General features: G+C 43.5%; 2 protein-coding genes across 2 annotated transcripts; both read left to right on the forward strand.

Annotated features, from left to right (window-relative positions):
• Positions 1-35378: 35378 nt before the first annotated feature.
• On the forward strand, positions 35379-38275 carry LOC119349348 (peptidyl-tRNA hydrolase, mitochondrial-like). The gene is made up of 8 exons (XM_037617360.1): positions 35379-35681; positions 36080-36164; positions 36903-36970; positions 37054-37104; positions 37182-37255; positions 37361-37419; positions 37503-37579; positions 37786-38275. Exons 1-8 carry the CDS (start codon positions 35439-35441, stop codon positions 37918-37920), a joined length of 792 nt encoding a protein of 263 aa, XP_037473257.1. The 5' UTR covers positions 35379-35438; the 3' UTR covers positions 37921-38275.
• A 777-nt stretch (positions 38276-39052) lies between these two features.
• Positions 39053-40931, forward strand: LOC119349349 (threonine synthase, chloroplastic-like). Its single transcript, XM_037617361.1, has one exon. The coding sequence runs from the start codon at positions 39053-39055 to the stop codon at positions 40646-40648; it is 1596 nt and encodes a 531-aa protein (XP_037473258.1). The 3' UTR covers positions 40649-40931.
• The last annotated feature ends 31158 nt before the right edge of the window (positions 40932-72089 follow it).

Consider the following 72089-nt stretch of genomic DNA (forward strand, 5'->3'; position numbering starts at 1 on the left):
AGTAGTATTTCTACTTGGTGCTGAGAATTTGTCTAGCATGAGGGGGAAAGGCAAGCTCAACACGTTAGAGGATCCATGACACCATACTTTATCTCAGATGTAAGAAAACATAACTCATTATGTTGTCTTCCTTGTCCAACCTCAACTCTTTAGCATGTCGTATTTTAATGAGTGCTCCCAATCATAGAAGATGTCAATGATAATATATCTATATGTGAAACCTCACTTTCCTTATTACTTCCTATTAATTGCAATAATGACCAAAGCTATATTTGTCAACTCCCAACAACTTTTAATCATCATACTCTTTCTATGTGAAGTCATTACTTTCAATAAGATCAATATGAACTCTTTGATTCTTTTTATTCTTTTTCTTCTTTTCTTTTATTCACCCAAGATCATGGCAAAATAATTAAGCCCTTGACTCAACAGTAATCTTCATTATATAGCTCACGGACTCGATTACAAAGAAGGATCATAAAGTAAAACTCAAAACTAGATCATGCCATGACTTTATTCTACTAAATCAAGATACTACTAAAAGGATCAAACTAAGAAAAAGGTAAAGATAGGAGTTGTGATGGTGATACGTTACCAGGGCACCTCCCCCAAGCTTGGTAGTTGCCAAGGGGAGTGCCCATACTCATGTGATTATGTCTTCTTCTTTGGTGATGGAGGTGGTGATGATGACGGTTGATAATCGCACATCGAGCGTAAAAGCTCCTCCAACTTGCGGATAATTCCCTTGAGCCCAGCAATATGATCCTTCAACAAAATATTCTCCTCTGTGAGATACTTGTTCTTTATGCAGGCTAACTCAATCATCTTGAAAGCTTCAATCTCTGTTGGAGTGAAAAGGTTAGGTATGGGTTGAGGAGTGTCTTCTTCTTTCACCACCGGAGCTTGAGCCTCAATGGCCTTCTTGATCTCTTCTGGTTCCGCTCTTTTCAACTCTATCTTCAATAGCCAAGCATCCTTGTCTTCGTTGTTGGAGGAGGGAGAAGTCATGGTGCTCTAAATCTGCAACGAAAACAACTCAAAACGAAAACAAAGGATATTTGTGTGATACGGTGGTCAAAACCTTTGGGAGAATATATAATGAATTTTTACTGACCAAAATACGTATTGTGCAAGAAAACAGAGTCCGGAGGGCACACGAAGTGCTCACGAGGTAGGGGCGCGCCCAGGGGGTAGGGCGCGCCCACCACCCTCGTGGGGCCCTCGTGTCCTTCCCAGACTGCCACTTATTTTTCTATTTTTCTAAATATTCCAAAACGGAGAAATATTGCCTTAAAAATTGTTTTGGATTCGGTTTACTTACCGTACCACATACCTATTCCTTTTCGGAGTCTGAAACGGTCTGGAAAGTGTCCCTTATGTATTCCTCTAGGGTTATGGTTTCGATAATATTGGTTTCAACATTTACCACCTTCGGATTTGTGCCTTCGAAGTTGTTGATTTTTATGGCACCAGAACGATAGACCTCCTCGATAACGTAGGGACCTTCCCATTTAGAGAGAAGTTTTCCTGCAAAAAATCTTAAACGAGAGTTGTATAGCAATACATAATCACCTACATTAAACTCACGCTTTGGTATCCTTTTGTCATGCCATCTTTTAACTTTTTCTTTAAACAACTTGGCATTTTCATAAGCTTGGGTTCTCCATTCATCAAGTGAGCTAATATCAAATAACCTCTTCTCACCGGCAAGTTTGAAATCATAGTTGATCTCTTTAATAGCCCAATATGCCTTATGTTCTAGTTCGAGAGGTAAGTGACATGCTTTTCCATAAACCATTTTATACGGAGACATACCCATAGGATTCTTATATGCAGTTCTATAGGCCCATAATGCGTCATCCAGTTTCTTGGACCAATTCTTTCTAGACCTATTAATAGTCTTTTGCAAAATTAATTTGAGCTCTCTATTGCTCAATTCTACTTGACCACTAGACTGCGGGTGATATGGAGATGCAATTCTATGATTAACATCATATTTAGCAAGAATTTTACGGAAAGCACCATGAATAAAGTGTGAACCACCATCAGCCATTAAATATCTAGGGACTCCAAACCTCGGAAAAATAACTTCCTTAAGCATTTTAATAGAGGTGTTATGATCAACACTACTAGTTGGAATAGCTTCTACCCACTTAGTAACGTAATCAACAGCAACTATAATATGTGTATATCCATTAGAGGCAGGAAAAGGTCCCATATAATCAAAGCCCCAAACATCAAATGGTTCAATAACAAGTGAATAATTCATAGGCATTTCTTGGCGTCTACTAATATTACCAATTCTTTGACATTCATCGCAAGACAAAACAAACTTACGGGCATCCTTGAAGAGAGTGGGCCAATAAAAACCGGATTGCAATACCTTATGTGCAGTTCTATCTCCAGCGTGGTGTCCTCCATAAGCTTTGGAGTGACACTTGCGTAGGATCTGTTCCTGTTCATGCTCAGGTACACAACGTCTAATAACACCATCTACTCCTTCTTTATAAAGATGTGGTTCATCCCAAAAGTAATGTCACAAATCATAGAAAAACTTTTTCTTTTGTTGGTATGTGAAGCTAGGTGGTATAAATTTAGCAACAATATAATTAGCATAATCAGCATACCATGGAGTGCTACGAGAAGTGCTTATGACATTTAATTGTTCATCAGGAAAGCTATCATCAATAGGTAGTGGGTCATCAAGAACATTCTCTAGCCTAGATAAGTTATCTTCAACGGGGTTCTCAGCTCCTTTTCTATCAACAATATGCAAATCAAATTCTTGCAGCAAGAGAACCCATCTAATATTTACTTTAATAGCAGCATGATTAGTGTGAATAGTTACTTTAGAATCAACAATATAGGGTCTGAATTTATCACAAGCAAATACAACTGCTAAAAGTTCCTTTTCGGTAGTAGCATAATTTCTTTGAGCATTGTCTAGAGTCTTACTAGCATAATGGATAACATTTAATTTCTTATCAACTCTTTGCCCTAGAACAGCACCTACAGCGTAATCACTAGCATCACACATAATTTCAAAGGGTAAATTCCAATTAGGTGGCTGAACAACAAGTGCAGAGACTAATGCTTTCTTAAGTATTTCAAATGCTTCTACACAATCATCATCAAAGACAAATGGTACATCTTTTTGTAGTAAATTAGTCAGAGGCCGAGAAATTTTTGAGAAGTCCTTAATGAACCTCCTATAAAATCCGGCGTGACCAAGGAAACTTCTTATACCTTTGATGTCCTTGGGACATGGCATCTTTTCAATAGCATCAACCTTGGCTTTATCAACTTCAATACCTCTTTGAGAAACTTTGTGCCCCAAGACAATACCTTCATTAACCATAAAGTGGCACTTTTCCCAATCCAAGACACGATTAGTTTCTTCACATCTCTGCAAAACTCGATCAAGATTGCTCAAGCAATCATCAAAAGAGGAACCATAGACGGAAAAATCGTCCATGAAAACCTCACAATTTTTTTCACAAAAATCAGAGAATATAGCCATCATGCATCTTTGAAAGGTAGCAGGTGCGTTACATAAACCGAAAGGCATATGTCTATAAGCAAAAGTACCAAAAGGGCATGTAAAAGTAGTCTTTGATTGATCTCTAGCCGACACAGGTATTTGAGAGAAACCAGAATAACCATCTAGAAAGCAATAATGTGTATTTTTGCATAATCTTTCTAGCATTTGATCAATAAAAGGTAAGGGGTAATGATCTTTCTTAGTAGCCTTATTTAATTTGCGGAAATCAATTACCATCCTATAACCTGTGATAATTCTTTGCGGAATCAATTCATCTTTATCATTAGGGACAATAGTAATACCTCCCTTCTTAGGGACACAATGGACAGGACTTACCCACTGACTATCAGCAATGGGATAAATTATACCTGCCTCCAGAAGCTTGAGTATTTCTTTTCTTACCACGTCTTTCATTTTAGGATTCAAACGTCGTTGAGGATCACGAACTGGTTTGGCATCCGCTTCCAAATTTATTTTATGTTGACATAGAGTGGCACTGATGCCCTTAAGATCATCAAGAGTATATCCAATAGCGGCACGGTGCTTCTTCAGAGTTTTCAATAATCTTTCTTCTTCATGCTCTGAAAGGTTAGCACTAATAATGACAGGATATAATTTCTTTTCATCAAGATAAGCATATTTAAGATTATCAGGCAACGGTTTAAGCTCAAACACGGGATCACCCTTGGGTGGAGGAGGATCCCCTAGGATTTCAACAGGAAAATTGTGTTGCAGAATAGGTTCCTGTTTAAAGAATACTTCATCTATTTCCCTTCTTTCATTCATGAACATATCATTTTCATGGTCTAGCAAATAGTGTTCTAAAGGATCACTAGGAGGTACGGCAATAGAAGCAAGACCAATAATTTCATCTTTACTAGGCAATTCTTCCTCACGATGTTGTTTACTAAATTTAGAGAAATTAAACTCATGAACCATACCATCCAAGCCAATAGTAACAACATTCTTTTCGCAGTCTATCTTAGCATTAACAGTATTCAAGAAGGGTCTACCAAATATAATGGGACAAAAGCTATCTTGTGGAGAACCAAGAACAAGAAAATCAGCGGGATATTTGGTTTTTCCACACAAGACTTCAACATCTCTAACAATTCCCATTGCAGATATAGTATCTCTATTGGCAAGTTTAATTGTAACATCAATATCTTCTATCCCAGTGGGTGCAATTTCATGCTTAATTTCTTCATACAAAGTAATAAGTATAACACTAGCACTAGCACCCATATCACATAAGCCATGATAACAATGATCTCCTATTTTAACAGAAATAACAGGCACACCTATCACAGGTCTGTGTTTATCTCTAGCACAAGGTTTAGCAATTCTAGCAGTTTCACCACAGAATTGAATAACATGCCCATCAATATTATCAGACAAGAGATCTTTAACAATAGCAATATTAGGTTCTACTTTGACTTGCTCAGGAGGTGTATAAGTTCTAATATTGCTTTTACGAACAACAGTTGAAGCTTTAGCATGATCCTTCATTCTAACAGGGAAAGGTGGTTTCTCAACATAAGAAGTGGGAACAATAGGATCATTATAATGAAGGAAATATGCCCTAGAGGCAATAATAAAGTTATTATTTATTTCCTTATATCATGATAAATGTTTATTATTCATGCTAGAATTGTATTAACCGGAAACATAATACATGTGTGAATATATAGACAAACAGAGTGTCACTAGTATGCCTCTACTTGACTAGCTTGTTAACAAAGATGGTTATGTTTCCTAACCATGGACAAAGAGTTGTTATTTGATTAACGGGATCACATCATTAGTTGAATGATCTGATTGACATGACCCATTCCGTTAGCTTAGCACCCGATCGTTTAGTATGTTGCTATTGCTTTCTCCATGACTTATACATGTTCCTATGACTATGAGATTATGCAACTCCCGTTTACCGAAGGAACACTTTGTGTGCTACCAAACGTCACAACGTAACTGGGTGATTATAAAGGTGCTCTACAGGTGTCTCCAAAGGTACTTGTTGGGTTGGCGTATTTCGAGAATAGGATTTGTCACTCCGAATGTCGGAGAGGTATCTCTGGGCCCTCTCGGTAATGCACATCACTTAAGCCTTGCAAGCATTGCAACTAATGAGTTAGTTGTGAGATGATGTATTACGGAACGAGTAAAGAGACTTGCCGGTAACGAGATTGAACTAGGTATTGGATACCGACGATCGAATCTCGGGCAAGTAACATACCGATGACAAAGGGAACAACGTATGTTGTTATGCGGTCTGACCGATAAAGATCTTCGTAGAATATGTAGGAACCAATATGGGCATCCAGGTCCCGCTATTGGTTATTGACCGGAGACGTGTCTCGGTCATGTCTACATTGTTCTCGAACCGTAGGGTCCGCACGTTTAAGGTTTCGATGACAGTTATATTATGAGTTTATGAGTTTTGATGTACCGAAGGAGTTTGGAGTCCCGGATGAGATCGGGGACATGACGAGGAGTCTCGAAATGGTCGAGACGTAAAGATCGATATATTGGACGACTATATTCGGAGTTCGGAAAGGTTCCGAGTGATTCGGGTATTTTTCGGAGTACCGGAGAGTTACGGGAATTCGCCGGGGAGAAGTATTGGGCCTTATTGGGCCCTGCGGGAAAGAGAGAGGGGCTGCCTAGGGCAGGCCGCGCGCCCCCCCATGGCCTAGTCCGAATTGGACTAGGGGGAGAGGCCGCACCCCCTCCTTCCTTCCCTTCTCTCTTCCCCTTCCTTGTCTCCTACTCCTAATACATGGAAGGACTCCTAGTTGGACTAGGAAAGGGGGAATCCTACTCCCGGTGGGAGTAGGACTCCCCTAGGGCGCGCCATAGGAGAGGGCCAGCCCTCCCCTCCTCCACTCCTTTATATACGGGGGTAGGGGGCACCCCATGGACACACAAGTTGATCATTGAGATCGTTCCTTAGCCGTGTGCGGTGCCCCCCTCCACGATATTACACCTCGGTCATATTGTAGAGGTGCTTAGGTGAAGCCCTGCGACAGGAGAACATCAAGATCGTCACCACGCCGTCGTGCTGACGGAACTCCTCCCCGCGCCTCTGCTGGATCAGAGATCGGGGTGCGTCATCGAGTTGTACGTGTGTCAAGAACTCGGAGGTGCCGGAGTAACGGTGCTTGGATCGGTTGGACCGGGAGGACGTACGACTACTTCCTCTATGTTGCGTCAACGCTTCCGCTTCGGTCTACGAGGGTACATAGACAACACTCTCCCCTCTCGTTGCTATGCATCACCATGATCTTGCGTGTGCGTAGGAAATTTTTTGAAATTACTATGTTCCCAACAGTAGCATCCGAGCCTAGGTTTTATGGTTTGATGCTATATGCACGAGTAGAACACAAGGGAGTTGTGGGCGATATAAGTCATACTACTTACCAGCATGTCATACTTTGGTTCGGCGGTATTGTTGGATGAAGCGGCCCGGACCGACATTACGCGTACGCTTACGCGAGACTGGTTCTACCGCCGTGCTTTGCACACAGGTGGCTAGCGGGTGTCAGTTTCTCCAACTTTAGTTGAACCGAGTGTGGCTACGCCCGGTCCTTGCGAAGGTTAAAACAGCACCAACTTGACAAACTATCGTTGTGGTTTTGATGCGTAGGTGAGATTGGTTCTTGCTTAAGCCCATAGCAGCCACGTGAAATTTGCAACAACAAAGTAGAGGACGTCTAACTTGTTTTTGCAGGGCATGTTGTTATGTGATATGGTCAAGACGTGATAAGATATAAGTTGTTGTATGAGATGATCATGTTTTGTTGAAGTTATCGGCAACTGGCAGAAGCCCTATGGATGTCTCTTTGTTGCATAAGATGCAAGTGCCAAATAATTGCTTTACTTTATCGCTATACGATAGCAATAGTTGCAAGAGCAATAGTTGGTGAGACAACCATGTGATGACACATTGATATAGATCAAGATGATGAAGATCATGGTGTCGTGCCGGTGACGATAGAGATCATGACAGTACTTTGGAGATGGAGATCAAAGGCGCAGGATGATCATGGCCATATCATGTCACATATTTTGATTGCATATGATGTTTATCTATTACACATCTTATTCTTGCTTTGATTGACGGTAGCATTTTAAGATGATCTCTCACTAATTATCAAGAAGTGTTCTCCCTGAGTATGCACCGTTGCCAAAGTTCGTCGTGCCCAGACACCACGTGATGATCGGGTGTGATAAGCTCTACGTCCATCTACAACGGGTGCAAGCCAGTTTTGCACACGCGAAATACTCAGGTTAAACTTGACGAGCCTAGCATATGCAGATATGGCCTCGGAGCACGGAGACCGAAAGGTCGAGCGTGAATCATATAGTAGATATGATCAACATAGTGATGTTCACCATTGAAAACTAATCCATCTCACGTGATGATCGGTTATGGTTTAGTTGATTTGGATCACGTGATCACTTAGATGACTAGAGAGATGTCTGTCTAAGTGGGAGTTCTTAAGTAATATGATTAATTGAACTTAAATTTATCATGAACTTAGTCCTGGTAGTATTTTGCAAATTATGTTGTAAGATCAATAGCTTGCGTTGTTGCTTTCATATGTTTATTTTGATATGTTCCTAGAGAAAACTGTGTTGAAAAATGTTAGTAGCAATGATACGGATTGGATCTGTGATCTGAGGTTTATCCTCATTGCTGCGCAGAAGAATTATGTCCTTGATGCACCTCTAGGTGACAAACCTATTGCAGGAGCAGATGCAGACATTATGAACGTTTGGCTAGCTCAATATGATAACTACTTGATAGTTTTGTGCACCATGCTTTATGGCTTAGAATCGGGACTTCAAAGATGTTTTGAACATCATGGACCATAGGAGATGTTCCAGGAATTGAAGTTAATATTTCAAGCAAATACCCGAGTTGAGAGATATGAAGTCTCCAACAAGTTCTATAGCTAAAAGATGGAGGAGAATCGCTCAACTAGTGAGCATGTGCTCAGATTGTCTGGGTACTACAATCGCTTGAATCAAGTGGGAGTTAATCTTCCAGATAAAATAGTGATTGACAGAATTCTCTAGTCACCATCACCAAGTTAGTAGAACTTCGTGATGAACTATAATATGCAAGGGAAAACGGAAACGATTCCCAAGCTCTTCGTGATGCTAAAATCGACGAAGGTAGAAATCAAGAAAAACATCAAGTGTTGATGGTAGACAAGACCACTAGTTTCAAGAAAAAGGGCAAAGGGAAGAAGGGGAACTTCAAGAAGAATGGCAAGCGAGTTACTACTCAAGTGAAGAAGCCCAAGTATGGTCCTAAGCCTGAGACTAAGTGCTTCTACTGCAAAGGGATTGGTCACTGGAAGCGGAGCTAGCCCAAGTGATTGGCGGATAAGAAGGATGGCAAAGTGAACAAAGGTATATTTGATATACATGTTATTGATGTGTACTTTACTAGTGTTTATAGCAACCCCTCAGTATTTGGTACTGGTTCAGTTGCTAAGAGTAGTAACTCGAAACGGGAGTTGCATAATAAACAGAAACTAGTTAAGGGTGAAGTGACGATGTGTGTTGAAAGTAGTTTCAAGATTGATATGATCATCATCGCACACTCCCTATACTTTCGGGATTAGTGTTGAACCTAAATAAATGTTATTTGGTGTTTGCGTTGAGCATGAATATGATTTGATCGTGTTTATTGCAATACGGTTATTCATTTAAGTAAGAGAATAAACTGTTGTTCTGTTTACATGAATAAAACCTTATATGGTTACACACCCAATGAAAATGGTTCATTGGATCTCGATCGTAGTGATACACATATTCATAATATTGAAACCAAAAGATGCAAAGTTAATAATGATAGTGCAACTTATTTGTGGCACTGCCGTTTAGGTCATATTGGTGTAAAGCGCATGAAGAAAATCCATGGTGATGGGATTTTGGAATCACTTGATTATGAATCACTTGATGCTTGTGAACCATGCCTCATGGGCAAGATGACTAAGACTCCGTTCTCCGGAACAGTGGAGCGAGCAACTGACTTATTGGAAATAATACATACTGATGTATGCGATCCGATGAGTGTTAAGGCTCGTGGCGGGTATCGTTATTTTCTGACCTTCACAGATGATTTGAGCAGATATGGGTATATCTACTTGATGAAACATAAGTCTGAAACATTTGAAAAGTTCAAAGAATTTCAGAGTGAAGTGGAAAATCATCGTGACAAGAAAATAAGGTTTCTACGATCTGATCGCAGAGACAAATATTTGAGTTACGAGTTTGGTCTTCAATTAAGACAATGTGGAATAGTTTCACAAATTCGTGCCACCTGGAACACCACAGCATAATGGTGTGTCCGAACGTCATAACCGTACTTTATTGGATATTGTACAATCTATGATATTTCTTACCGATTTACCACTATCATTTTGGGGTCATGCATTAAAGACAGCTGCATTCACGTTAAAAAGGGGCACCATCTAAGTCCATTGAGATGACACAATATGAACTGTGGTTTGGCAAGAAACCAAAGTTGTCATTTCTTAAAGTTTGGGGTTGCGATGCTTATGTGAAAAAGTTTCATCATGATAAGCTCAAACCCAAATCGGAGAAATGTGTCTTCATAGGATACCCAAAGGAGAAAGTTGGGTACACCTTCTATCACAGATCCAAAGGCAAGACATTCGTTGCTAAGAATGGATCCTTTCTAGAGAAGGAGTTTCTCTCGAAAGAAGTGAGTGGGAGGAAAGTAGAACTTGATAAGGTAATTGTACCTTCTCCCTTATCGGAAAGTAGTTCATCACGGAAATCTGTTCCTGTGACTACTACACCAATTAGTGAGGAAGCTAATGATGATGATCATGTAACTTCAGATCAAGTTACTACCGAATCTCGTAGGTAAACCAGAGTAAGATCCGCACCAGAGTGGTACGGTAATCCTATTCTGGAAGTCATGTTACTAGACCATGATGAACCTACGAACTATGAGGAAGCGATGATGAGCCCAGATTCCGCAAAATGGTTTGAGGCCATGAAATCTGAGATATGATCCATGTATGAGAACAAAGTATGGACTTTGATGGATTTGCCCGATGATCGGCAAACCATAGAAAATAAATGGATCTTCAAGAGGAAGACGGACGTTGATAGTATTGTTACTATCTACAAAGCTAGACTTGTCGAAAAAGGTTTTTGACAAAGTTCAAGGTGTTGACTACGATGAAATTTTCTCACTCGTAGCGATGCTTAAGTCTGTCCAAATCATGTTAGCAATTGCCGCATTTTTATGAAATCTGGCAAATGGATAAACAAAACTACATTCCTTAATGGATTTAAAGAAGAGTTGTATATGATGCAACCAGAAGGTTTTGTCAATCCTAAAGGTGCTGGCAAAATACGTAAGCTCCAGCGATCCATCTATGGACTGGTGCAAGCATCTCGGAGTTGGAATATATGCTTTGATAAGTTGATCAAAGCATATAGTTTTATACAGACTTGCGGTGAAGCCTATATTTACTAGAAAGTGAGTGGGAGCACTACAACATTTCTGATAATTATATGTGAATGACATATTGTAGATCGGAAATAATGTAGAAGTATTCTGCAAAGCATAAATGAGTGTTTGAAAGGAGTTTTTCAAAGAAAGACCTCGGTGAAGCTGCTTACACATTGAGCATCAAGATCTATAGAGATAGATCAAAACGCTTGATAAGTTTTTTCAATGAGTACATACCTTGACAAGATTTTGAAGTAGTTCAAAATGGAACAGTCAAAGAAAGAGTTCTTGCCTGTGTTACAAGGTGTGAAATTGAGTAAGACTCAAAACCCGACCACGGCAGAAGATAGAAAGAGAATGAAAGTCATTCCCTATGCCTTGGCCATAGGTTCTATAAAGTATGCCATGCTGTGTACCAGATCTATTGTATACCCTGCACTGAGTTTGGCAAGGGAGTACAATAGTGATCTAGGAGTAGATCACTGGACATCGGTCAAAAATTATCCTTAGTGGAATAAGGATATGTTTCTCGATTATGGAAGTGAAAAAAGGTTCGTCGTAAAGGGTTACGTCAATGCAAGTTTTGACACCGATCTGGATGACTCTAAGTCTCGATCTAGATACATATTGAAAGTGGGAGCAATTAGCTAGAGTAGCTTCGTGCAGAGCATTGTAGACATAGAAAATTGCAAAATACATAACGGATCTGAATGTGAAAGACCCGTTGACTAAGATTCTCTCACAAGCAAAACATGATCACACCTTAGTACTCTTTGGGTGTTAATCACATAGTGATGTGAACTAGATTACTGAATCTAGTAAACCCTTTGGATGTTGGTCACATGGCGATGTGAACTATGGGTGTTAATCACATGATGATGTGAACTATCGATGTGAATCACATGGTGATGTGATCTAGATTACTGACTCTAGTGCAAGTGGGAGACTGAAGGAAATATGCCCTAGAGGCAATAATAAAGTTATTATTTATTTCCTTATACCATGATAAATGTTTATTATTCATGCTAGAATTGTATTAACCGGAAACATAATACATGTGTGAATATATAGACAGAGTGTCACTAGTATGCCTCTACTTGACTAGCTTGTTAATCAAAGATGGTTATGTTTCCTAACCATGGACAAAGAGTTGTTATTTGATTAACGAGATCACATCATTAGTTGAATGATCTGATTGACATGCCCCATTCCGTTAGCTTAGCACCCGATCGTTTAGTATGTTGCTATTGCTTTCTCCATGACTTATACATGTTCCTATGACTATGAGATTATGCAACTCCCGTTTACCGAAGGAACACTTTGTGTGCTACCAAGCGTCACAACGTAACTGGGTGATTATAAAGGTGCTCTACAGGTGTCTCCAAAGGTACTTGTTGGGTTGGCCTATTTCGAGATTAGGATTTGTCACTCCGAATGTCGGAGAGGTATCTTTGGGCCCTCTCGGTAATGCACATCACTTAAGCCTTACAAGCATTGCAACTAATGAGTTAGTTGTGAGATGATGTATTACGGAACGAGTAAAGAGACTTGCCGGTAACGAGATTGAACTAGGTATTGGATACCGACGATCGAATCTCGGGCAAGTAACATACCGATGACAAAGGGAACAACGTATGTTGTTATGCGGTCTGACCGATAAAGATCTTCGTAGAATATGTAGGAACCAATATAGGCATCCAGGTCCCGCTGTTGGTTATTAACCGGAGACGTGTCTCGGTCATGTCTACATTGTTCTCGAACCGTAGGGTCCGCACGTTTAAGGTTTCGATGACAGTTATATTATGAGTTTATGAGTTTTGATGTACCGAAGGAGTTTGGAGTCCCGGATGAGATCGGGGACATGACGAGGAGTCTCGAAATGGTCGAGACGTAAAGATCGATATATTGGACGACTATATTCGGAGTTCGGAAAGGTTCCGAGTGATTCGGGTATTTTTCGGAGTACCGGAGAGTTACGAGAATTCGCCGGGGAGAAGTATTGGGCCTTATTGGGCCCTGCGGGAAAGAGAGAGGGGCTGCCTAGGGCAGGCCGCGCGCCCCCCCATGGCCTAGTCCGAATTGGACTAGGGGGAGGGGCCGCACCCCCTCCTTCCTTCCCTTCTCTCTTCCCCTTCCTTGTCTCCTACTCCTAATACATGGAAGGACTCCTAGTTGGACTAGGAAAGGGGGAATCCTACTCCCGGTGGGAGTAGGACTCCCCTAGGGCGCGCCATAGGAGAGGGCCGGCCCTCCCCTCCTACACTCCTTTATATACGGGGGTAGGGGGCACCCCATGGACACACAAGTTGATCATTGAGATCGTTCCTTAGCCGTGTGCGGTGCCCCCCTCCACGATATTACACCTCGGTCATATTGTAGAGGTGCTTAGGTGAAGCCCTGCGACAGGAGAACATCAAGATCGTCACCACGCCGTCGTGCTGACGGAACTCCTCCCCGCGCCTCTGCTGGATCAGAGATCGGGGTGCGTCATCGAGTTGTACGTGTGTCAAGAACTCGGAGGTGCCGGAGTAACGGTGCTTGGATCGGTTGGACCGGGAGGACGTACGACTACTTCCTCTACGTTGCGTCAACGCTTCCGCTTCGGTCTACGAGGGTACGTAGACAACACTCTCCCCTCTCGTTGCTATGCATCACCATGATCTTGCGTGTGCGTAGGAAATTTTTTGAAATTACTACGTTCCCAACATATAAGTGACAGTCTTTTCTTCAACTTTAATAGGTGCAGCTACTTTTACTTCTATGGGAGGATGATATTTAAACCACTTCTCCTTTGGGAGATCAACATAGGTAGCAAAAGATTCACAGAAAGAAGCTACTATCTCAGAGTCAAGCCCATATTTAGTGCTAAACTTACGGAAAATATCGGTATCCATAAAAGATTTAACGCAATCAAACTTAGGTGTCATACCTGACTCCTTACCTTCGTCGAGATCCCAATCTTCAGAGTTGCATTTAATTCTATCCAATAAATTCCATTTAAATTCAATAGTCTTCATCATAAAAGAGCCAGCACAAGAAGTATCGAGCATGGTGCGATTGTTATCAGAAAGACGAGCATAAAAACTTTGAATAATTACTTCTCTTGGGAGCTCACGATTGGGGCATGAATATAACATTGATTTAAGCCTCCCCCAAGCTTGAGCGATGCTTTATCCTTCGTGAGGCCAAAAATTATATATATAATTGCGACCACGATGAACAAGATGCATAGGGTAATACTTTTGATGAAATTCCAATTTCAATCTTTTATAGTTCCACGATCTCGTATCATCACATAGCCTATACCATGTCAATGCGTCTCCCTTCAAAGATAAAGGGAAGGCCTTCTTCTTAACAACATCATCGGGTATACCTGCAAGCTTAAATAGTCCACAAACTTCATCCACATAGAGTAGATGTTCATCAGGATGCTTTGTTCCATCTCCTATAAAAGTGTTAGCTAGCAGTTTTTCCATCATACCCGAAGGAATTTCAAAAGGAGTTTCATTTTCAATAGGTTCAGTAGGTTGAGGAGCAACTCTTTGCTCTACTGGATGGGGTGAAGATACCCCGAACAAGCCCCTCAGAGAATTACTTTCCATAGTAACAAGTGACAGAAAATTTCAGCACACTATATAAATTTTTCCTTACCAAATTCCACCTACCAAAGGCGCTACACTCCCCGGCAACGGTGCCAGAAAAGAGTCTTGATGACCCACAAGTATAGGGGATCTATCGTAGTCCTTTCGATAAGTAAGAGTGTCGAACCCAACGAGAATCAGAAGGAAATGATAAGCGGTTTTCAGCAAGGTATTCTCTGCAAGTACTGAAATAAGTGGTAACAGATAGTTTTGTGATAAGATAAATTTTAATGAGCAACAAGTAAAAAAAGTAAATAAAGTGCAGCAAGGTGGCCCAATCCTTTCTGTAGCAAAGGACAAGCCTGGACAAACTCTTATAATACGAAAAGCGCTCCCGAGGACAGATGGGAATATCGTCAAGCTAGTTTTCATCACGCTCATATGATTCGCGTTCGGTACTTTGATAATTTGATATGTGGGTGGACCGGTGCTTGGGTGTTGTTCTTAATTGAACAAGCATCCCACTTATGATTAACCTCTATTGCAAGCATCCGCAACTACAACAAAAAGTATTAAGGTAAACCTAACCATAGCATGAAACATATGGATCCAAATCAGCCCCTTACGAAGCAACGCATAAACTAGGGTTTAAGCTTCTATCACTCTAGCAACCCATCATCTACCTATTTTTTCCCAATGCCCTCCTCTAGGCCCAAATAATGGTGAAGTGTTATGTAGTCGACGTTCACATAACACCACTAGAGGCTAGATGATGTCTACTACACAACCTTCTTCTTGTAGACGTTGTTGGGCCTGCAAGTACACAGGTTTGTAGGACAGTAGCAAATTTCCCTCAAGTGGATGACCTAAGGTTTATCAATCCGTAGGAGGCGTAGGATGAAGACGGTCTCTCTCAAGCAACCCTGCAACCAAATAACAAAAAGTCTCTTGTGTCCCCAACACACCCAATACAATGGTAAATTGTATAGGTGCACTAGCTCGGCGAAGAGATGAAGATACAAGTGCAAAATAGATAGTAGATATAGGTTTTTGTAATCTGAAATAATAAAAACAGCAAGGTAACTAACGGTAAAAGTGAGCATAAACGGTATTGCAATGATAGGAAACAAGGCCTAGGGTTCATACTTTCACTAGTGCAAGTTCTCTCAACAATAATAACATAGATAGATCATATAACAAGCCCTCAACATGCAACAAAGAGTCACTCCAAAGCCACTAATAGCGGAGAACAAATGTAGAGATTATGGTAGGGTACGAAACCACCTCAAAGTTATTCTTTCGGATCAATCTATAAAAGAGTTCGTACTAGAATAACACCTTAAGACACAAATCAACCAAAACCCTAATGTCACCTAGATACTCCATTGTCACCTCAAGTATCCATGGGCATGATTATACGATATGCATCACACATTTTCAGATTCATCCAACCAACACAAAGTACTTCAAAGAGTGCCCCAAAGTTTCTACCGGAGAGTCAAGAACGTGTGCCAACCCCTATGCATAGGTTCCCAATGTCACGAAACCCGCAAGTTGGTCACCAAAACATACATCAAGTGGCACATGATATCCCATTGTCACCACAGATAATCACGGCAAGGCATACATCAAGTGTTCTCATAAAAGACTCAATCCAATAAGATAACTTCAAAGGGGAAACTCAATTCCTCACAAGAGAGTAGAGGAGGAGAAACATCATAAGATCCAAATACAATAGCAAAGCTCGGGATACATCAAGATCGTGCCCTAGAGGGAACAAGAGAGAGAACATGAGAGAGAGAGATCAAACACATAGCTACTGGTACATACCCTCAGCCCCGAGGGTGAACTACTCCCTCCTCGTCATGGATAGCGCCGGGATGATGAAGATGGCCACCGGTGATGGGATCCCCCTCCGGCAGGGTGCCGGAACAGGGTCCCGATTGGTTTTTGGTGGCTACAGAGGCTTGCGGTGGCGGAACTCCCGATCTATCTTCTGTTTTGGAAGTTTTAGGGTACGAGAGTATATATGGGTGCAGGGGGTACGTCGGTGGAGCTACGGGGGCCCCACGAGGTAGGGGGTGCGCCCCCCACCCTCGTGGGCAGCCCGTATCTCCCCTGACGTGCACTCCAAGTTCCCTGGGTTGCTTTCCTTCCAAAAATAACTTCTCTAGTTGATTTCGTTCCGTTTTGACTCCGTCTGATATTCCTTTTCCTCGAAACACTGAAATAGGCATAAAACAGCAAATCTGGGCCGGGCCTCCGGTTAATAGGTTAGTCCCAAAAATAATATAAAAGTGGATAATAAAGCCCAATATTGCCCAAAACAGTAGATAATATAGCATGGAGCAATCAAAAATTATAGATACGTTGGAGACGTATGAAGCATCCCCAAGCTTAATTCCTGCTCGTCCTCGAGTAGGTAAATGATAAAAAAAGAATTTTTGATGCGGAGTGCTACTTGGCATAATTTCAATGTAAATCTTCTTAATTGTGATATGAATATTCAGATCCGAAAGATTCAAGACAAAAGTTCATATTGACACAAAAATAATAATACTTCAAGCATACTAATCAAAGCAATCATGTCTTCTCAAAATAGCATGGCAAAAGAAAGTTCATCCCTACAAAATCATATAGTTAGGCTATGCTTCATTTTCGTCACACAAAGATGTTCCCAACTTCTATACCCCCGATGACAAGCCAAGCAATTGTTTCATACTTAAATAATCTCAAACTTTTTCAACCTTCACGCAATACATGAGCGTGAGCCATGGATATACCACTATGGGTGGAATAGAATATGATGATGGGGATTGTGTGGAGAAGACAAAAAAGGAGAAAGTCTCACATTGACGAGGATAATCAACGGGCTATGGAGATGCCCATTAATTGATGTCAACATGAGGAGTAGGGATTGCCATGCAACGGATGCACTAGAGCTATGAATGCTCAACAAAAGAAAACTAGTGGGTATGCATCCAACTAGCTTGCTCATGAAGACCTAGGGCATTTGAGGAAGCCCATCGTAGGAATATACAAGCCAAGTTCTATAATGAAAAATTCCCACTAGTATAAAAAGACAACTTATGAGACTCACTACATGAAGAACAAGGTGCTACTTTGAAGCACAATATATGAGGCTCACTACATGAAGAACAAGGTGCTACTTTGAAGCACAAGTGTGGAAAAGAGATAGTAGCATTGCCCTTTATATTTATTTATTTATTTATTTTGGGCCTTCCTTTTTTTGGCCTTTCTCTTTTTTTGGGGGCACTGCTCTTATAATGATGATGATCACACTTCTATTGATTACAACATAAGGATTACAGCTCGAAACTTAGAACAAGATATGACTCTATATGAATGCCTCCGGCGGTGTACCGGGAGGGTGCAATGAATCAAGAGTGACATGTATGAAAAATAATGCATGGTGGCTTTGCCACAAATACGATGTCAACTACATGATCATGCAATGGCAATATGACAAAAGTAATGTATGTCATGAATATGATGATGGAAGTTGCATGGCAATATATCTCGGAATGGCTACGGAAATGCCATGATAGGTAGGTATGGTGGCTGTTTTGAGGAAGATATAAGGAGGTTTATGTGTGATAGAGCGTATCGTATCACGGGGTTTAGATGCATCGGCGAAGTTTGCACCAACTCTCAAGGTGAGAAAGGGCAATGCACGGTACCGAAGAGGCTAGCAAAGGCGGAAAGGTAAAAGTGCGTATAATCCATGGAATCAACATTAGTCAAAAGAACTCATATACTTATTGAAAAAATTTAGAAGTCATCAAAAATCAAGTACTACGTGCATGCTCCTAGGGGGATAGATTGGTAGGAAAAGACCATCGCTCGTCCCCGACCGCCACTCATAAGGATGCACAAGCCAGGTACACTTCATGTTTCAAATTTGTTACACAACTTTAACCATATGTGCATGCTACGGGACTTGCTAACTTCAACACAAGCATTCTTTGAATTCATAATCACCCAACTAGCATGACTTTAATATCACTACCTCCATATCTCAAAACAATTATCAAGTATCAAACTTTTCTTTGTATTCAACACACTCATAAGAAAGTTTCACATATCTTGAATACCAAGTATATTAATATTAAGAAAATTACCATGCTATTAACGACTCTCAAAATAATCTAAGTGAAGTATGAGAGTTCATCTATTTCTTCAAAATAAAACTACCACCATGCTCTAAAAGGTATAAGTGATGCACTAGAGCAAATGACAAACTACTTCAAAAGATATAAGTGAAGGTCAATGAGTAGCTAAATAATTATGCAACTATGCGAAGACTCTCTCTCATTTAATAATTTCAGATCTTGATACTTTATTCAAACAGCAAGCGAAGCTAAAGAAAACTACATTGCAAGGATAGCACAACTCATGTGAAGAAGCAAAAACTTAGGCTCAACCGATACTAACCGATAGTTGTTGAATAAGAAAGGTGAGATGCCTACCGGGGCATCCCCAAGCTTAGATGCTTGAGACTTCTTGAAATATTATCTTGGGGTGCCTTGGGCATCCCCAAGCTTGAACTTTTGTGTCTCCTTAATTCCTCTCATATCATGGTTTCTCTTTTTATCAAAAGCTTCATTCACAACAAACTCAACAAGAACTCGTGAGATAGGTTAGTATAAACCAATGCAAAACCTTATCATTTTCTACTATAACAAATCACTTAAATAATCATTCAACATTGCATACTAAATGCTTCTGCATATTTAATACTCCTATCCTCAAATAGAATCATTAATCAAGCAAACATATGCAGACAATGCAAACATAACAGCAATCTGCTAAAACAGTACAGTCTGTAAAGAATGCAAGAGTATCAATACTTCCCTGACTCCAAAAATTATGAACTAAAATTCCCACTGTAATAAATTTATCATAGCTCAATATACAAAAACATTCAACATTATACCACTCTATGACTTTTCTAGGGAATTTTTGCAACAGCGGTAAACTTTATGTTTTCGAACAGCAACATGTATACTAGCAAAATAAGCATGGCAAAGGCTATCCTTGACTTTTTTTATTGAAACTAAAGATGCAAAACATTATTCTAAATAACATAAAGTAAACACTAACAAAAGAAAATGACGCTCCAAGCAAAACACATATCATGTGGTGAATAAAAATATAGCTCCAAGTAAAGTTACCGATGAACGAAGACGAAAGAGGGGATGCCTTCCGGGGCATCCCGAAGCTTAGGCTTTTGGCTATTCTTGAATATTATCTTGGGGTGCCTTGGGTATCCTCAAGCTTAGGCTCTTGACACTCCTTATTCCATAGTCCATCGAATCTTTACCCAAAACTTGAAAACTTCACAACACAACACTTAACAGAAAACTCGTGAGCTCTGTTAGTATAAGAAAATAAAACCACCACTTAGGTACTATAATTAACTCATTATAAATTCATATTGGTGTAATATATACTGTACTCCAACTTATCTATGGTTCATACCCTCTGATACTACTCATAGATTCATCAAAATAAGCAAACAACACATAGAAAATAGAATCTGTCAAAAACAGAACAGTCTGTAGTAATCTATATCAAACGTATACTTATGGAACTCCAACAATCCTAACAAATTAGGAAGGCCTAAGCAATTCGTGTACTAATCCAGAGCAAAACGAATCAGATCATAAGCACGTTTCTGTGAATTAACAAAACTAATTTACTGGGTGCAAAAGTTTCTGATTTTCAGCAGGATCAAGACAACTATCACTGTAAGCCATCCTAAAGGTCTTACTTGGCACTTTATTGAAACGAAAGCTATAAAACATGATTACTACAGTAGCATAATCATGTGAACACACAAAAACAGTAAGGATAAGTATTGGGTTGTCTCCCAACAATTCTTTAATGCCTTTCTAGCTAGGCATGATGAAGGCAATGATGCTCACATAAAAGATAAGAATTGAAACATAACGGGAGCATCATGAAGTATATGACTAGCACATTTAAGCCTAACCCACTTCCTATGCATAGGGATTTTTTGAATAAAAAACTTATGGGAACAATAATCAACAAGCATAGGAAGGTAAAACAAGCATAGCTTCAAGATTTTAAACACATAGAGAGGAAACTTGATATTATTGCAATTCGTACAAGCATATGTTCCTCCCTCATAATAATTTTCAGTAGCATCATGAATGAATTCAACAATGTAACCAGCACCTAAAGCATTCTTTTCATGATCTACTAGCATAGAAAATTTACTACTCTCCACATAAGCAAAATTCTTCTCATCAATAGTAGTGGGAGCAAACTCAACAAAATAACTATCATATGATTTAAAATTAGGATCAAGATGACAAGTTTCATGGTTATCATTATTCTCTAAAGCATACGTGTCATCACAATAATCATCATAGATAGGAGGCATGCTTTCATCATAGTAAATTTGCTCATCAAAGCTTGGGGGACAAAAAATATCATCTTCATCAAACATAGCTTCCCCAAGCTTGTGGCTTTGCATATCATTAGCATCATGGATATTCAAGGAATTCATACTAACAACATTGCAATCATGCTCATCATTCACATATTTCATGCCAAGCATTCTATGTAATTCTTCTTCTAGTACCTGAGCACAATTTTCCTTCCCATCATTTTCACGAAAGATATTAAAAAGATGAAGCATATGAGGCATCCTTAATTCCATATTTTTGTAGTTTTCTTTTATAAACTAGACTAGTGCTAAAACAAGAAACAAAAAGATTCGATTGCAAGATCTAAAGATATACCTTCAAGCGCTGACCTCCCCGGCAACGACGCCAGAAAAGATCTTGATGTCTACTACACAACCTTCTTCTTGTAGACGTTGTTGGGCCTGCAAGTGCACAGGTTTGTAGGACAGTAGCAAATTTCCCTCAAGTGGATGACCTAAGGTTTATCAATCCGTAGGAGGCGTAGGATGAAGACGGTCTCTCTCAAGCAACCCTGCAACCAAATAACAAAAAGTCTCTTGTGTCCCCAACACACCCAATACAATGGTAAATTGTATAGGTGCACTAGCTCGGCGAAGAGATGAAGATACAAGTGCAAAATAGATAGTAGATATAGGTTTTTGTAATCTGAAATAATAAAAACAGCAAGGTAACTAACGGTAAAAGTGAGCGTAAACGGTATTGCAATGATAGGAAACAAGGCCTAGGGTTCATACTTTCACTAGTGCAAGTTCTCTCAACAATAATAACATAGAAGATCATATAACAAGCCCTCAACATGCAACAAAGAGTCACTCCAAAGCCACTAATAGCGGAGAACAAATGTAGAGATTATGGTAGGGTACGAAACCACCTCAAAGTTATTCTTTCGGATCAATCTATAAAAGAGTTCGTACTAGAATAACACCTTAAGACACAAATCAACCAAAACCCTAATGTCACCTAGATACTCCATTGTCACCTCAAGTATCCATGGGCATGATTATACGATATGCATCACACAATCTCAGATTCATCCAACCAACACAAAGTACTTCAAAGAGTGCCCCAAAGTTTCTACCGGAGAGTCAAGAACGTGTGCCAACCCCTATGCATAGGTTCCCAATGTCACGAAACCCGCAAGTTGATCACCAAAACATACATCAAGTGGCACATGATATCCCATTGTCACCACAGATAATCACGGCAAGGCATACATCAAGTGTTCTCATAAAAGACTCAATCCAATAAGATAACTTCAAAGGGGAAACTCAATTCCTCACAAGAGAGTAGAGGAGGAGAAACATCATAAGATCCAAATACAATAGCAAAGCTCGGGATACATCAAGATCGTGCCCTAGAGGGAACAAGAGAGAGAACATGAGAGAGAGAGATCAAACACATAGCTACTGGTACATACCCTCAGCCCCGAGGGTGAACTACTCCCTCCTCGTCATGGATAGCGCCGGGATGATGAAGATGGCCACCGGTGATGGGATCCCCCTCCGGCAGGGTGCCGGAACAGGGTCCCGATTGGTTTTTGGTGGCTACAGAGGCTTGCGGTGGCGGAACTCCCGATCTATCTTCTGTTTTGGAAGTTTTAGCGTACGAGAGTATATATGGGTGCAGGGGGTACGTCGGTGGAGCTACGGGGGCCCCATGAGGTAGGGGGGCATGCCCGGGGGGCGCCCCCCACCTTCATGGGCAGCCCATATCTCCCCTGACATGCACTCCAAGTTCCTTGGGTTGCTTTCCTTCCAAAAATAACTTCTCCAGTTGATTTCGTTCCGTTTTGACTCCGTCTGATATTCCTTTTCCTCGAAACACTGAAATAGGCATAAAACAACAAATCTGGGCTGGGCCTCCGGTTAATAGGTTAGTCCCAAAAATAATATAAAAGAGGATAATAAAGCCCAATATTGCCCAAAACAGTAGATAATATAGCATGGAGCAATCAAAAATTATAGATATGTTGGAGATGTATCACTAGACAACATACATCTTATCAAAATATCGAACGAATACCAAATTCACATGACTACTAATAGCAAGACTTCTCCCTTGTCCTCGGGAACAAATGTAACTACTCACAAAGCATATTCATGTTCATAATCAGAGGGGTAATAATATGCATAAAGGATCTGAACATATGATCTTCCACCAAATAAACTAACTAGCATCAACTACAAGGAGTAATCAACACTACTAGCAACCTACTAGCACCAATCCCGGACTTGGAGATAAGAACTGGATACAAGAGATGAACTAGGGTTTGGAGAGGAGATGGTGCTGGTGAAGATGTTGATGGAGATTGCCCTCTCCCGATGAGAGGAGCGTTGGTGATGACGATGGTGATGATTTCCCCCTCCCGGAGGGAAGTGTCCCCGGCAGAACAGCTCTGCCAGAGCCCTAGATTGGTTCCGCCAAGGTTCCGCCTTGTGGCGGCGGAGTCTCGTCTCGAAAGGTTGCCTTTTATTTTTTTCTCATCGAAAGACTTCATATAGGAGAAGATGGGCGTCGGAGAGCCACCAGAGGGCCCACGAGGTAGGGGGCGCGCGTCATGTCTTAACTTCTAGATAATTGTATATCCTTGCATCTAAATCTTAGAATAAGAGGTGTGAAACTAAACAGGATAATGTCGAGTATCTCGAGTCGTCCCATGATGGAGACGGCGTCCGCGAGCGCGAGTACGGGGGCGACGCCCGAGTCCCCTTGGACGACTAGGGCAAAGCTGGAAGAAGCACTCGGCAAGTTAGGCATCACCTAGGAAGAGGCTACGCCTCTGATCATTGATGATGCAGATGAGGGTCAGCCGAGGAAGTGGTTGATCGCAGGCAAGGTACTTCATCGTCAGATGCTCCATATCCATACGATCACCAACGCTCTTCGGCCGGTGTGGGGTAATCCAAAAGGACTACAATTCAGATCCATGGGAGATAACACTTTCATGGCGGAGCTAGATTCTCAGAGAGATCGTGACAGAATTTGGATGGGCTCGCCATGGCATATTAGCAAGCATGCTGTCATATTGGCAGACTTTGAGGATCACATGAGGCCCGATGAGGTTTTGTTTGATCGCCTCCACATGTGGATCAGAGTGCCTAATATGCCATATAATCTCAGGAACGAGGCATGGGGCAAGCTGATTGCGCAACAGATTGACAAGAAAGCTTCAATGGTCCAGTTTGATCACGTGGGTGGATACTTGAGAGAAAGGGTTTCGATAGATGTCAATAAACCTCTTCGGAGGTGGATCTTGATCAACTCGGCCAAGAGGAAGAAGGAAGAGGCTTATGACATTTAGTATGAACATGTGCCCCACTTCTGTTTCTCTTGCGGACGCCTGGGGCACAATGATGCCTTCTGCCCCACTCCGGGGCCTAGGGACAAGAATGGTGAACTTCCTTTTGGAGTGAAGTTGAGGGCACCTGAGGAGAGGAAGAAACCTTCATCCGGGGAATATGAACAGTCCTCGGGCCCGAGCAGCAGGCGTGAATCAAAAAACTCAAGCAATGCGGTGGATCCTCCAGAGGTGACCTCCCCTGCCAAAAATCAGTCACAAGGAAAATGTAAAGAGGCACCTCAAAAGGTGTATCGCCCGGTTGTGCAGACCCTCCTCCTCACCAATGGCGACAATAACGATCTTGGGGAAAAAGGCACATCCTCGGGAGAGGTGGACCATGAAGAGGAAGGTGAGGAGGGTGTGAGGGAGAGGGAAACCAAGAAAAAGAAACCAACACCTGAGAATTCGGCAGCCTCCAATGGACGGGGCTGCCCATCCCAATGAGTATCCTCAGTTGGAATTGCCGAGGGCTTGGGAACCCCGAGACAATTCAAGAGCTTCGCAATGTGGTGAAGCAAGAAGGGCCCATCCTCGTCTTTGTAATGGAAACAAAGGTGAGGGCTACAAGGGTGGAAAACCTGAAGTTCAGTTTAGGTTTTGATGGATGCTTTGCGGTGGACAGTGTGGGGTTGAGCGGAGGCATCGGACTTTTTTGGTCCAATGATGTATCGGTCAGCCTAACAAATTACAGTACCGGCCACATTTATGTTGTGGTGCGGAAACGGATTCAAGGTGCAATGGAGTGGAGATTCACCGGCTTCTATGGCGCACCAAGAGCTGGTGATCGTCACAACAGTTGGCGACTTCTACGTACCCTGCTCACATCCCCTCATGGAGCATGGGTTTGCATGGGAGACTTCAACGAAACCCTGTATGGGGATGAACACTTCAGCCGGGCAGCCCGGCCAGAATGGCAAATGAGAGTGTTTCGTGAAGTGATCGAAGAGTGTGCCTTCTAGGACCTGGGATGGATAGGCGTTCCTTACACTTGGGATAATCGTCAAGTGGGAGCAGCTAACGTTAAAGCCCGCATCGACCGTGCCTTTGCCAATGAGGCTTTCCGACAAATGTACGGACACACCCAGGTGCGTCACATCAGTGCAGCGGAATTAGATCACTGCTTTGTGAACCTAGTGTTCTCGGAGCAGCGGGGGAATGAAAGTTCCAGAGGGGTCCGCCCTTTTCGCTATGAGAACGTTTGGCAAACGCACCGTGAGTATGAAATAGTGGTGGTGGAGTGTTGGAAAGGCAAGCACCGTGCACCTGATATGCAAGGAATTCTTGATTCTTTGAACGCAATACAACTTGCACCTTGGGGCAGAAAGAATTCGGCTGCCTTGCAAGGACAGTTTGGAAGCTCCGACAACGGTTGGAAAAACTACGAAAACAATCTGTAGGGCAAGGACCCTCTGACGAGGAGAAGAGCACAATGTTGAAATTAAGGGAAGCATTACGGAGGAGGAGATCTGGCTGCGGCAGCGGTCACACATGCTGTGGTTGAGAGATGGCGACCGCAACACCGAATATTTTCAAGCCCAAGCAAAGCAAAGACAGAGGATGAATAAGATCATGGGCCTTCCGAGAGCAGACGAATTGGTTTGTGTGAATGCACAAGAGGATGAGGCGGAAATTATGGGTTTCTACCAACAGCTTTATACCTCGCAAGGTCTCTCTGATCCCAGCGAGCTATTATCACATGTACCTGCCCGTGTCAAGCCGGGCATGGATTTGGCAATGGAGAAGCCTTTCGAACCGGTCGAGGTGCGTAAGGCTTTGTTTTAGATGCATCCATCAAAGGCACCAGGAGTTGACGGATTCACAGCTGGTTTCTTCCAGAAGCATTGGAAACTTCTTGGCGATGAGGTGACCACTGTGGTTTTGGGATTTTTGAATGGTGGGGAGTTACCAGTGGGCTTGAAAGACACCTCGATCACACTAATCCCTAAGGTGCGGAACCAACAAACTATCTCACAGTATCGACCTATATCATTATGGCCAGTTCTATACAAGTTGGCTGTCAAGGTCATCATCAACAGGATGCGGGATTTCATGGACGAGCTCATTAGCGAGGAGCAAAACGCCTTTGTCCCCGGACGCCTCATTACTGACAACATTTTGGTTGCTTTCGAGAGCATACATGCCATGCGATGAAGGAGGAAGGGGAAGAACTACTCTTGCGCAATCAAGCTTGATATGATGAAAGCGTATGACCGAGTTGAATGGAGTTATTTGGAAGCTATTCTATCCAAGATTGGTTTTGGCGCAGACCTTGTCAGACTTGTTATGAAGTGTGTTACATCAGTGCGTTTCTCAGTACGCGTTAATGGAGAACTATTGCCTTTCTTCAACCCATCTCGGGGTTTGCGGCAGGGCTGCCCGATGTCGCCGTTTCTTTTTCTACTATGTGCAGAAGGCTTTTCTTCCTTGCTCAAATATTATGGCATAGTGGATAGAGGGATACGAGTCAACTTTCACGCCCCTTGGGTAAACCATCTGCTCTTTACAGATGACAGCCTCATCTTCATGAAGGCTGATACTGAGAGTGCGAATAGATTGAATGCGATCTTACGCATCTATGGTATTGCCTCTGGTAAATGTGTCAACAGAGAGAAGAGTGCTATATCTTCTTCAGTCCAAATACACACTCACTACCAGGGACCGATCGATACTCGTCTCAGTGATGTGGTCTATATGGCACTCAAGGAACTAGCTGACTCAAGCCGAGGACAGGCTTGATCTGGCGACCTCGGTTCGCCGCACGAGGTAGACACTAGTGCTCCTGGACATTCCCCGGCAGCAGGCGCTAATGCTGTCGGGACACGGGTGGCGCCCTCCAGACCCAGGATTCGTCAAGATCAACACGGCGCAGCCATAAATCTAGATGGCGGCAAGGGTGGTGCAGGAGGCGTCGCTTGTTCCTCGACCGCCTTCCAAGGAGCATGGAGCAAGCCCTATCTTGGGGTAACAGATTCCCTCATAGCTGAAGCTTTGGCGGTGCGGGATGGTGTGATCTTCGCTAAATTGAGGGGCTTCTCAAACGTAATCATGGATACGGACTCTTTGGAGGTTGTGAACCTCTGGGCTACTCGCCACGACTCTCGTTCGGTCGTGGCTCCTATTCTGTTAGATATTGGAGAGCTTATCACTAGTTTTCCATCTTTTGATATTTGTCATGTTGTAAGATCAGCTAATGGGCCGGCTCACATCTGTGCTAAACATGCTTGCACGATTGAGAGGACCGATAGTTGGCTCGATAACACTCCCGGATTCCTGGTCAGTGCCCTGTTGGCGGACTGCCCAGCGAATACATTTCATTAATAAAGCTCTCTATTAGCCTGCAAAAAAAACATTCTCATATTCTCTTTGCATTGCACCCACGTATCAAACAGATACACACGCGCGCGCCATGGGCAAGGTCATTGGCGCAACTGCCTCCTCGTCGGGGCAGAAGCGGAAGAGCGATGGTAGTGATCAGGACATCAATGTCGTGGCGGACGATCCGATCTGGCGGCTATCAATTGGCCCATATACAGTAACGCGGGAAGTGGTCGTCCACAGCGGCTACAACGTCGACCGCCATGAACCTCCTGGTGCACCTACATGTGGCTGCGACCGGTGTGGCCATCATTATCAGAGCACAAATCGGTGCCTTCCCAACTGCAGTCTCAACCTTTTCCTCGCGCCCGCACTTGCCTCCACCCCCTTTATGGCGAAAGAAGCGCCGACTACTTCTCTCATGCCGGCAATAAAACAGGACGTGATGGCACTCACCAGCGGCATGTTCCGTTCAACCCCCTTCAAATCGGCGGCGCGTCATGAATGGCGTACTACCTTAGCCCCCGTAGGTTAACAATGACTCTATTTCTCAGGCTTCCACAAATGGCGCTCCAGCCACGAGCTTGCCATTTCAAAGATTTCTAAAATTACATTCCTTTGCCATCAATGAAAAACAATTCTTAACCAATAGTACAACCTTGGCATGATTCTGAGTTTGGCTCAAAGTGAGCGCGAGACAAGTTTAGTATGATAAGCGTTGATAGTGTACTAAAGTGAGCAACTGGAATGCCAATGCATTAGACTCTGGTTTATTTTCTCTTACATCTCGTTTGGCACCTAGGTTCTCATTTCATTTGGTGGAAATGAAATGAAATCCCATTCCTAGGAGGATTTCCTTTGGTGGGATTTTAATTCCAAGTTTGGTTTTCTTGTTTGGTTGTCAGGGAATTTGTGAAACTAGATGATGCCCCGCTCGTTGCGGCGGGATATTAGCATGTCAATCAGCTTGCGTGGGGGTTACACGATGAATAAGAAAAGGAAGATGAAATATTGACAATGTTGTGGTACAACATTTTCTCTTCTGCATGAACGGATTAACCGAAAGTTGATTTGGTAAAATATCTGCTCAGATGAAATTTCTTGGTCTGATCGAGTGAACCTATATATAAGATTAACTTTGAGAACATCCCATGTCTATAAGTAAATAGACTTCAAGAATTAATAATGTTATTATAAAGAAATATGGTGTTGGAGGGGTACGAAATTGTTAATATTGGAAATCAGTGATGGCACAGATAAAATGATACATTCTATTTCTACTGCAGTCCTGCAACCACATACCATAAGAATCAAATTGAGAACCCTATATATTTGCAACAAAGTTGAAAGTAGAAGTGCCGAAATAAAAAAGTTGCCGCTCCAAACCTGGAATCATTGATGTCTATTAGAATGGCTACACATATTAATAAATCAAAGATGAAGCTAAATTAATGTCTAGTAGGAACAATCGTGTGAAAGAATCATCAAAAGAGAGAACCACATGCAAACCACATCAAACTGGACCAATTGTTTAATTTCGAAATATAACAACTAGTTTTGCCATGTTTGGCAACTGATGATTTGGCAAGTACCATTGATCCAATGCTATGATTTAAACATAGCATTGCATGTTTGGCAACTGACACTGATCAGTGGCAGTTGCCCAAGTGCAAGTGCCACTTGCACTTGGTAATTGCCACTGATCAGTGCTAGTTGCCAATGATCATCTCACTGGTCGTTTGTAACTGTCAATCATTAGAGGCAGTTGCCAACGCTCTGTTACTAACACAAGTCATCTTATTTGACAAAATCATGAAGACGTAGTGGGACATAGCCGATGGAGGAGCGCACGTCGTGGTTGGCGCCGAGGACCTGATCCTGACGAACCGGTGGCTCAAAAGGGTGAACCTGCCTCGCAGGGTCGCTGCCATGAGCCAACCACGTTCATGGGGACGATGTTCGAGGACCGGCCATGAAGGGGGGGCACGAGAGTTGATGCATTTCTATGTTCATATCAAGGAGATGGAGGATCGCGCCATGCTCATCATCCCGCCCAAGTTCACGGAGGTGACGAAGCAACGGCTGGTGATCAAGCCCCCACGCGTCGTCAAGCTGTCGGCCAACAAGTGGTGCTAGTTATGGGTTCCGGTCCAGAACTTTCCAGGGCCAGATGGTCCTTGGCAGGCCTGGCAGTACTTCTGCCGCCGCCACAGGATCGTCCCCGGTGACCTCCTTGTCCTACGGATGTCTGGGCTTGGCCTTAAGGTGCATATCTACAACCATGACAGCTCGATCATGATCAGCGTGCGCTGCAATGGGAAGAGTTGCGTCAGCGACATTTCTATCACGCTCTATATGTCTTAAGTATGAACATGTTAGTAGTTTGTGTTGATCGTGTGACCTAGTGCTGAGAACTTGTTTATATTTTGGCCAGGATCAGCACCCTAGTGTGAAGCAGGGGGAATGGGATGACCCTGCTGTCTTACACCTTAACCCGTACTAGTAGTATGCATGCTTATCAGTGCTTGTTTATCTATTGTTGTGTTGTTAATTAGGTAGTCTGTTCTTATGTTCTGCTACAAATGTGGCGGTAAGGCCACAACATTTGAAACGGGTTAGCAAAACACCAATGTGCACACAACCAAACAGTTGTGATGTGCATCTGCTGACCCCTTGAAGCACATATGTGTGCGACCAAACAGTCGGCCCTGAAATGGCAACTGATACAATGTGGGCGACCAAATAACATGCAAATGTTTGGTTTTTGGTCTGTTTTGCCTAGCCAAGCTAAACTGAGACAAGTATGCAATGCAGATAGTTTTTGAGATGACAACCAAACACGACCCATATGGCATCGGGTAATCATCTTCTCCGCGCGCCCGGCTATGTAATATCTAACGCGAATCTACGATAAAATCTGTACATTGAAACATGATCAAACAAAAGAAGCACACCACAGCCGGTGTGGGCAAGGAAATCAGGACCTAGAGGTGGTTTCGATGATGGTGAGGGGATGTGTTAGAAGAAGAGATCCTTGGGGGCGGCAGGGGCTTCCAGAGAGGATGGCAATAAGGCTGGACTTGCCGCCGGTGTTGGGGTCGCAGACCACCACCACCCACATCTCCCTCCACGCTTCTCCATTTGCTGAAAGGAAAGCAACAAAGAGCAATTGGCGTTCGTACACAAAAATAGATATCTTAGAAAGCAGTTTCTTTCAATGGTGGAGAAGATGAAGAGGGAAGCAAAACCCATTGGTATATTTATAGAACAAATAGGGAGGGAGATGAAGAGGATGGTGGAGAAGATGAATAGAGAGGTGGGAATCAACAGATGGGGATTAATTGAGACATTAGGGCTGCGATAATAATTGTATGGAGAGGGGAAAAAGGCTTGCGTGGAGAGGGGAGAAAGAGGACATCCAGCGATGCAATGGAAATTAACGAAGTGGCTCGATAGAAAAAAAATATCTTTCGGTTGGAAAAAAGATGACATCAGCAAATGACATGGCATCATCATATCTTAGGAAAATTTGGTAGTGGAAGGCAACTATTTATTAGTAATAGAGGATTAATGCTATGTGGTGTTTGGCTGCTATGTTGAATTGTAATCATAACTAGATCATTGATGGCGCGCGTTGCTGCGCCCTTTTATTGTGACTATAAAAAGGTAAAAATGTTCACATTAATATACACAAATATTACACGGATTACAAAAGTTTGGGCATGGATGCACATGCTTACTATTGTGTGTCGAAGAGGAATATGAACATTCATTATCTCACATTGCTTTGAAATATTATGTTGTGCGTCAAAGCGTAGAACAATGGTAGCCACGCATTAATTAGCATATGGCATGTATATATCAAATGCTATCAACTAAGAAAGACCCATATTACCTTTTTTTTCTTCTGAAGGTGGTAACACTTCAACTTTCATTAATATGGCTAGCTCATACAATTAAAAATAAGCTTGAAAGAAAGTCCTTTTTATTTGAGTGGTTTCGAGGAGACAATACCCTTTTTCCTTGAACATTCAACACAAGCTGAATCAAGAACAATAATTTGACAAAAAAGTTGATTACATGATATCAAGCATAGCATACATCCTTCCTTGTGTTTGCAGTACATGAACACGGGCTGCAGTTGCAAACATATGGTTCAAAATGGATGCTAGTTGCACATTTGTTTTTGTTTACTATCTCTGGTTTGGACTATTAAGTAGAGACTGCAATGCACAATGTGAGTTAATCTAGGCAGAATACTACGAATAAACTACAAGTCGATACACTTATTATTTGCCGAGTATAGAAAATTGTGACATACTCCCTCCGTTCCAAAATAGATGACTCAACTTTGTACTACAGAGGGAGTATATGTCCTTTTAAAGGATCTCAAGCCGTGCTGCTAGAGGCCCATTCAAGGCATACATGGCACTTCTGTTCAGTTTTATATGTGCCTGTTTAAGGAGGCATAATCTAAGTGATAAACATGTAGATCCAACAAATTAAATCAGTACTATGCCACAATCATGTTCGACGTTGATCCATTTGGCTATTATATGTAACACATATATGTCTGCAAACAACACATTAATCAAAATAATACAAAGAATGATAGAAAATGGAGGTGGCTGAGGTAAGCAAGGGTGATTTGCTCATAGATCATTTTCTTCAGTATTACTCAAGCATCATTATAGATCTACATACCTGACTGAGTAAGAGAAAATTGCAATGTTTTGTCAATATGAATGATGGTTACTTGCTCATGCATCAACGAAATAACAAAATAAAACCTCCAAAGAAGAACTATAAACCCTTCAAAAAAGAAAGACTAAACTATAATATTTTACTGTTAGTCTATCATGCGGCAGCGCCCGGCCGTTCTGTTCCTCGAGTATTCCGAGTCGCCTACCCGTTCATGGTCCTGAAGTGCGTTTTCCGGCGCGAGATCAATCTGACCAAGTAAGCTGGCGGCTCATAAACTAAGTACGTGTGTTTTTGCTACGTGCTCATGTAGGGACTTTTTTTGCGGGAACTCATGTAGGGACTTTGCTAGCACCAAGAGAAGGAATCGATCAAATAATGTGCATGTGGTGTACTTGCGTGTCTCCCGACAGACACTGCACGATGACCGCCGCTGATGCTGCAGCCGCGGGAGAATAGGTAGAGGAAGAGGAACAGGATGTACCATGCTGGGTGTAGGGGACACCGACGCAACGGCCAGGCCTCGACCGATGTAGCGGCTTGCCATTTGATGACGCTGTTGTGCTACCTACCGTCGAGGACGCGGCCAGCTAGTAAGCACGTGGTGCGTCCTGCCGTTTACGACGAGTCGGACTGTCGGAGAGGAGCACGTCCCCGAGGACAGCCACCTCGGCCTTGAGCTCGAACCACACAAGAAGGACGCCGTCGTCGTGGTCAACACCCATGTCCTTCCATGGCCCGCGTCTTCTTGCGGCGAGGCGTCATCAGGAAGGTGAAGGCGCAGTCGCTCGTCCCTCTCTGGATTCTCGCCGCCAGTATTTGCCGGTAGGGGTCTGGACTCTGGACACGATGGAAACGGATGCTTTAGACTACCCACAATGGGAGTAACATAGGTAGTAACATCACACATATCTAGATAAAATAAATGATGTGGCAAGCAATAAATGAAGAAAAAGAGAAACGTGGTAACATAGCTAGTTACTAGTAGTAGTAGTAACATCACACATATCAAGGCAAAGATGTGTTTATAGCCTAATAAATGAAGGGTTGCATGTTATCACACATATGTTACTACCCAATATAGAGGTAGTAACATAGACTAGTAACATGTCGATGTTACTACTCTATGTTACTACCCATTGTGGCTAGTCTTACTGCGGCGCTTCAAGGATGGCTGATCAGCTTCAATCGCCCACACGCCACATTGATGCAGCTTTAATGCCTCACTAAACACCCGTCGGTCCATCTTTACTGTGCATCTCGCTCCTGCATCGGCCGGTGAGGCGCTCATCGCTGCTTGCGCCTCTCGAGGGCCTCGACTGGACCTGCATCAGCCAATGCGTGCATCGCTTGTCCCGCGTCGGTCTCTCGTACATGTGATTGATTGGATCGAGGCTCGGATTGTTTTCTCTCGCGAGAAGGACGACGTGGGCACATTACTTGATCAGTGGGCTTCATCAAAGAGGGCCCAATTAACTGCAGGCCTTCAATTTTGTTGCGGGAGTAGCTGCCCAGTCCAGTGGCCAGAAGTAATGCGCAAGAGTTTGATTAGACGGCCAAAAATGCTTAGAACTGGAGATCCGACAGTCAAGAATGCTAATGGCCTGAGATGCTAGGAAAAGTGCTCAGTTTTAATATATCTAAATGAACATGCACATCTCAATATGTACATTAACACATTTACAATCTAAAAATGGTAATCAACCCAAAAATAATTGTGCATTTTTTAAATGATCAAGATCAAGAAAATCTATGTAGACACATCATCTTCACACATTCACTCATTCAAATATGTAAATGTAATCATCTAAAATGCAGATAATAATAGCGACAAGATCTTTGTTGGACCATTAAAGGCTGAAATTTGGGCTCGCCGAAAACCAAGATCTTTGACGGTTCATAGCTTGTATTAATCATGGTATGAAAGATAAAAGACTAAGTTGCCATTGCAAATGTAGGACCATAAAAATAAATTTTGTATCGAACAAAGAGGCTTGAACTTGCATTTAGATATTGGTTTGAACTTGTGGCTTCTTTGCTGCCCTGCAAACATCATGGGAAGCATGTAGGCAAACTTACTATAGTAGTTATCAAATTTTAAGCTTCTAAACCTTACATTACAAAGAAAAGTATAAGACCTTCTGGGTGCTATGTTCTTGACTATTACTTTGGAAATCATCGGTTACTGCTAGAAATAAGGAGAAATACATGTGTATATCCAAACCATGTTGGTGTGTTGTGTGAGCGGTGTCAAAATTGTGCAAAGAGTAGTAACAGTACTCTGTCAAGCCTGAACCCAATGCTTCCCAGCAATGTCTTCGCGTATTTGAAAGAAAAGAGAAGAGCAACATAACACTTGACATAGCAAGAACATGCGAGTGCCATGAATAAATACAGTTGTAAGACATGCAGTTTGCTAAACCACTTGGGCTAAGAGTACATATTTTAAGATCAACGTAACATTGAGGGGTTGTTTGGTTTCTAGCCACACTTTGCCACATGTTAAGTTAGGCAAGTTTTGTCAATTTAGGTGTTTGTCTGGTTTTAGCCACACCTAAAGCAAAAATCTTTTTTTTGACAAATAAGCCCCACATGTCATACAGACAAAAAATGTAGCAAGACTCCCGAGGCAAGCCAATGTGTGGCTAACTATTTGAGCACCTAACATAAAGCAAGTGTGACAAACATAGTATGATTTTTTTGAGGGGTAAACATAGTGTGATAAGCTGTGACAAAATTAGTCACAAACCAAACAAGCCCTGAGTTTTTTTTCTTTTCTTTCAGCTTTTTTTTTTTTGAGACAAACGGGTGGTAAGAGTTATATGACCTTCAGCCCAAATAGGTGGTGGAGCGGTCCACAAGTCCAGCCCAATACCCAATAGGCAGAGCGGTCAGCTTGTCAAAGGGGAATCCCGTGTTCGATTGGGACCCGGGTCAACCAGGACCCGTCCGTTTTATAGGGGAAACCACAACGGCGGCGATGCGGCTACTCTCCGGCGTCCCCGCCTCCGCGTCCTCCCGCCTCACCTCCCCGCGCATCTCCTTCGCCCGCTCGAGCCGTAGAAGCATGGGGGCGAACGGCCCCACTACCGGCACCGCCTCCTCGTCATCCTCTTCCTCGGCCACTGCCAGCGCCGGCGCTGGCGCCGGCGCGGCCCAGAAGCCGTGGCTGTTCGTCGGGCTCGGGAACCCCGGCAGGATGTACAAGGGGACCCGCCACAACGTAAGATTCCGGCGCTCCAGCTGTCTGGATCCCGCTTTGCTTGTCTTAGAAGGAACTCTGCGTTTTCAGCTGGTAGCCCTGTCGACTGTCCAAGTTAATCATGATGCAATTCATAAATCCTACTGGTAGTTGCTAGAAATTAGTACAATTTTCTGAAGCCATTTTAACTACGTCTACAAACATTGATGTTGCGTGGTTGGAAAGGCTAATTAGGCTTGATGCTAAGCTCCTCGCCAGGGTAAAGGTGTTATCTTTTTGGTTGCTTGCTTGATACTACAAACTCTTGGCTTTCAGTTAACTGCGTTCTGTCCCGATTAATGTGATTAGTTGAACTATACTCTGGATTACAGTATATCACTATTATATCCTGTTGGTAATCATTCTGTTGTTGCATATAGGTTGGGTTTGAGATGATTGATGCTATTGCAGAAGCTGAGGGGATATCTGTCAGCACTAAGCAATTCAAATCGATGGTTGGGAAAGGTAATTTCCACACATAAAGCTTGTTGATTTACAATAGGTGCAGCTATGCAGTAGTTGTACATTTGAGATATACTCCCTCCATCCCAAAATAAGTGTCTCAACCTTAGTACAACTTTGTAAAATAAGTTTCTCAAGCTTAGTACAACTTTGTACTAAAGTTAGTACAAAGTCGAGACACTTATTTTGGGACGGAGGGAGTAATTTATAACGGACCACTGCAACAAGCTAAATGTTGGCCTGCTCAAATTATGTCTAGCTCTGTTTTTGAATTGTGTTTTCCGGCAGCTTTTTTTTACTTTGCTAATTGTTCACATAAAGAGTAACCAAATAAGGCTTGTTGGTTAAGACTTGGTATTCATCATTCTGTCCCTCTGACGCACTTTCCTGTAAGAAAGCAAAATCAAATGTTCTTGCTGTTTCTATTGAGTATTATCCAACTCCAGGACGTTGTAATAGTCTAATAGATGGGTGTGAACTGTTAACCCATCATTTGTGGTTGCACTCTATTTTTGAGAAAAACGATTCCTTCGTGACCTTTATGCACTAGGCTTATATCTTTGGTTAACGTACTGTAAGAAGTATCTACATGCCAATATTTGTGTAATCAAGAATTATGTCCTTAAAACGCAAGTTCTTAGTTTTTTTTTTCGTATGCTTGATTGTTTGTTCGCAATGGACATGGATAAGTATTTAAATTCCTGAAACGGCATTGTTGATCATATTGCCTTGTATTTATAGGCCTTATTGGTGATGTCCCTGTAATGCTTGCCAAGCCGCAGACTTTTATGAATGCAAGTGGTGAGTCTGTAAGTACAGCAACTCTAATAATGCAGCTTCAGATCACTACTTTCAGCAGGCCCTGTTTACTGAATAGGACTGCCTTATGCAGGTCGGCCAGCTGGTTTCATATTTCAAGATACCACTTAACCAAGTCGTTCTGGTAAATATTGTCCGCTAGCTCATAATACATGTTTTGATGTTCCTAGTTATTCACAAACTGTTGTTTGATTCTTTTAGATCTACGATGATCTAGACTTACCCTTTGCAAAACTACGTCTACTGCCAAAGGGGGGACATGGTGGGCACAATGGGTATTTATTTAACCTGTTCCCATCCTGCTATGTTCCGCGGTTCTTTGTTATTTGTTCTTAATCGTTTGCCCTTTGTTCTACCTTAACATATGATTAATGTTTCAGGATGAGAAGTGTCATTCACCATCTGAAACAAAGCCGTGATTTCCCACGGCTAAGAGTTGGTATGTCAAACGATCGCTTCTTTTAACTCCTTTGTCATTGAGGTGACGAATCTGAAAATACAAATCCCCCAAATGTTTTGCAGGCATTGGACGGCCAACTGGAATGATGGGAGCCATCGGTTTTGTTCTACGTGCATTCAGCAAGGAAGAACAAGAAGAGGTACTTTTACCCGCATATTGCATTGTACATATTTTTGACAAAAATATACCAAACTGAAGAATATGCGTGGAAATTTGCTTCTGCGCTGATCCTGTGCTTTTTTTTTCTTGTAAGCAAGCACTCAGTGACTAGCTGAAGCACTATGTCTATGTGTACAAAAAACCACAGCATCAACTAACTTCTGTCTCCACCCCAATCTTTTGCAGCTTGATTCCACGTTCCTGAGGGGCTTGCAAGCGGTGCGGATAATGTTGCTGGAAGGATTCAACAAGAGTGCGACCTTCGTGAACACTCCAGCTCCACGGCCACCTGAAAACGTTGAAGAGATGAAAATAACCTGACCGTAAACAGCGCTGCGATGCACACTGTGAAGTGTAAATTAGTTTGTTCAGGTTAAGAGTCACTCAGGTAGCTGCAGAAACTAGAAAGCGCAAAGGACCTTTGTCCTTTGAGCATATGTATCCTGAATTCCAGATTCATTTTGAGCATATGTATCCTGAATTCCAGATTCATTTGTAGAGGCGTCCAATGGAGCGCACACCAAAGCTTGTAACAGTTGTACTACGTTTTCGCCTCCAGCGTGAAGCATTTATTTGTTCTAGTGCTTATATCAGCAGCTTTTGTTCCAAGCAGATCTCCTTGTGTAACAAATTGAGTTTCTCTATTTTACATGGCTTGATTGCCGCCTTTTTGGCATTTTTAACGACTCTGTAATGAAACTTAGGTTATGTGCATCTGTTGAGGCACAGATATTATTGTACTTTCTAGAAATGTACATATGTGGTATGTTTATCCAGTTGATTTCAAAACCTGGGATGTTTTGTCGATAAAAATTGAACATTGTGTTTCTGCATTTGATATTTTTTGGGCTCCTTTGGTTCAGAGGAAAACCGTAGGAGTTTTAGAGGATTTGATTTGGATCATTGGAATTTTTTCCTATGACGTCGTTTGGTTCGTACGATCGGAATCCTTAGGAACCTAAGGATTGGATTACGCTACGTTTTCTAGTCCAATTCTTAGATTTCTTTTTAGTTTTTTTTCAATCCTGTAGAATTCAATAAAATAGCCCAAATGATGTATGCGTGGCACAAAGTAACACCGCCCTGAACGTTAGAATGTTTCGTTTTTTTTCTATTCCTGTGCTTTGAGATTGATGTAGATCGAAAGAGGATTTACAAATGCTTGATGGACTGCTGTCATATTTCTCAGTAGTTGCTGTCAATCTGGTCATGAGAATCGACAGCTTTGTCTGAATGATCATCAGCTGGATGTGATCTGATTGAACAGACGGTGCCCGTCAGATGTCGGCTAAATCTAAATCAGGGCCGTCCATCCATGCAGTTTCTACCGCTTTCCAGTTCCCACCAACCCCCACCCGCTACAGTCTAAAACCCTCGTCCACCTCCACAGTCCGCATCCACTGCCCCCAATCCCCGCATCCCCGCCGCCGCCGCCGCCGCCGCCAGCTCCACCATGGCGGCCACCACCCACGCCCCCTCCCCCTCCCCGTCCCTCTCCTTCCTCCTCTCCCGCCCCCGCTCCGCCGCGCCGCAGCTCCGCCTCCGCCCAGCCGCCCACCGCCGCGTCCGCTGCGCCACCGACGCCGCCGTCCCCGCCCCCGCCCCCGCCCCCGCCGCCACCAACAAGCACCGGCGCGCGGCGGACGAGGACATCCGCGAGGAGGCGGCGCGGCACCGCGCCCCGGCCAACGACTTCTCCGCCTGGTACGAGCCCTTCCCCCCCGGCCCCGGCGGGTCCGGCACGGACGAGCGCTACTCCCTGGACGAGATCGTGTACCGCTCCAGCTCCGGCGGCCTCCTCGACGTGCGCCACGACATGGACGCCCTCGCGCGCTACCCGGGGTCCTACTGGCGGGACCTCTTCGACTCCCGCGTCGGCCGCACCGTCTGGCCCTACGGCTCCGGCGTCTGGTCCAAGAAGGAGTTCGTGCTCCCGGGGATCGACCCGGACCACATCGTCTCCCTCTTCGAGGGCAACTCCAACCTCTTCTGGGCCGAGCGCCTCGGCCGCGACCACCTCGCCGGCATGAAGGACCTCTGGGTCAAGCACTGCGGCATCTCCCACACGGGTTCCTTCAAGGACCTCGGCATGACCGTGCTCGTCAGCCAGGTCAACCGCCTCCGCCGCGCCCCGCTCTCCCGCCCCATCGCCGGCGTCGGCTGCGCCTCCACGGGGGACACCTCCGCCGCGCTCTCCGCCTACTGCGCGGCTGCCGGGATCCCAGCCATCGTCTTCCTCCCGGCCAACCGCATCTCGCTCGAGCAGCTCATCCAGCCCATCGCCAACGGCGCCACCGTGCTCTCCCTCGACACGGACTTTGATGGCTGTATGCGGCTCATCAGGGAGGTGACTGCCGAGCTGCCCATTTACCTTGCCAATTCGCTCAATTCGCTCAGGCTGGAGGGGCAGAAGACGGCAGCCATTGAGATACTGCAGCAGTTCGATTGGGAGGTCCCAGATTGGGTCATTGTACCGGGAGGCAATCTTGGAAACATATATGCTTTCTACAAGGGATTCGAGATGTGCCGTGTTCTTGGTCTCGTTGATCGTCTGCCACGGCTTGTCTGCGCACAGGCCGCCAATGCCAACCCGCTGTACCGCTACTACAAGTCAGGGTGGACACAATTCCAGCCACAGGTGGCTGAGCCAACATTTGCGTCGGCGATTCAGATCGGTGACCCTGTATCGGTCGACCGTGCGGTGGTCGCACTCAAGGCAACAAATGGCATCGTCGCAGAGGCCACGGAGGAGGAGCTCATGAATGCAATGTCCCTCGCAGACCGCACCGGCATGTTTGCCTGCCCGCACACTGGGGTCGCGCTCGCGGCTCTCTTCAAGCTCCGGGAAGAGGGCACCATCGGGGCAAATGACCGCACAGTGGTCGTCAGCACGGCGCACGGCCTCAAGTTCTCCCAGTCCAAGATAGACTACCATGATCAGAAGATCGAAGACATGGCCTGCAAGTACGCCAACCCGCCGGTCAGCGTCAAGGCTGACTTCGGCGCCGTCATGGACGTCCTCAAGAAGAGACTCAAGGGTAAGCTTTGAGCATGCCCTGCTGCTGCTGCTGCTGCTGCTGACCCCTCCGATTGGCTACTGCGATTCGATTGTCTTGTGCATCTGATTCAAATGTGATTGGTTTGCTGTGTGGAGCATCCGAACCCTTGATTTGAAATCTTGTAGGTGAGTGAGACTCTTGTAGGCGTCTGCGGGGAATGGTTAGGGGGGTGGGGTTGATTATCGCTTGTACCGTGTTGTGTTCTATGGATAATAAACGGTTGTGTTATGTTGCTGTTCATTGAATAATCAATCATTCAGTCTGTTTGCTCCATGTTGCACTGGATTGCTGGAAATGTTCACTGCTCTATGGACTGTCACTAGTATTTGAGGTTTCTTTCTTCTGAAGTTGTCTTTGACGAGTGATGACTGACAAGCTGAAGTTGGATTCAGGTGCTATATACTACGCCTACAGCCTACTCCGGCCTTCCAGTTTACATGAGTCTTGTCGACACTTTTCGATTCTTCATTTTAGTTTCGTTTTTAGACAACGGGCAGCACTCTTGCATTCATTCATAATGTTTTCATTACAAACAATGGTCCTGTCCTGATAACTTGAGGTTCATACCAGCACGACCCAACATCATATTCTGCAGATTTTGCAAGAACATGAGATGCCTCATTGCTACAACATTTTGCATGAATAAAATTACTAGATAAAAATCATTGAGGCTCTATTCTTGATATCTTAGACACTGCCGCCTACAGATGATCTGTCAAACTCACATTGCACCTTATTTATCCAAGATAGGCGGTGGTCTGAACTGGGAAAATATCAGGTGCTTCCTCTGAAAACTCTGAATTGCCTCTGAAAACTTTGAACTACATGTATCTTATGAAAACCTGAACTCCTGCAAAAGACGAGAGGCTGGCGCGATGCTAGGGCTTTCAGACACTTCTGGGATTCCAACATGGTGAATAGCACCCCGATTCGCTTCCTGCACATCCATGAACAACGACGCCTAGACCAGCTTGTCCAGAGTGGGCGAAAGTCGCCGCATCAACATTTATCTGCAGAACATCTTCCTGTGGCACAGACCATTTTCTTTTTGGTGATGAGATCAGAGGCAAGGCTTTGATTTTACCCACCGTACGGAAGGGGTGAAGCTTCAGCTCGCCATTACTGGAGCAGTGGAGCTGTTGTATGGCCTGGAAATCTGAAGCTTCGCCGATTCAGAATTTCGGCCCAATATCCATGGCATGATATCAACATAGCCTATTAGCTTCAGGCAAATACCATATGCATATTTTATTTGTTTCCATAGCTCTTGGACTTTTTTTTTGCGAATAGAAGGGAATTTATTCCATAGAATTAGGGTTACAATCTGCTAACACAAGTTCTGTAACGAAAGGGGGGCCACGTTGCAACCAACAAGCGGTGCTACGTGCCAAGCGAGTTGAGCATAACTAGCAAGACAATGTGCAACCCTGTTTTGCGTTCTAGCAATCTTAACAGGTTTGAACTCCCTAGATGACATGGAAATCTTGATTTCCTTCACCAGTTGCCTGCATCCCGCACAGAACAACACCCTAGTCGACGGATTCGGACTTGTCGGAGTCAGATCCGCTTCCCACCATGCCGGAGAAGGTCGAGACCGCCGGACGGGAGCTTGGGGGCGGAGTGGACTGGAGGGGAATGGAATGGAGTGGCTAGGGTTTGGTTCGTGGAGCCGATATCAACGAATATATATGGGGTCGGGTGGACCAGCATGGGTCGGCTCCGACATGGCGGACGCGCCAGGCCACCCCATATGCATCCCAGATTTGGGATAGATATGAGGGGTTCTAGTCAGCCCAGGTGTTTGAGGCGCCCATTTGGGTCGCATTTTTTAGGGCCGTCCGCCCGAGCGTTTGAGGAGGGTTTGAGGCGCCCAGCTGTAGATACTCTAAGCCTGATCAAATCCCAAGCTATCCTCTAAGTTTAGATGGTAGCAGTGACCTTCCTCTTGGCCTCTTTCTTCTTTGTAGGTTTGAAGCTGGCGTCTAGAGGTCTGTGGCCTAATTTTGTTTTTGAAACGAGGCAATAGATTTGCCATTTTCAATGATTAAGGGAGAAGTTTTAGAGGACAAGGTCCAAGGCCAAATTATAACAATCACTAATGCGGCATTACATAACTCAAGTGCCTTGCCCGCAATGCTTCAAAGATAGCTCTCCTCCTTAATCCTAGCGACAATGACTCTCACCAAAAACGGTATTATTACAATAGATCCATGCATTCCTCTCTTTCTACAACCCCCAAGAGATAAGCAACATCAAGGAAGTAAGCGACCTTCGTGACTTGGTCTTCTTGGTAGCATTGTGGCTCCACCTCTCTTTGGCACAAATCGCGTCACCCCAGTCGAAAGGATGCACTTCATGGAAACCATGACAATCTTTGATCATGCGCCAAACTCTAATAGTGTGGTCCTGCTTGCACGGGGGACAAAGGTTATATAGTTTGGCCACCCATGATGATGAAGTCTGCCCGTCGTCCAAATTCTATTGTTGATTGCCAGCCATGTGAATAACTTGCATTTAGAGGGTGCCCAAATCTTCCAAATAGTTGGGATCATGGCCCTGTCATTCTGGCTAAAGAATTGCGCCTTGTATGCTGCCACCACCGAGTAGTGTCCGCTAGTAGTGAAGTTCCAAGTGATAGTGTCGAGCGTATCAATGTTAAGGTGGACATGGGAGAGCCTCTCCCAAAGGGTGACAAATTAAAAGATGTGTTCAACGATCATGCCTTGAAGAATGACCACCCAGGAAGTCCAGTGGTTGTCATGCAAAGCCATTTAAACCGAGCAATTTTCTTCTTCTTCGACAAGTCATAGATTTGGAGCCATGTCTTTGGGCCTAATCCCATCGAGCCAAGATGACTCCCAGAACTTGGTAAACATGCAATACTCAACTTGGAACTTGATTGCCGTGACAAAGATATCTCGGTCATTGGCATCACAAGGGGTTACCAAGCCAACCCATGGCTTGGCGGGGTGAAGTCACTCGACCCACAAGCACCAGAGGCGAAGGGCAATGGAAAACTTGTCGAGATTTAGGATTTCGAGGCCTCCATGCAGCTGACTTGCACACTTGCTCTCAATTTATCTTGCATTTTTCACCTGTGACCTTATCACAACCTGCCCAAAGGAAAGACGTCACCCATAAATCTAACATGGTCATGTAGTAGATAGCAATCACCGTGAGGACCGGCTGGACCAAGACCGCACGACCTGCTGAGCAATATGCCTCCCCACCCAAGGAGTTGTTAAACATAGAGTTATATTCAGAGGACTCTTGGGCCGGCCGAGGCTATCTTGTCTCTCACGTTGGATTTGTTAGGATAGATATTCTGTTTAACTTATCTCTATCCTCTCACCTCCCTCTCTTGTAATATCTCATGTGGTTAGCCTCGACGCTGCCATCTTCCGTAACCTCTCAACATATCAATATAAACCTGTGGGTCTCCATGTATGGAGATTGAGACGCTTACCCATATTTTCTACATGGTATACAGAGCCTAATCCCTTCCATCACATCTAGCGCCTTCATCAATTTCTTCATCCACCATGTCGTCTTCCTCCTCAACCACCTCATCCGGTCTCAACAACAACACATTCGAACCTCTTACCCGTACCAACTACATCCTATGGCGTGCTCAAGCTAGATCACAAATCATGGGAGCCGGTCTATACGGCTACCTCGACCAAACCACCGAAGAACCCTCCAAAACCATCACCACCAAGACCATCGATGGCAAGGATCAGGTCGTCATGAACCCTGCCTATGCCCCCTGGTTGATCCAGGATCAACAAATCGTAGCATATCTTCTTAGGAATCTGTCCAAGGAGGTTCTTGTCCAGGTTGCATCTCTTGAGAAATCACATGCGATCTGGAGCGCCCTAGCAAACATGTTCTCTGCCGTCTCCTTGTCCCGCGCCAACAATATCCGAGCTGCACTCACCAATGCACAAAAGGGGTCTCAATCCGCCTCTGCATACTTCGGTCACATGCGATCGCTCTCTGATGGACTCGCGGCGGCGGGCAAACCCATCGGAGAGCCCGAGCTCATCTCCTTCATCATTGCAGGGCTGGACATGGAGTACCAACCGATTGTCTCTGCGCTGGACGTGTGCACGGAGCCGGTCACCGTCGACATACTCTTCTCCATGGTGGACAACTTCGACCAGAGGGTAGAGATGTTCCATGGGAACGGTAGCGGCGCCTTCAAGTCGTCGGCGAACGTCGTCTCTCGCGGTCGGCAAGGAGGTAACAAGGGAAACTATCCCAACCAGAAGGGCAACGGGGGAGGATCCCGTGGTTCTGGTGGATACAGCAGCGGTGGTCGCGGTGGCCACAACGGTGGCTATGGTGGTAACGGTGGCGGCCACAACGGTGGTGGTGGCTACCACCAGAACAACCAAGGCGGCGGCAGTGGGGGCTATCATGGTGGCGGCGGCTACTATCACCAGGGCCCTCACAACGGCAACAACAACCCTCGGTGCCCCCCAACAGCAACAACAGGGTGCATAACTTCCAAGGCTACGAGGGCTATGAGGGTAAATGTCAAATTTGCAAAAAAAAACAAATCACATTGCTAAAGATTGTGATTGGCGTTATGCCGATGATACTTCACAAAAGAAAAAAGTTGCAGCTACAGCCGACGTGTCCTATGGTGTTGACACCAATTGGTACATGGACACGGGTGCCACAAATCACATCACTGGCAAACTAGAGAAGATGACAATGCATGAGCAGTATCGTGGCCAAGATCAAGTTTACACCGCCTCAAACGGTGCAGGTATGGACATTAGTCATATTGGTCAAGCAATTATCAAAACACCACACAAAAATCATGAAATCAAAGATATCTTACATGTTCCGGATGCATCCAAAACCTTGTTATCTGTCCATCGCATTGCTCTTGACAATAATGTTTTTCTAGAATTTCACTCGTTCTTCTTTTTGATCAAGGATCAGGCCACGAGGAGAATTCTGTTGGGGAACGTAGCACAAATTTAAAATTTTCTACGCATCACCAAGATCAATCTATGGAGAGACTAGCAACGAGAGAGAGGGGAGTGCATCTTCATACCCTTGAAGATTGCTAAGCGGAAGCGTTACAAGAACGCGGTTGATGGAGTCGTACTCGCGGTGATTCAAATCGCGGAAGATCCGATCTAGTGCCGAACGGACGACGCCTCCGCGTTAAACACACATATAGCCCGGGGACGTCTCCTCCTTCTTGATCCAGCAAGGGGAGAGGAGAAGTTGAGGGAGAACTCCGACAACACGACGACATGGTGGTGGTGGAGTTTGTAGTATTCCTGAAGGGCTTCGCCAAGCACTACGGAGTAGGAGGAAGAGTTGGAGGAGGGAGGGGCTGCGTCAGGGGAAGGGTGTGGCTGCCCTCCCACCCCCTCACTATATATAGGGGGAAGGGAAGAGGGGGCCGACCCGTCTAGATGCATCTAGAGGAGGGGGCGGCGGCCAGGGGAAACCCTAGATGGGTTTGGGCGCCCCCACCCCCTAGGAAACTTGCCCCCCAAGCCGGGAGGGGAGGCTGCCCTAGGGGTAGCGCCCCTACCTCTCCAGGTTATGTGAGATGGGGTGGGAGGGGCGCTCAGCCCCTTAGTGGGCTGATGTGCCCCCTCCCCTTGGCCCATAAGGCCCCCCCAACACTTGCCCAGGGCCTCCGAAACCCCTTTCGGACACGCTGGTCATCACCTGGTACCTCCGGAACAATTCCGGACTCCAATACCCTTCGTCCAATATACCGATCTTCATCTCCGGGCCATTCCGGAGCTCCTTGTCACGTCCGGGATCTCATCCGGGACTCCGAACAACCTTTGGTAATCACATACTATTTTCCCATAACAACTCTAGCGTCATCGAAACTTAAGTGTGTAGACCCTACGGGTTCGGGAATCATGCAGACATGACCGAGACAGCTCTCTGGCCAATAACCAACAGCGGGATATGGATACCCATGTTGGCTCCCACATGTTCCACGATGATCTCATCGGATGAACCACGATGTCAAGGATTCAAGCAATCCTGTATACAATTCCCTTTGTCAATTGGTATGTTACTTGTCCGAGATTCGATCATCGGTATCCCAATACCTCGTTCAATCTTGTTACCAGCAAGTCACTTTATTCGTTCCGTAATGCATGATCCCGTGACCAACTACTTAGTCACATTGAGCTCATTATGATGATGCATTATCGAGTGGGCCTAGAGATACCTCTCCGTCATACGGAGTGACAAATCCCAGTCTCGATTCGTGCCAACCCAACAGACACTTTCGGAGATACCTGTAGTGCACCTTTATAGCTTCCCAGTTATGTTGTGACGTTTGGCACACCCAAAGCATTCCTACGGTATCCGGGAGTTGCACAATCTCATGGTCTAAGGAAATGATACTTGACGTTAGAAAAGCTTTAGCAAACGAGCTAACACGATCTTGTGCTATGCTTAGGATTGGGTCTTGTCCATCACATCATTCTCCTAATGATGTGATCCCGTTATCAATGACATCCAATGTCCATGGTCAGGAAACCATAACCATCTATTGATCAACGAGCTAGTCAACTAAAGGCTCACTAGGGACATGTTGTGGTCTATGTATTCACACATGTATTACGGTTTCCAGTTAATACAATTATAGCATGAACAATAGACAATTATCGTGAACAAGGAAATATAATAATAACCATTTTATTATTGCCTCTAGGGCATATTTCCAATAGTCTCCCACTTGCACTAGAGTCAATAATCTAGTTCACATCACTATGTGATTGTAATGAATTCAACACCCATGGGGTTTGATCATACCTCGCTTGTGAGAGAGGTTATTAGTCAACGATGAAAGATCGAGGATGTCGCCTAGAGGGGGGGGGGTGAATAGGCGCTTTAAAATAATTACGGTTTAGGCTTGAACAAATGCGGAATAAACCTAGCGGTTAATTTGTCAAGCACAAAACCTAAAACAACTAGGCTCACCTATGTGCACCAACAACTTATGCTAAGCAAGATAAGCAACTATGTGATAGCAAGATATATGACAAAGAACAATATGGCTATCACAAAGTAAAGTGCATAAGTAAAGGGCTCGGGTAAGAGATAACCGAGGCACGCAGAGACGACGATGTATCCCGAAGTTCACACCCTTGCGGATGCTAATCTCTGTTTGGAGCGGTGTGGAGCCACAATGCTCCCCAAGAAGCCACTAGGGCCACCGTAATCTCCTCACGCCCTCACACAATGCAAGATGCTGTGATTCCACTAAGCGACCCTTGGGGGCGGTCACCGAACCCGTACACTTTGGCAACCCTTGGGGGCGGTCACCGGTACCCGTCAAATTGCTCGGGGCGATCTCCACAACCTAATTGGAGACCCCGACGCTTCCCCGGAGCTTTACACCACAATGATTGAGCTCCAAACAACACCAACCGTCTAGGGCGCCAAGGCACCCAAGAGGAATAAGCTCTAGGGTGTCCAAAACACCCAAGAGTAACAAGCTCAAAGGTTACCAAGAACCCAAGAGTAATAAGCTTCTCAACTTGTAACTTCCACGTATCACGTGGAGAACTCAAACTGATGCACCAAATGCAATGGCAAGGGCACATGAGTGCCCAAGTCCTTCTCTCTCAAATACCACCAAAGCAACTAATGCTAGGGAGGAAGATGAGAGGAAGAATAAGAAGGAGAACGCCAAGAACTCCAAGATCTAGATCCAAGGGGTTCCCCTCACATACAGGAGAAAGTGACTGGTGGAAATGTGAATCTAGATCTCCTCTCTATTTTCCCTCAAAAACTAGCAAGAATCCATGGAGGGATTGAGAGTTAGCAAGCTCGAAGAAGGTCAACAATGGGGGAAGAACACGAGCTCAAAGGATAAGGTTCATTGGGGAAGAAGACCCCCTTTTATAGGTGGGAAAAAATCCAACCATTATGCTCACAGCCCGCACAGAGCGGTACTACCGCTCCAAGGAGCGGTACTACCGCTAGGGCGGTAGTACCCCTTTGAAACACAACAGGGAGGAGGCAAAAAGGCCAGAAGAATCATTGGAGCGATAGTACCGCTTGACCTCACGGTACTACCGCTAGGGGTAGCGGTACTACTACTAAGGGTAGCGGTACTACTGCTTGCGAGCGGTACTAAAAAATTACATCCGGGCCTACCACCGTAGGACTTGGGACGAGTTTTTGGTCCGGAATGGTACTACCGTTGTAGGAGCCGTGGTAGTACCGCTCTGGAGTGGTAGTAAAAAATTACATCTGCTCCAATTCGTGGTAGTACCGCTGCAGCCTTTTCAGAACACCAAAACTGCCACAACTTTTGCAAACGGACTCCAAATTCGATGAAACCAAGTTTGTTGGAAAGATAGCGACAAGGGATAACACAATATTTAAAGAAATATCAATAAGAAGCAAATTAGAAAAGGCCCATAAGAAAATGGTGAGAACCCTTCCTCGGATAAGATCGGTAAAACCTCCAACACCGAAAACATCATAGAAGACGCATGCGAACTCCGTTTTCGATGAACTCAAGCTTGTCATCAAGATGACCATAAGCTCTAAGACTCACAAAGAGATCCAAACAATAACCAAGAAACATGATGCAAGGATGCAATGGTTTGAGCTCTCTACTAACGATACAATCAAGCTACCAACTTGAGAGCCCCCCTTGATAGTACGGCAAACGATCCTATAACCCGGTCTCCCAACTACCACCATGAGATTGGTAAAATAGAAAACCTATCAAGGGAAAACCTTTGCCTTGCACATGATCCACTTGAGCTAGATGATGACAATCTTGACTCCCTCAAGTTGGACCATATTTCTTGATTGCGTTGGCTCGATGAAGACTAGATGATTGCTCCCCCATAGTCCACTATGGGCAAGCCACTCTTAGGCTCGTATTCACAAGTCCATTGTCACCACAATGGGCGGCAAGCTTCAAGCACTTGATCTCTTCGTGATGCATCACTTGAACTTGCACACGACATCCTAACCCCACAAAGAACTCTCACGAAGACCATGGGTTAGTACACAGAGCGTACTTGACAATGCTTACCATACCATGGGATCACTTGATCCCTCTCGGTACATCTTCTACGCTTTGTGAGTTGATCAACTTGATTCACTCTTGACTTAGTCTTGATCAACCTTGAATCTTTCCAACTCTCTTCATTTGGATGCTGTCTTGAAGGTAAACATGAATGATCACACAATCTTCTTCTTCAAGACATGCTTGCAATAAGCTCAACACTCACATGACCAATCTTTGGATAATTCCTTAATAGCACCTTGGTCAACTCATAAACTCCTTGAAACCAATACATGGAGAAAGTGATTGTCATCAATTACCAAAATGGGGGAGGTTGAAAGAACATGCGGTGCCCCCATGTTTGGTTTTGGTAATTGATGACAATCTCTATGGACTAATGGTTGCCTTGAGTTATATTTGAAGGTTTTGTCCATAGGCTTTTCTTGAAGTCCATGTGTTGGTTTCAAGGAGTTTATGAGTTGAGCAAGGTGCTATTAAGGAATTATCCAAAGATTGGTCATGTGAGTGTTGAGCTTATTGCAAGCATGTCTTGAAGAAGAGGATTGTGTGATCATTCATGTTTACCCTCAAGACATCATCCAAATGAAGAGAGTTGGAAAGATTCAAGGTTGATCAAGACTAAGTCAAGAGTGAATCAAGTTGATCAACTCACAAAGCGTAGAAGATGTACCGAGAGGGATCAAGTGATCCCATGGTATGGTAAGCATTGTTAATTACGCTCTGTGTACTAACCCATGGTCTTCGTGAGAGTTCTTTGTGGGGTTAGGATGGGGTGTGCAAGTTCAAGTGATGCATCACGAAGAGATCAAGTGCTTGAAGCTTTCCGCCCATTGTGGTGACAATGTACTTGTGAAGATGAGCCGAAGAGTGGCTCACCCATAGTGGACTATGGGGGAGCAATCATCTAGTCTTCATCGAGCCAACGCAATCAAGAAAGGTGGTCCAACTTGAGGGAGTCAAGATCGTCATCATCTATCTCAAGTGGACCATGTGCAAGTCAAAGGTTTTCCCTTGATAGGTTTTCTATTTTACCGGTCTCATGGTGGTAGTTGGGAGACCGGGTTATAGGACCGTTTGCCGTACTATCAAGGGGGGCTCTCAAGTTGGTAGCTTGATCATATCGTTAGTAGAGAGCTCAAACCATTGCATCCTTGCATCATGTTTCTTGGTTCTTGTTTGGATCTCTTTGTGAGTCTTAGAGCTTATGGTCATCTTGATGACAAGCTTGAGTTCATCGAAAACGGAGTTCGCATGCGTCTTCTATGATGTTTTCGCTGTTGGAGGTTTTACCGGTCTTATCCGAGGAAGGGTTCTCACCATTTTCTTATGGGCCTTTTCTAATTTGCTTCTTCTTGATATTTCTTTAAAGATTGTGTTAGCCCTTGTCGCTAGCTTTCCAACAAACTTGGTTTCATCGAATTTGGAGTCCGTTTGCAAAAGTTGTGGCAGTTTTAGTGTTCTGAAAAGGCTGCAGCGGTACTACCGCGAATTGGAGCGGATGTAATTTTTTACTACCGCTCCAGAGCGGTACTACCGTGGCTCCTACAGCGGTAGTACCGCTCCGGACCAAAAACTCATCCCAAGTCCTGCGGTGGTAGGCCCGGATGTAATTTTTTAGTACCGCTCACAAGCAGTAGTACCACTACCCTTAGCAGTAGTACCGCTACCCCTAGCGGTAGTACCGTGAGGTCAAGCGGTACTACCACTCCGACGGTTCTTCTGGCCTTTTTGCCTCCTCGCTGTTGTGTTTCAAAGGGGTGCTACCGCCCTAGCGGTAGTACCGCTCTGTGCGGGCTGTGAGCATAATGGTTGGATTTTTTCTCATCTATAAAAGGGGGTCTTCTTCCCTAATGAATCTTATCCTTTGAGCTCGTGTTCTTCCCCCATTGTTGACCTTCTTCGAGCTTGCTAACTCTCAATCCCTCCATGGATTATTGCTAGTTTTTGAGGGAAAAGAGAGAGGAGATCTAGATCCACATTTTCACCAATCACTTTCTCCTCTATGTGAGGAGAACCCCTTGCATCTAGATCTTGGAGTTCTTGGTGTTCTCCTTCTTGTTCTTCCTCTCATCTTCCTCCCTAGCATTAGTTGCTTCGGTGGGATTTGAGAGAGAAGAACTTGGGCACTCCGTGTGCCCTTTCCATTGCATTTGGTGCATCAGTTTGAGTTCTCCACGTGATACGTGGAAGTTACAAGTTGAGAAGCTTATTACTCTTGGGTGCTTGGTACCCTTGAGCTTGTTACTCTTGGGTGTTTTGGACACCCTAGAGCTTGTTCCTCTTTGGTGCCTTGGCGCCTAGATGGTTGGTGTTGTTCGGAGCTCAATCATTGTGGTGTAAAGCTCCGGGCAAGCGTCGAGGTCTCCAATTAGGTTGTGGAGATCGCCCCGAGCAATTTGACGGGTACTGGTGACCACCCCCAAGGGTTGCCAAAGTGTACGAGTTCTGTGACCGCCCCCAAGGGTCGCCATTTGTACGGGTTCGGTGACCGTCCTCAAGGGTCCCTTAGTGGAATCACGGCATCTTGTATTGTGCGAGGGCGTGAGGAGATTACAGTGGCCCTAGTGGCTTCTTGGGGAGGATTGTTCCTCCACACCGCTCCAAAAGGAGATTAGCATCCGCAAGGGTGTGAACTTCGGGATACATCATCGTCTCCGCGTGCCTCGGTTATCTCTTACCCGAGCCCTTTACTTATGCACTTTACTTTGTGATAGCCATATTGTTCTTTGTCATATATCTTGCTATCACATAGTTGCTATCTTGCTTTGCATAAGTTGTTGGTGCACATAGGTGAGCCTAGTTGTTTTAGGTTTTGTGCTTGACAAATTAACCGCTAGGGTTATTCTGCATTTGTTCAAGCCTAAACCGTAATTATGTTAAAGCGCCTATTCACCCCCCCTCTAGGCGACATCCTCGATCTTTCAATTGGTATCAGAGCCTCGTCTCTCTTTGTTTGGCTTAACCACCTAGAGAGTAAAGATGTCGACTAGGGGATTAGGATTCTCTGACACTGTTAGTTTCGATGGCACAAATTTTGATGTTTGGGTAATTCGCATGCTTAACCTCTTTAGGGTCATGGACCCAAATTTAGAGCGAATTGTAGATATGGGTTTTTCTCCTCCAAAGGATCCCCAAAGATTATCTTTAGAGGATGAGAAAAACTCTTATCTCAATGCTCAAGCTTCTAATGTGCTTTTTGATGCTTTGAGCAATGTAGTTATATTTCAACTCATGCCGTTCCGGGATGCTCGTGAGTTATGGACAAAGCTTCAAGATAAATATGGTGTGTCCAAGATTTTTGGGGATGATTGTTCTCCCTCCTCCTCCGGCCGTGTTGCCTTCTCCACTTCTTCTACTTCACCTACATGTGGATTGCCACAAGGTAATGCTAGGGTGAGTAGTGGTGGTCATTGCAATGATGATAGTGTGCTTGTTCTTGGTGATTCTTCATCACTATCTTATTGCAATGGTCCTTCTTTGGACTTCAACACTTCGAGCACCTTACATGTTTCACTTGCTCGTGTTGGTAGTCCTTGCATATCATGTAGAAATTGCTTGCTCAAATCTCATGATGATATGCTTGCTATGTCTTGTTGCCATGATAAAAATGTATCTATTTCCTCGAGTTGTTGTGCTAACAATGTAGAGGAAACTCAACACTCCATGGAACAAGATGTGGTCTTGAATGGTGCTTCAAGGGATCCTACATCATCATCTATTGCATTTTGCCTTATGGCCAAGGCCTCAAAGGTATCTCCCACTTTGAATCCCAATATATCTTGTGATGATATTGATGATGGCAAGAATGATGATGATGTTGATTATGATGGAGAGAATGATAATGTTGCCTCCTTAAAAATTACGGGGGAAATGGTTTTTAAAGCTCTTCATAAAAATAAAATTGCTCGTCCAACTTCATGGAAATTATGTCCATTGCCATTGAGGGCAAGAAATATATTGAGGAGTTGGAATCTCATCTCGAGGAGCATGAGGTCACCGTTGAGAAAATGGAAGGTCATGAGCGTGATTATGCTAATGAGATTGCGGACCTCTCTCAAGCTCTTGAACTTGAACAAACCACCAAGGAATCTCTTGAGGAGACTTTTGCTCTAGAATTATCTAGAGTAAGGGAATCTCGTGATAGAGCTCTTGAGGTGGCCAATGATTTTGAAACTAAAAATAAGGAGCTTGAAGTTGCGCATGCTAAACTCCTTGAGGACTTTGAGCACCTCAAAAATGGCTCAAGGGTCATTAAGAGTGAGCTCATCAAACTCACTGAGTCTCATGCTCAACTTAAAGCTTCATATTCAAAAGAGCTTGCCAAGCTGTCTTCTCCACTTGTTGCTAATGATGATGCTTGTGCTACTAACTCTATCTCTTGTGAAGCATCCATATTGAAGGAGAATGTTGAGCTGCAGGCTCAACTTGAGTTGCTATCTAGAAAATATGGGAAATTGGAAGAAAGTCATGAAAAGCTCTCAAAATCTCATGATGATCTTCTAGTATCCCATAATGTGCTAAAGATAGCTCATGAGGCCATGCTTGCTAAGGTAACATCTAGTGAGCCTCATGTGGATACTAGCACTACATCTAGTCAGAGTGCTATATTGCCATGTGCTAGTCCTTGTAATTCATCTACTCACAATGTTGGTACATCTTGTGATGAATTGCTTTCCTTGCCTTGTTGCTCTAACGATGAAGCTTATACTTTCTCTAGTACTTGTGTTGAGACTAACCATATAGAGGAAATCAATGAGCTCAAGGCCCAAGTCACTTCTTTGAAGAAAGACTTGGAAAAGTGTCATGAAGGGAAGGCCACACTCAACAATATCTTGAGTGTGCAAAAATCCCCCAATGACAAAGGTGGACTTGGATTCAACTCCAATAGGAAGAAGAAGTCCAAGAGCAACAAGAAGAAGGGCCAAAAACAAGTCAAGAATTCGGCCAAGATCATTTGCTTCAAGTGCAAAATTGAAGGGCATCATGTTAGATCTTGCCCTTTGAAGAAGAAGGTCATTAGTGACAAGCAACAAGGGAAGCGGCCACAAGTTCACTCTCATTCTCTATCTCAAGTTGAGAAATCAAGTGAGAAGAAAGTAAAGAGTAGACGTTTCTACCTATGTCGTGAAAAAGGTCACGTCGCTTCTTCATGCACAAATGGTACCTCATCCAACCCAATTATCATTGATGATGTCTATTATCTTGGGAAGGATAAGGTTCACAATGTGTTTGCCAAGTTTGTTAGTACTCAAAGTGGTTTGAAGCAAAGAACCATTTGTGTAGCCAAGCCTATTGTGACTGACCTCTTAGGACCCAACTTGGTTGGGGACCAACTAGCTCAAACTTGATCAATAGGTGTTGTTGGAGGGCATTGGACACTTGGCTACATTATGAAGAATTAAGGGGACTTCATCTCTCTTATTGCCTCAAGCCAAGTCAATTGAATCATCAAGCTTATATCTTATATCCAATGTGCCTCCTTGCGGTAACTTGTACTTAAATTGTTTACATTGAAAGTTACTTTCCCACTTGCATGTTTTGGTTTTGTTCCTTGCATGTGTTTGTATATGTTGTGCTTCCAACTTGATTATCTTTAGCAATCAAGTATGTGTGTGTTGGTTTGCACATCATGTATGTGTGTGTCATGCATTGAGCCTTTTGCATCTTGTTTATTTCTTAGTTGGCTCTTGTGAGAGATTAATGGAATATCCCATTATGGGGGAGTGATGTGCTTTGTGCACCTCACAATCCTATAAATGTGTGTACATGAGTAATACCATCTAGTATTGATATTTCAAGATTATCTAGTTGCTATGTGGTATGTCTTATCATGAGAAATTCAAATTCTAAATTGTCCATTAATTATCTCTTGTTGGATCCTCTTATTGCCTCTTGTTAAGTTTTCTTCATTGGCATCACATTATGGGGGAGTAATATGCTATGTATATTACTAGCCTAGAAATGTGTACATTTGAGATTTTGTCACCTAGTGTTGAAATTGTAGATTATCTTGTTCCTAGGTGGCATGTTAGCTCTACAAGTTGCAATTTGCTTGTGTTTGGTGTGAAGATGATGTTAGATATCCTTGCTATCTACCAATGGGAATTATTTCCAAATACTTCTTGTCTTATGACAATTGGTACTCACTTATGTGTGGTAGAAATTATTGATCATCTTTACATTGGCCTTTGCTTTTATTTGCCTTATCTCGTGCCTAGGATTGTGTCAACTCCCATTGTTTTCCATACGACTTGTGGATCTTGTTATTTTCTTGATCTTGTTTAGTGTTTTCTAGATATAGTGAAAGTGGTGATCCCACCTTGTGCATTTTGTATTCAAATGCAAATTCTCTATAATGCACTAGTCTTGGGGGAGCTATCCTATTTTCTATAAAACACTCATCTTATGATCCATATTAAGTGTGTGTTGGTGGATGGCAAGTCGTTTCTTTTGGTACTTTGTGCCAACATGAAACTTTGTAGATAGATTGGTTTGTTTGGAACCATCCTCTCCTTTGGGAGTTTGACATCTTTTTTTGTGTGTTCCAATGGATATCTCATTCCTTGATCTATCTTTTAATGATATCTTCCAAGTGATGATTTCTCCATTTGGTATCCTTTTCACTTGGTTTTTTCCTTATATTTTGGTATCCGTTCTTGAAAGTCTTGAGCATGCATTTTAACTTCATGTAGTTCCTTTGGCATGTTTTCTTTCTTTGACCCAATATATATGGGAAACTCCACCAAGTCTCAAATTGGATGAGATGTGCATGAGATTCATTTTCATATCTATATGCACACATCTATGTGGAGTTTGTCCTATGTATTGTTGGTTCTCTAACTCTTTGGTCCCAATGAGTTTGGGTACCATTTTGTTTGTGTTGTTGTTCTAGGAACAATTGGAGATGCATTGGATACTCGGCTCATTCAAAAGGAAGGTGTTGTCACCATGTGCTTATTGGAGTCAAGCTAGGATGATCAATGAACTACTTTCTACCTTCAATTGGTATCTACTACATCCTTCCAATGCTATCTCGGTAACAAGTATCATCGTCTACTACATGCACACATTATTGCATCAATCGTGTGTAGATTGTATCATGGCATGTTATTCTTTCTTTCTTGTGATACTTGTTTCCTTTCTCAAAGCATCCGAACAATGATCTCTTGTTGCTAGTTGTGATATCTTTGATGGTTGTGTGGTAGGAATTCATTTATATACAATAAGACCATATCTAGCCTTGGGCTATTCTTCCAAGCACATATCTTATTGGTATATGTATGACTTCCTTTTGGATATCTTGTTCCTTCATGTTGTAACTATTTCGGGTGTACATCATTCTTTGTACATATATATCGTCATGATTTCGTCTACCTAGACCCTTATACACTTGAGAGAAATTACATCTTACATGATATCCTTTCTTTCACGTCCACCTTGTCTTTCTTATGTTATTTCTTTGGTGGCACTATGAAAGCTTTTGCCTTGAGTGTGTGTCTTATCTTGTTGCATCTTGATGCACTCTTGTGTGGTGAAGATTATTTTCCTCATGCTGGTCTTGACGAGGCTTTTGCCATCTTAATTGGTATCCCCTGTCTTGATGATGCTTATGCTTTCTATCTTCACCTTGGGTTGTCACAAGTGTTGGTTATTCATTTTGCATATTTAGTGTTCTTGTGAACCCATTTGCTTAGTTGTGTGTGAGAATGAAAGGCTTTGCACCGTGTATCTCATTCATTCGAGACTAGTTGATGCTTATGCTCATCCGTATATTAGTCTTCTCATGTGCTTTGTCGTGACTCACACACATCATTTTGGTTGAGCCTATTCTTAAGTTGCCTCTTTTACATGTTGCTCAACCATGTGTTTGTTGCAAGTGCTAGGCTTAGTTTCCTTTATGCTCACTTGCACCTGTTGTTTATTTCTATTGATTTTGGGGGAGATATGATCCTATTTTGTGCTCTTTGTATCCAAATACAAAAATTATTATGTGTGCACAAATCATGGGGAGCTTCTCTAGCTTATTTAGAACACTCCTTTGCTCATATCATAATATCCTTCATTCATGTGGCTCATAGGATCTTTGTTCTAGTTGGTTCAATTGATATCCTTTGATTGCTTGCTTCAATTGGTATCTTTTGATTGCTCGATTTCTTGTTTCTCTCTTTGTTATGTCTTTGTGGCATATCATTCTTTTGCAATCTCTGGGCCTCAATATAGTTTGTCTTCCTGCAAGTATTTACCATTGGATATGTGTATTGCATTCCCCTCTCTTTTTGAGAGATACACAATTTATGGACGAACACTCTTTATATTGGCCTTCTAAGCTTTTCACCCATTTTGGCAATCGATGCCAATGGGGGAGGAGTTTCAGAGAGTTTTGTGGAGAAGTCTTCAAAGTTTTCTCCTTGCTTTGATTTTGGTTCCTAAGCATTTGCATCCCATTCTCATGCATCATTGGTTGTTGCATTGCATGGTGATGCATAACTCCTTGTATAAACTCTCTTGAAAGTGATTGTCATCAATTACCAAAACCAAACATGGGGGCACCGAACCTTTCAGATCCGTGTGTGCTTTACAAATCTCTATGTCATCTTGTAGATGCAGCTGCCACGCTCTATTTGGAGCTATTCCAAATAACTGTTCTACTATACGAATCCGGTTTACTACTCAGAATAATCCGAATTAGTGTCAAAGTTTGCATCGGCGTAACCCTTTACGACGAACTCTTTTACCACCTCCATAATCGAGAAAATTCCTCAGTCCACTAGTTACTAAGGATAACTTTGACCGCTGTCATGTGATCCATTCCTGGATCACTCTTGTACCCCTTGACTGACTCATGGCAAGGCACAGTTCAGGTGCGGTACACAACATAGCATACTGTAGAGCCTACGTCTAAAGCATAGGGGACGACCTTCGTCCTTTCTCTCTCTTCTGCCATGGTCAGGTCTTGAGTCTTACTCAATACTCACACCTTATAACATAGACAAGAACTCCTTCTTTGTCGATCTATTTTGAACTCCTTCAAAATCTTGTCACGGTATGTATTCATTTGAAAGTACTATTAAGCGTTTTTGATCTATCCTTGTAGATCTTGATGCTCAATCTTCAAGTAGCTTAATCCAGGTTTTCTATTGAAAAACACCTTTCAAACAACCCTATATGCTTTCCAGAAATTCTACATCATTTCCGATCAACAATATGTCAACAACATATATTCATCAGAACTTCTATAGTGCTCCCACTCACTTCTTTGGAAATACAAGTTTCTCATAAACTTTGTATAAACCCAAAAGATTTGATCATCTCATCAAAGCGTATATTCCAACTCCAAGATGCTTACTCCAGTCCTTAGAATGATTGCTAGAGCTTTGCATACTTGTTAGCATCTTTCAGGATTGACAAAACCTTTTGGTTGTATCACATACAACCTTTCCTCAAGAAAATCATCGAGGAAACAATGTTTTGACATCCTATCTGCAAGATTTCATAAATAATGCAGTAACTGCTAATATAATTCCAACAGACTCTTAGAATTGCTACGAGTGAGAAAGTCTCATCGTAGTCAACTCCTTGAACTTGTCGGGAAACATCTTAACGACAAGTCGAGCTTTCTTAATGGTGACACTTACCATCATTGTCCGTCTTCCTTTTAAAATCCATCTATACCCAACAGCCTTACGACCATCAAGTAGTTCTTCCAAAGTCTACACTTTGTTTTCGTACATGGATCCTCTTGGATTTTATGTCCTCGAGCCATTCGTTGGAATCTGGGCCCACCATCGCTTCTCCATAGCTCGTAGGTTCATTGTTGTCTAGCAACATGACCTCCAAGATAGGATTATGTACCACTCTGAAATAGTATGCATCCTTGTCGACCTACGAGTATTGGTAGTGACTTGATCTGAAGTTTCATGATCATTATCATCAGCTTCCACTTCAATTGGTGTAGGCGCCACAGGAACAACTTCCTGTGCCCTTCTGCACACTAGTTGAAGTGACGGTTCAATAACCTCATCAAGTCTCCACCATCCTCCCACTCAATTCTTTCGAGAGAAACTTTTCCTCGAGAAAGGACCCGATTCTAGAAACAATCCCTTTTGCTTCCAGGTCTGAGACAGGAGGTATACCCAACTGTTTTTGGGTGTCCTATGAAGATGTATTTATCTGCTTTGGGTTCGAGCTTATCAGCATGAAACTTTTTCACATAAGCGTCGCAGCCCCAAACTTTTTAAGAAATGACAGCTTAGGTTTCTCTAAACCATAGTTCATATGGTGTCATCTTAATGGAATTGTGTGGTGCCCTATTAAAGTGATGCGGTTGTCTCTAATGCCTAACCCATAAACGATAGTGTTAATTCGATAAGAGACATCATGGTATGCACCATATCCAATAGGGTGCAGTTATGATGTTCGGACACATCATCACACTATGGTGTTCCAGGCGGTGTTAATTGTGAAACAATTTCCACAATGTCTTAATTGTGTGCCAAACTCGTAACTCGGATATTCATCTCTATGATCATATAATAGATATTTTATCCTCTTGTCACGACGATCTTCAACTTCACTCTGAAATTACTTGAACCTTTCAATAATTCAAACTTTTGTTTCATCAAGTAAATACACTTGGCATCTACTCAAATCATCTGTGAAGTAAGAACATAACGATATCCACTGCGTGCCTCAGCACTCATTGCACTGCACACATCAAAATGTATTACTTCCAACAAGTTGCTTTCTTGTTCCATCTCACTGAAATCGAGGCCTTTCAGTCATCTTGCCCATGTGGTATGATTTGCATGTCTCAAGTGATTCAAAATCAAGTGAGTCCAAACGATCCATCTGTATGGAGTTTCTTCATGCATACATACCAATAGACTTGGTTCGCATGTCTCAAACTTTTCAAAAATGAGTGAGTCCAAAGATCCATCAACATGGAGCTTATTCATGTGTTTTATATCAATATGACCCAAATGGTAGTGCCACAAGTATGTGGTACTATCATTACTATCTTATATCTTTTGGCATGAACATGTGTATCACTACGATTAAGATTCAATAAACCATTCATTTTAGGTGCAAGACCATTGAAGGTATTATTCAAATAAACAGAGTGACCATTATTCTCCTTAAATGAATAACCGTATTGCGATAAACATAACCCAATCATGTCTATGCTCAACACAAACACCAAATAATAGTTACTTAGGTTTAACACCAATCTCGATGGTAGAGGGAGCATGCGATGCTTGATCACATCAACCTTGGAAACACTTCCAACACACATCGTCATCTCACCTTTAGCTAGTCTCCGTTTATTCCGTAGCTCTTTTATTTTGAGTTACTAACACTTAGCAACTGAACCGATATCTTAATACCCTGGTGCTACTAGGAGTACTAGTAAAGTACACATTTAATATAGTGTATGTCCAATACATACTTCTGTCAACCTTGCCAGCCTTCTCATCTACCAAGTATCTAGGGTAGTTCTGCTTCAGTGACCGTTCCCCTCATTACAGAAGCACTTAGTCTCGGGTTTGGGTTCAACCTTGGGTTTCTTCACTAGAGCAGCAACTGATTTGTTGTTTCATGAAGTATCCCTTCTTTCCCTGGCCCTTCTTGAAACTAGTGGTTTTACTAACCATCAACAATTGATGCTCCTACTTGATTTCTACTTTTGTGGTGTCAAAATCGCGAATTGCTCAAGGATCATCATGTCTATCCCTGATATGTTATAGTTCATCACGAAGCTCTAGTAGCTTGGTGGCAGTGACTTTGGAGAACCATCACTATCTCATCTGGAAGATAACTCCCACTCGATTCAAGCGATTGTAGTACTCAGACAATCTGAGCACATGCTCAACGATTGAGCTTTTCTCCCTTAGTTTGCAGGCTTAGAAACTTGCCGGATGTCTTACACCTCTTGACGTGGGCATGAGCCTAAAATCCCAATTTCAGCTATTGGAACATCTCATATGTTCTGCGACGTTTCAATAATGTCTTCGGTGCCTCATTTCTAAACCATTTAACATTACGCACTGAACTATCACGTAGTCATCAAAACATGTATGTCAGATGTTCGCAACATCCACAAACGACGCTCGAGGTTTAGCACACCGAGCGGTGCATTAAGGACATAAGCCTTCTGTGCAGCAATGAGGACAATCCTCAGAATACGGACCCAATCCGCATAATTGCTACTGTCAACTTTCAACTAAATTTTCTCTAGGAACATATCTTAAACAGTAGAACTAAAGCGTAAGCTACGTCATAATTTGCAAAGTCATTTTGACTATGTTCATGATAATTAAGTTCATCTAATGAACTCCCACTTAGATAAACATCCCTCTAGTCATCTAAGTGATACATGATCCGAGTCAACTAGGTCGTGTCCGATCATCACGTGAGACGGACTAGTCATCATCGGTGAACATCTTCATGTTGATCGTATCTGCTATATGACTCATGTTCGACCTTTCGGTCTCTTGTGTTCCGAGGCCATGTCTGTACATGCTAGGCTCGTCAAGTCAACCTAAGTGTTTTGCTTGTGTAAATCTGGCTTACACCCGTTGTATTCGAACGTTAAAATCTATCACACCCGATCATCACGTGGTGCTTCGAAACAACGAACCTTCGCAACGGTGCACAGTTAGGGGGAACACTTTCTTAAAATTTTAGCGAGGGATCATCTTATTTATGCTACCGTCGTTCTAAGCAAATAAGATGTAAAAACATGATAAACATCACATGCAATCAAATAGTGACATGATATGGCCAATATCATTTTGCTCCTTTTGATCTCCATCTTCGGGGTGCCATGATCATCATCGTCACCGGCATGACACCATGATCTCCATCATCATGATCTCCATCATCGTGTCTTCATGAAGTTGTCTCGCCAACTATTACTTCTACTACTATGGCTAACGGTTTAGCAATAAAGTAAAGTAATTACATGGCGTTATTCAATGACACGCAGGTCATACAATAAATTACGACAAACTCCTATGGCTCCTGCCGGTTGTCATACTCATCGACATGCAATTCGTGATTCCTATTACAAGAACATGATCAATCTCATACATCACATATATATCATTCATCACATCCTTTTGGCCATATCACATCACACGGCATATGCTGCAAGAACAAGTTAGACGTCCTCTAATTGTTGTTGAAATTTTTTACGTGGCTGCTATAGGTTTCTAGCAAGAACGTTTCTTACCTACGCCAAAACCACAACGTGATATGCCAATTGCTATTTACCCTTCATAAGGACCCTTTTCATCGAATCTGATCCGACTAAAGTGGGAGAGACAGACACCCGCTAGCCACCTTATGCAACTAGTGCATGTCAGTTGGTGGAACCTGTCTCACGTAAGCATACGTGTAAGGTCGGTCTGGGCCGCTTCATCCCACGATGCCGCCATATCAAGATAAGACTAGTAACGGTAAGCATATTGAACAAACCAACGCCCACAACTATTTGTGTTCTACTCGTGCATAAAATCTACGCAATAGACCTAGCTCATGATGCCACTGTTGGGGAACGTAAGAAAACGAGGCTTTATTACCGGTTCATAAGGGCCTTTAGTACCGGTTCTGCAACCGGCACTAAAGGGTGGAGACTAAAGCCCCCCCTTTAGTACCGGTTCAGCACAGCACGAACCGCCACTAAAGGCCCACCACATGGCGTGAGCTCGCGTCGTGGTATGGGGGACCTTTAGTACCGGTTGGTAAAACCAACCGGTACTAAAGGTTTATTTTTTTGAATTTTTTTTTGAAAATTTTGGAAAAATTGATTTTTTTTATTTTCAATTTTCTGAATTATTTGATGATTTAGTCTCTAATCACCCATCTTAACTGCTCAATTGTGGATCACTTATTCCAAATCGTCTAACTTCCCGGCTGGTCACCCATTCTCTCACTACTCCAGCCTGAGCACGCTTAACTTTCGGGTTCTATTCTCCCTCATTTCCAAGTCTGCACTTGTTGTTTTCCTGACAATAGTAAGATGTGAATCCTATTAACCATCAGGAGTTTAGCTTGGGCATGAAGTCACACGTTTCACTGTTTGAGTTTGAAACTATTATTCTAAAAAATAATAATTATGTAGTAACACTAATATTTCTTGAATAAGTAGTTTGACCATAGTTTGACCACATTTTGACCAAATTTGACCAAAATTTGAAAAAACTGAGATACTTATTTAGTAACACTAATATTATTGCGTAATTATTTAGTAACACTATATTTCTTGAATCAGTTGTTTGACCGATTTGACAAGATTTAACGAAAATTTTAAAAACATAAATTAGAGCATATTTTTTTTCCTTTTACAATTTTGTCATTTCAAAAATTGTCCTAAACCCTAAACCCGGGACTTAAAACGTCGAAAACTCTATGCTAAACAGTAAAAACTAAGGGTTTAAACCATAAAACCTAACCCTAAACTCTGAAATCTAAACCCTAGCACTAAACGCTAAAAACGTCTAAAAAACGTCTAAAACGTCCAAAAACTCTATTTTCCCTTTGGAATTTTGAGATTTTAAAAAATTGTCGAAACTAAAAACTTGTCCCCCAAGCCGGGAGGGGAGGCAGCCCTAGGGGTGGCGCCCCTACCTCTCCAGGTTACGTGAGATGGGGTGGGAGGGGCGCTCAACCCCTTAGTGGGCTGATGTGCCCGCTCCCCTTGGCCCATAAGGCCCCCCAACACTTGCTGGGGCCTCCGAAACCCCTTTCGGACACGCTGGTCATCACCTGGTACCCCCAGAACAATTCCGGACTCCAATACCCTTCGTCCAATATACCGATCTTCACCTCCGGACCATTTCGGAGCTCCTCGTCACGTCCAGGATCTCATCCGGGACTCCGAACAACCTTCGGTAACCATATACTATTCTCCCATAACAACTCTAGCGTCACCGAACCTTAAGTGTGTAGACCCTACGGGTTCGGGAATCATGCAGACATGACCGAGACAGCTCTCTGGCCAATAACCAACAGCGGGATCTGGATACCCATGTTGGCTCCCACATGTTCCACAATGATCTCATCGGATGAACCACGATGTCAAGGATTCAAGCAATCCCGTATACATTTCCCTTTGTCAATCGGTACGTTACTTGCTCGAGATTCGATCGTCGATATCCCAGTACCTCGTTCAATCTCGTTACCAGCAAGTCACTTTACTCATTCCGTAATGCATGATCCCGTGACTAACTACTTAGTCACATTGAGCTCATTATGATGATGCATTACCGAGTGGGCCCAGAGATACCTCTCCGTCATACGGAGTGACAAATCCCAGTCTCGTTGCGTGCCATCCCAACAGACACTTTCGGAGATACCTGTAGCGCACCTTTATAGCTTCCCAGTTACGTTGTGACGTTTGGCACACCCAAAGCATTCCTACGGTATCCGGGAGTTGCACAATCTCATGGTCTAAGGAAATGATACTTGACAATAAGAAAAGCTTTAGCAAACGAACTACACGATCTTGTGCTATGCTTAGGATTGGGTCTTGTCCATCACATCATTCTCCTAATGATGTGATCCCGTTATCAATGACATCCAATGTCCATGGTCAGGAAACCATAACCATCTATTGATCAATGAGCTAGTCAACTAGAGGCTCACTAGGGACATGTTGTGGTCTATGTATTCACACATGTATTACGGTTTCCAGTTAATACAATTATAGCATGAACAATATACAATTATCATGAACAAGGAAATATAATAATAACCATTTTATTATTGCCTCTAGGGCATATTTCCAACAAATTCTTCATAGGGGGGTGTGTGTGCAAGGGTTATATGCATTGCTTCCCCAGTACTGCCTATCCAATAAACAAGTGCTTCTTGCTATCAAGCTTTCAGCTGAACGGTGGCATAATCGTTTAGGTCATCCATCATTTGCTACACTTTATCAAATTCTTAGTAGAAATAAACTCTCAGTTGTTGGTGAGAGAAACTCAGAAACTATTTGTGATTCATGTCAGAAAGCAAAAAGTCATCAGTTGCCATATCCGGTTTCCACGAGTGTGTCAACCAAACCGTTGCAACTTATTTTTTCTGATGTTTGGGGTCCAGCACCCACCTTTGTTGGTAGACATACTTACTATGTGAGCTTTGTTGATGATTATAGCAAGTATACATGGATCTATCTCCTTAAAAAGCGTTCTGATGTGTTCCAAGTTTTTCACAACTTTCAAGCTCTTGTTGAACGTAAATTCGATAGCAAGATTCTTGCCATGCAATCGGACTGGGGTGGTGAGTATGAAAAACTCAATTATTTTTTTCAAAAGATTGGTATATCTCACCATGTCTCATGTCCCCATGCTCACCAACAGAATGGTTCTGCAGAACGTAAGCATCGTCACATTGTTGAAGTAGGTTTAGCCCTCCTAGCTTCAGCTTCCATGCCACTTAAATTTTGGGATGAAGCCTTCCTTACTGTTGTTCATCTTATTAACATGTGGCCTAGTCGCGTGATATCCAATGAAACTCCTACTGAACGACTTTTGCATGTTACACCTGACTACACCACTTTGCGTGTCTTTGGTTGTGCATGTGGGCCCAATCTTTGCCCCTATAACATGCGTAAGCTCATGTTTCGCTCCAAACAGTGTGTCTTCCTTGGGTACAATGCTCAACATAAAGGTGTTAAATGCCTTGATGTTGCGACTGGTCGTGTATATATATCACATGACATTGTTTTTGATGAGACACAATTTCCTTTCGAAAAACTTCATCCCAACGCCGGTGCTCTTCTTTGCAAAGAGATCCTTCTACTACCATCCAATCCTCGTGTGGGTAATGATAATTGTGATGATCATATCTTGGCTAATGCTCCTAATCATCTACCTGAGTTTGGTGCAGAAAAAATTGCAGCTCAAATGGTGCAGAAAATAGTATGTTTTGTTCTCCAAACACTGTCCCCCTTGGTGCTGATGCTATCACGGGGGATCTGGCACGCTCTCCCTTGGGATCGACGTGCCCGACTGTAGGATCGGAAGTATGTCTAGAGGGGGGTGATTAGACTACTTGACTAAATAAAAACTTAACCTTTTCCCAATTTTAGTCTTTGGCAGATTTTAGCAAACTTAGCACAAGTCAAGCAATCTTAACACAATTCAAGCAAGCATGCAAAGAGTATATGAGCAGCGGAAAATAAAGCATGCAACTTGCAAGAATGTAAAGGGAAGGGTTTGGAGAATTCAAATGCAATTTGGAGACACGGTGATTTTTGAGCCATGGTTCCGATAGGTGGTGCTATTGTACATCCACGTTGATGGAGACTTCAACCCACGAAGGGTAACGGCTGCGCGAGTCCACGGAGGGCTCCACCCAAGAAGGGTCCATGAAGAAGCAACCTTGTCTATACCACCATGGCCGTCGCCCACAAAGGACTTGCCTCACTAGCGGTAGATCTTCACAAAGTAGGCGATCTCCTTGCCCTTACAAACTCCTTGGTTCAACTCCACAATCTTGTCGGAGGCTCCCAAGTGACACCTAGCCAATCTAGGAGATACCACTCTCCAAGAAGTAACAAATGGTGTGTTGATGATGAACTCCTTGCTCTTATGCTTCAAATGATAGTCTCCCCAACACTCAACTCTCTCTCACAGGATTTGGATTTGGTGGAAAGAAGATTTGAGTGGAAAGCAACTTGGGGAAGGCTAGAGATCAAGATTCATATGGTAGGAATGGAATATCTTGGTCTCAACACATGAGTAGGTGGTTCTCTCTTAGAAAATGTAAGTTGGAAGTGTAGGTTTGTTCTGATGGCTCTCTCCACGAATGAAGAGGAGGTGGAGGGGTATATATAGCCTTCACACAAAATCTAACCGTTACACACAATTTACCAACCTCGGTGGGACCAAATTGAGAAACTCTGTCTGACTGATTCAGTAAACCTAGTGACCGTTAGGATTTTCGGTGGGACCGCATGCAACTCGGTAGGACCGATATGGTTAGGGTTATGGCATAACGTAATCTCGGTGAGACCGATTACACAAACTCGGTAAGACCGATTTTGGTAATAAGCTAACCAGAGAGTTGGTCAGGTAAACTCGGTGGGACCGGTTTGCTCATTTCAATGGGATCAAAATGTTACGAAAGGGAAACAGAGAGTTTACATTGCAATCTCGGTGGGACCGATCGCTCATCTCGGTGGTACCGAAATGTTACGAAGGGAAACAGAGAGATTACAATCCCATCTCGGTGATACTGAGATCCCTATCGGTGAGACCGATTTGCCTAGGGTTTGTGGCAGTGGCTATGACATCTGAACTCGGTGGCGCCAGATGGAAAGAATTGGTGGGGCCGAGTTAGACTTTAGGTTTAGGTCATATGTGGGTGTGAGAAAGTAGTTGAGGGTTTTGGAGCATATCACTAAGCATTATGAAGCAAGAACCTCATTAAGCAACACCTCATCCCTCCTTGATAGTATTGGCTTTTCCTATAGACTCAATGTGATCTTGGATCACTAAAATATAAAATGTAGAGTCTTGAGCTTTGAGCTTGAGCCAATCCTTTTATCCTTAGTATTTTGAGGGGTCCACTTTTCTCATCCATGCCATGCCATTCATTGAGATTTTCCTGAAATGTTTATCTTGAAATAATGTTAGCTCAATGAGCTATATGTTGTTAGGAATTACCAAAACCACCTAGGGATAGTTGCACTTTCAATCTCCCCCTTTTTGGTAATTGATGACAACATATAGATCAAAGCTTCGACAAATGATAATAAGATTGAAAAACATTGTCGCTTTGAGAAGTATGTGAAATGTGAGAGCTCCCCCTAAATTTGTGCATGGTTTAAGATTTTCTTTGGACTGCAAATGCACATAGATTTAGGATCATGATTTACTCTCCCATGTCACATACATCTTGGTGGAGCGCTCAAAATGATAATAATCAAAATACATGCACTCATCACCAAGCAAAGTGAATGATCATATAGAGATAAAAGGATAATGTCATCCAACAAGCATTAATGTAGCATATGATCAAACACATGATCATCCAAGTATCACACAGACATAAAGTATCTCAAACAAGCGAAAGCAAACAAAGTTCAACCACCAAAACAAGAGAGAATAAAAGCAAACACTCTCTCTTGAAGCCTATGATCTATACATTTTTCTCCCCCTTTGGCAACAAGTTACCAAAAAGTTCCTAGAAAATGCATAGTACTAAGTCGACTCTCAGGCTTGGTCTTGATGTGGTGGTGTAGAAATGACTCCAAGGACGAAGGCTGGTGGAGTAGATGCTGGAGCTGGTGGCACTGAAGTTGTAGCTGGTGCAAATGAAGTTGCTCTTGTGTCTGTCACTGGCACTGCAGCTGATCTCCGAGCTCTAGGAACTCTGGCAAACGCCTCAGTGGTTGTCTTGCCCTTCCTCTCCTGCATGTCATCCTGGAGTTGCTCAACAACAGACTGGATCTCAGTTACCTTCACATCCAAGTCATAGAACTTCTGCTCCATGATCCTTTCTAGGCTCTCCTGGTTTTGAGTCAGGGTGGCCAACCCCTTCTCAATCCTTAGAGTGGATGCAATCAAGTAGCCAAGCTGATCTTGCTTGCTCTTCAGGAAGTACTCAGATGCCTCATCAATTGGTGGCATCTTGGCAGCCTTCTCAGTCCTTGCCTTCTCCTTCTTTGCTTGTGCTTGCACAGAAGATGGTTCATCTTCATCCATAACCACTTGGGTGTCCTCAAAATCTGGATAGATAGGCATGTGATCCTTGTCCAACAAGTATGTGTCAGTGCTCATCTTGGAGTTAATCAGCTCCTGGATCTGTGGGGCATACCCACAACTTCTCTTCTGGTCAGCAGCTGTCCTCTTGATAGTTTCAACTATGAGGCTCATGACCTTGAACTTTTGTGGCACATCAAATAAGTGTAGCAGATTGATTGCATGGCCTCTGATCATATTGTGATCTCCTTACTTGGGCAAAAGAGTGTGCCTGAGGATCTAGTTGATGGTTGGCAGTCCTGACAGAAGGTAATGTACTGATCCAAACTTGTGTGTTTCAACAGCAGCATCTAGGATCTCCTTGTACATATGCACCATAGTGTTGTGATCCATCTTCTTCTTGGCATAGACATCCAAGTCATCCTCTTTGTCCTTCGGTGCATTGATCAGATTGGCCCATTCTTCAATTGATGATTGGTACCTAGTACCTTCAGACATCCATACTATCTTGCCATCTGGATAAAAGTGTGTTGTGGAGTAGAACGGCATTATTAGCTCATCATTCCACTTTGTGAGCGTCTGCCCAACAAAGTCATCCACTCCACAACTCTTGAAAATGTCATGCACACCAAGATAGTGTTCTTCATTCTCCTTGATGTATTTCTAGTCCACCCATCTCATGTCACAGACTATTGGCTTCTTGTCCAGCAACACTGTCTCGTAGAAATCCTGTTGTTCCTTTGTATGGAACCTGTAGTCCACAGCAGTTCTCCTCCTGACTGCATAAGGATCATTCAACCTCCACTGTCTGAGTCCTGCATCCTTTCTCAGCTTCATGTTCTCAGCTACAGGATGAGCATCATTATGATCTGGAATTTTAGGCTTCAACTTTCTCAAGACATGCTCTTCATCATCTTCCTCTCCAGCAACAACTTCAGGCACTGGGGCCTTGTTCTTCTCAGCAGCTGGTATGTTCCTGGTATTCCTCTTAGGTGTAGTCTTGGGCTTGGAAGCAGCCTTGGGTGCTTCTTTGGGCTTTGATGAAGCAGCCCCTGTGTCAGGACCCTGACTCAATGCCACATCGATCTAGCATGTAACACCTCATATCACTTTGCGGCCTCACGCACGGTATTCCCACGGGTGTCGCCTTACCTTTGCCCAGGACCGTTTGCGTCTTTTGGCACACGTATATGATAGTGTCGCTAGCATCCATATGATAAGGAGCCCGGGCTGACATGGCTAGTCGTAAACCCAAAGTGGCCCAAACTTACAGGGACAGGCATCCATGACCCAACATCGAACGTGTCGGTCATCAGCGAGTGAATCCTGGCTGTAGCACTGGGCTAGCAGGACTCCGATGAACCGGGCTGTAGCGGGCTAACAGGACTCCGGTATTCATCGCGTGACATTTCCCCGAAGGGACAGACACAGGAACGAAGAAGGACACATGCCGGCCAGCCTAAGTGTTCCGAAGCAGTAGCAAGCTACCATGGCTCAGTGGAAACACTAGGAGACATTTCCCGGTAAGAGAGGCTACTAAGGATAAACAACTAGATAGCCAGATCCCACACATACCAAGCATTTCAATAACATACACACAATATGCTTGATATGTGCAAATACAACATGGCATCACAACATGACTCTACGACTCAAGTATTTATTCATTAGGCTCCGAGGAGCGAGATATTACAAACAGGGGTCTCACGACCCAACATTCAGAGCATACAAGTCAAAACACAAGCGGAAGCTATCATGTCTGAGTACAGACATCTAGAAATGAAAAAGGCTGAGAAGCCTGACTATCTACCAGATCCTGCCGAGGGCTCAAGATCGTAGCTGAGGTAACAAGCTAAACGTCGAAGTCCACGCGAAACTACTAGTGAGACCGAAGTCTCTCTGCAAAAACATAAAATAGGCAAACGTGAGTACAAATGTACCCAGCAAGACTTACATCAGAACTATCTACATATGCATCATTATCAACAAAGGGGATGGTGGGGTTTAACTGCAGCAAGCCAGCTTTGACTCGGTGGCTATCCTAAACTACGACTGCAATGTAACTCTTTTGAGGTGGCGCACACGAGTCCACATATTCACCATATCAATACACCACTATGGAACCGCTCTCGTCTCCCTACGAGAACGCCATCCATAGCACTCACGCTTATCTTGCGTATTTTTAGAGTATCCACTTTCACTTGTCTATGAACTGATATAAGCAACCCAGAAGTCCTTTTCCGCGGACACGGCTATTCGAATAGATGATGATAACCCTGCAGGGGTGTACTTCTTCATACATGTTTCCACCACTTAGCGTCTGCACACGACATGTGCTCGGCAGACTTCAAGCGAAAGCCGACGTGGGTGTAGACCACGACCTACCTAAACACCTAAGTCTCTAGTCCAGGTTTATCGCCTATTCGGGTTCCATCCATGAGGAGATCCGGCCGGAGTTTCGCTCACAGCCCCAAACGATGTGAACAGGGTTCCGTGACACCAAACGGGCGCCCGGTATACCGTGCCACGTACCTACCGCATCACAGCCCACCCCTACGGTCAGCGCTGTCCACGGCCTCCAGTAAGCTACAAACACCAGAAACTACTTGCAACTCCTGGACAGAGGACTAGGGTGAATAAGAAGTCGAGCGGGGTCATATTTCAGGGCCCAAT

The sequence above is a fragment of the Triticum dicoccoides genome, chromosome 1B (assembly GCF_002162155.2).
Source record: "Triticum dicoccoides isolate Atlit2015 ecotype Zavitan chromosome 1B, WEW_v2.0, whole genome shotgun sequence".
NCBI classification, from domain to species: domain Eukaryota; kingdom Viridiplantae; phylum Streptophyta; class Magnoliopsida; order Poales; family Poaceae; genus Triticum; species Triticum dicoccoides.

Bases quoted from the DNA above. Each gene is read 5' to 3' on its own strand.
- LOC119349348 (XM_037617360.1), top strand. From the start codon at position 35,439: ATGCGGCTACTCTCCGGCGTCCCCGCCTCCGCGTCCTCCCGCCTCACC. The intron at 36,165-36,902 runs GTAATTTCCACA...TTGTATTTATAG, and splicing joins CAAATCGATGGTTGGGAAAG to GCCTTATTGGTGATGTCCCT. The intron at 37,580-37,785 runs GTACTTTTACCC...AATCTTTTGCAG, and splicing joins GCAAGGAAGAACAAGAAGAG to CTTGATTCCACGTTCCTGAG.
- LOC119349349 (XM_037617361.1), top strand. From the start codon at position 39,053: ATGGCGGCCACCACCCACGCCCCCTCCCCCTCCCCGTCCCTCTCCTTC.